The sequence below is a fragment of the Saccostrea echinata genome, unplaced genomic scaffold, assembly GCF_033153115.1.
Source record: "Saccostrea echinata isolate AGI-Se365-2 ecotype Australia unplaced genomic scaffold, CSIRO_AGI_Sech_v1 ptg000054l, whole genome shotgun sequence".
NCBI classification, from domain to species: domain Eukaryota; kingdom Metazoa; phylum Mollusca; class Bivalvia; order Ostreida; family Ostreidae; genus Saccostrea; species Saccostrea echinata.
The window spans coordinates 31,531,364-31,603,452 of record NW_026889803.1 but is presented as its reverse complement, the minus strand read 5'-3'; the positions used below and the strand labels follow the sequence as shown (position 1 = coordinate 31,603,452).

General features: G+C 32.7%; 1 protein-coding gene across 1 annotated transcript; it reads right to left on the bottom strand.

Moving 5' to 3' along the window:
- Positions 1-17,687: 17,687 nt before the first annotated feature.
- On the bottom strand, positions 17,688-45,092 carry LOC133204790 (uncharacterized; the record flags this gene model as incomplete). Its single annotated transcript, XM_061340539.1, has 10 exons — positions 17,688-17,995; positions 18,201-18,377; positions 19,620-19,835; positions 20,068-20,241; positions 33,927-34,188; positions 34,559-34,791; positions 34,893-34,985; positions 35,127-35,243; positions 37,243-37,401; positions 44,768-45,092. Coding segments are annotated over 10 exons (2,064 nt in total), but the record flags the coding sequence as incomplete, so codon positions are not given.
- Between the last annotated feature and the right edge of the window lie 26,997 nt (positions 45,093-72,089).

Below are 72,089 nucleotides of genomic sequence, written 5' to 3'. Positions count from 1 at the left end.
ACATAAAGACCATTTACATCGATCTATAAATGCAAGGAACCTAAGAAAATGCAAAAATGAATCACCCGTAAAGCAGAGACATAAATAACAGAGATTCGTAAGTTTTAAAATCTTTTGCATTTCCTCGTACTCTATTGTTTACTTTTTCAAATCTCGCACCACTTCAAAAAAACAAAACAAAAAAAAAAACAAAAAAAAAAAAAAACGACTTTTCAAATTATCAGTGATGACGTAGAACCTTTTTATTCATATCAACAAACTTTTCAGACGGTTATATTTTCGTTTCTTTATTTTATAAAAGGAGAAATCAGAAAAACCAACAGGTAACTCCGAGATCTCGCCACTTCTGATCACTGGCCGTTTTTATTTGCCTCGTTTGCTTTTTTTTTTAAAGAATCAATGTATAATTTTAAAAATTCATAAATCATACACTCATATAATGTAAAAATAGAATTAATACTACTTTAACTTTAGATCGAGATACACAACCAACAAAGTAATCTGAGGGACCATCACATATTTTAGTACAAGAAAATGGCGGACTTGCAAATCTCTATTATTTATGTTTCTGTTAAAACGTCTCTTTATTTTTGTATGGAGAATTCATTACCTAAACATACTGTGGGTTTCCCACTCCAGGTTCCGTTTTTCAAACAGGTTCGAGTAAGACTACCCTCAGATACAAAGCCCGGGTTACAGTTGTAAACGGCAACATCATTGACGAGTCTACCGGAAGTTAACACGACTATGCCATCTGCTGGATTCTTAGGTTGGGGACAGTGAATATCTGATAAAAGATGTAAAGATTTAAATTGCTATATACTTCTTCTAAAATGCTACTACTTCTTTATTATATATACTAATACTATAATTAAATACTGATACTTATTTGTCTGTATGTTGATACTTTGACATATGTTGCTCCTTCTTAATTAATGATTCTCTAAAATCGGATCATTCTTTGTCATTTTCTTATAAAATCTGTAATATTTTGATGAAATGTTTACGCAGACTCCAGGAGAGCAACACATCGGCTAATTTCAACATAAATGGAAAACATTGTTGCATGTATTGGAGAAATGAGGACGGTAACATGCTTAAATGAACACTTGAAAAGGAGAAAACACCCGCTGTGAGCCCTATGTATTGATCAAGGAAACGGAACATACCGTAGTTAAATTTAGTGCAAAAACAAAGGACTCACAATTGGTATGAAACAACTCAGCCAAAATACGACCTCGGGATAGGTTATATTTGCTCATAGGGTCATTATAATGACCATTAAATGAACGAAATACTGACTTTAAACGAAGTTGTTAAATTCTCTGCAACATCAACTTATGTGTGAGTAGCCTGCCGTGGTTTAAAAATTGATCGTATCCAGAGCATGATCTTGAGTAGCTGATAAGCTCGGAGATTTTAAAACACCATAGGTGCAGGTGATAGCTGAATATTACTATATAAATAAGGAAAGTTGACGATGCAAAAGCTGAAGTCATTTCGCTTGTCATACAGTTTTGTTGTTACATGTAGTTGGCCTTTGTCGTCTATAGTCAGGAAAACAAAACCAAATATGAAACAGGTGTGACAGACTCTGTCTTTTACTTCAAGTTTACTGGGATATATCTAGTCGACATATAATTGGAAATAACTATTATTAATTGATAAAACGTCGTCGAAATATCTGAATGTCGAGTTGAAGGCTATGGCAAGTGTTTTCTTCTTCTCATATAGAATATAGAAGTTTTTGAATAAATTCTGCTTCATAGGAATATAAATATATGTCGGCTAATAAAGGAGCTCAATTAGTGCCCATCAAATTTCCAACAGTTAGTTAGAAGACTTGGTCTCCGAAAATTACATTAATATTGTCAATGTTGAACTCCAGCAATCATTTAATAACTTCAGAGTACTTGTGTGTAGAATTGTGTAGACGTAATTTTGGTCATGACCAATCACTTTCATATTGCTTACATGTGCACCGCTGCATTTCTTAACTCTGACGGGTTTAACAGTAAAATATCCATCCCAGAATGACTCTCATTAAATTGAGCAAGTTTGAGTTTTTGAGAAATATCTGAATGTCTTTCTATGCTGTTACATGTTCATTACGTGCAGATTCTTCGTCTAATACAAAAAAAAAATGTCTTTATATGCGGATACTTTTAATGCAAGCTTTTTCTTCTAGAATTATAGGCTGGTGGTATTTTAAATATAGATGAACCTTGGAATCGAATATGTTAAGTAAGGTGGATCTCAACCAACCGATTGCAGGGTAATGTATAACCGCCTTAATTTGACAATCCAAAACCGACATAGAAAATTTGATTGAAAACGACTTCCAGATCGCTGACATTGCTTAGCTCTTACAGTTGTCAAAGAGAATGGATCATGGAAGTGTGAGGCCCTTTTGAATTCAGTAAAAGTGAAATGAATGCAGACGATCCTGTAGTCCGAAATATCTGACGTTTTCTAGGTGTTTTCACGATTTTGATATTTTACGTGCCACGTTTGATGTTTTTTCCTGGCATATAAAACATCAAAATCGTGAAAAACGCATGCAAATCGTAAGATATTTCGGACTAACGATCTTGAGAAAAGTGATGGGGATTTATGGACAGATGATGCAAACAATCTCTTGTCAAATATCACGAAAAAAAAACAATTAAATCTATGTTGATATTGGTAAAATGAATAATTTTAGCAGCATAGAATTTCATTTTTCATCCAGATTCTCAATCATGTCCTATAAGTGATTAAAAAAATTGTATAGATTTACAAGGATGACAGAAAGAAAGAAATCTGAATATCAAAGAAAGTTTACATTTTTAAAGTGTATTTGACATATGCATCATTTACCATCAAAATAAGTCAAAAATAAATACCAATCTATGCATTCAAATTTTTGCTTGCATCATTTGTCCTGAATCATCTGTCCTTAATATTAAATCTGTGTGATAAAAATGTTTGGAGAAACACTCGATTATAAAATTTATCATCTCAGTTCTATTTCAAATAAAAAAGGATTCCCAAACAAACCATGGTGAATGTTTTCCCCAAATACAGGCATTTTTCCTGGAAGTTTCGTTTTCATACATTTCACCAAATATCAGAATTTCTCCAAAAAATGACAACATTTTCATAATAATCACATAGAACATCATAGTAGAAATTGAAAAAGCAAAAGCAATAAGTGTCAAAGTTTTAGAATATGTTAAAGTACCATCATTCAATCACCAAAAAGAATCAGCATAAAAATGTTATTTCAAGTATCAGCATAAAATAAAGAGACTTCAGCAGATAAGGATCAGCATGCACTGAAAATGTATAAGCATATAAAGTATTACTATATAACGAAAAGTATAATTACAAACCGAATGTCATCCACATCTTAGACAATTGAGGCGTTGCATACGATTATGCGCCACATTAATATAATTAGTTGTGTACACAACTATAACTTGAATTAGATTTTGTTACAAATATGTATATTACACTTAATCTGCAAACCTCAAAATATCAATCCAATTACATGAATGTCAATTTCCACGTCATTTGTTTGTTGTCTTTGGAATCCTTTTCCCCATGGATAATCAACATCAAATACAAATAACATATTGCTAGGTTTCACTCTCTAGACGTAAACATCAAAGTTGTTGTAGCTGTACACGAGTCCAGAATATCTGTGAAAAGTATCATATTCACCGGAAGTCACCACTGAACCAGCTTCATAAAATGAGAAGCCACCATTTGGACCTTTCAAAGGACGAATCTGAAAGAGAGAACTGTACTGGTTTGAACTTAATATGGGACATGTAGGTCGTTTATCTTAAGCTTTTTTTTATTTTCATTTTTCTTTGAAAAGAATTTTTCAGTGATATGACAATTTTTACATATTTCTATTTAAATGTCACCGTATTGTTTCTCAAAATAAAAAAAATCCTTATGTATTTGTAAGTAACCTGAAGTTTTTATCTATGCCTGAATCCAAATCAAATCAAAACAATTGAAGGTGATGCATATTTAAAAAAGAATAACACATATACATTCTGCTTTTAGTATGCATGTAGCTGTAGTACGAAGAAAATATGTCATAACGATGTCTACATTTACCCCACACTTTCATTAAAAAAGAAAAAAAATATATTGATGAGGTGTAAAATTATAAAAATTTGGAGTTGATAAAGGACTGGGTAGCTGCAGAACTATAGCAATATGTTTTATATTTAAGTCTTTGACAATAGACCAAAATATAAAACCATAACGTTACATTTCTACAGCTAAGGACTGATATGTCAGTATTTAAGCTCTTCTACCTGTACAACCGGAGAAAACTTTCTCAGCAAAACTCTTATTCTGTCTTTGCTGATCCAACAAATGCACTGAGATATGAAAAATCTACAAATAAAACATACCAAGACCAACACAAGAAAATCTTCCGTTGTAACTTCAAGTGGGAAGACCAGCTTTGGAGTTGTTGTTGTGTAGAAGTCAATCCTTGTCATTTTTTCAATCCATGTACTCGAGTTCATTGCATTGTCAAATGTCCAGGCAAGAATCCTGACTCTAGCCTCGTATGCTATAATACGATTATCGTTCTTTCCTCCCCATCCATCTACTGCGCTTATTGTTGGATCTAAATATTGCAAGTATTAGATTTTTGTTATGTTGATATACCTATTGAAATTTCCGGAAAAAGAAGGCAATATACTAATTCTTACATATGGACTTAACCCACAGCCGAACATGAGAAGCGTTGTAGGCAAACGTCAGACTACCAGTATCTAAACCACACCTAAGGCATGCAGGCATTCCTAGGAATAGACAGGTGGACATCGAATAAAAAAATGGACATTCAAATTTTAAAAAAAAATCTTTGTACTGTATGACATTTTGAAATAATTATTGATAAATATCCACTTTAGCTTAATGTAAAAATAATTTGTCATCGCCATAAATAGTACCGTTTCCTTCTGAAATCAACCCAGGCATCTGAGAAAAATGAAAAATCGGTTCAGCTTGTACCACTACCATATCCGGGTGTGATTTAATATTGACTGGCACTTCTAAGTACGCCATTACTATAAATGAAATATGGAGATAACGACCAGTATTCAAACTCAAAGTACATTAAAACCATACAAATTGGGAGCAGAGCAAACACAGACCTCCGAAAGTAAAGGTGGGATCAGGTGCCATGGAGGAGTGAGCATCCCCTACCGACCGGTCACACCCACAGTGTGCTCCTTGTCATGATCGGTAAATAACGGAATGATCCGTAGACAATTAAGTGTTTAAATAATGGCCTGATAATTAGTATGAAAAACGTCAGTCAGCATATGACTTAATGAAAGATTGTATTTGCTGACATTGTATCGACAATAGAACTTACGAAATGATGACTTTAAACGAGACCGTTGATATTCCTGTTTCATCAACTTGTTTGTCAATAAATTACCTCGTTTTAGAAATTGTTCATACGTAGAGCATGCTCTTGCGTATCGAATCAACTGAGAGATATTCACCTCATATGCAGGTGATAAGGGTATATTGCTGCATTATTGTATACAGAGTTGAAAAGTCGTAAGTTTTTATGTTATTGATTTAAGTAAAATTTTGTGATTTCAAATTTTCCAGAAGTTCCCTGGAATTTTTAAGTATCCACATCTGATTTACACCACTTCTCGAATATACTGTTGTACAGTACTACTGAAGTTTCCGCAGGTAGGTTAAGGCTTCCCGTAGAATATGACAGTGCACTCTGTGCCTTCATATCTCTGAACTACCAAAATATGACGTCATAATGGAAAATGACGTCAAGTCACTGCAAACTTGAGGTGTTATGACGGGGAGAGTGTCATAAACTTTACACTTTATTTCAAACTGCATGTAAAATGCTAGATAGCTATTGCAAAATTCACGGGTCGTTAAAGGTTTTTTAAGTCTTATATGTCCAAATATTTTAAAAATACACCGCTTACCTACCATTGATTGAAATTCATCATGTTCAAAATGCTTATGAAAAATATACTTTTGAAATGTACTCTGTTTTATACCCGTGGTTGGAGGTAGAATTTATTTTGTGTGTATAAAAGAGTCTGGCGCAGGTGATTAATGAGGATTATCTGAGAATTTTTGTGGAAATCTGTAAGAAGAGGTTGTTCTCTAACTGAATCTTGCTTGGGAAAAATGTGTGTTGGCTTTGTTTTAATACAGATATTGTGTGGAAAATACCCTCAAATTTGTAAGTAAGTTGAATTTCTCAGGAAATATTTTGTACCCAAGTAATACTATGACTTTTCCCAAGCACATTTCGGATACACAAGGATACGGTGAGTTTATTTATATAACAAAATGTTAATAATTATTGTGTTAATCAGCTGCGCCGAAGCGATTTATATGAAACACTTCAAAAAATTGTAAATGACCGTCACGTGATCAACAAAGTCATGTGATATCATAACAAATATGTTAATATATAGCAGAGGGAACCGTTTATATAAATTGGAAGTACTAAAGTTCAATACTTATAAATTAAAACCAAAACCGACCTCGCAATGACATATTATGTTTTGGGCGCATTTTAAAGCTTAGGGAAGCCTTAACATAGCTGCGTCTCCGTCACTGCTGTTAATATTTTAGTGAGGAGTGAAGAAAGAGGCTTGGTAGAACATTTATTGGAACCCGCTATGTATTTTTGTTTGTAAGGATTTTTAGGAAGTTTCGAAATCCAATTTATTATGGTAATTTAAATTTATTTTGGTTGTTGGGAATATTTAAATATTCAAAACTGGCATATGATTTTGCAGAATTTCCTCCTTAGAAAAGGAGCTATGGATGTAAGTCGGATTGCCACTTGTAGAATTAAATCCCAGTTCTTCTAAAATACAACTAAAATAATGAGCCTTACAAACAAAGACAATGTTGTTACCTGCTTTGTCAGCTGGCACCAGTACATATGATTGTGTAGTCGATCTAATTCTCTTTTCACTTCTGAATTGTTGAACACAGAAGGGTAGATGGTTTTCATATTGCCCCTCAATCGCTTAATGCGAGATTTTAACATACATTTGATACATTTAATCCATTCTGACAAAGTGTCAAGGTCTCTTTTTCATGTCTGGCCCATCGCATGGTGTAATCTTCCAAGAATTCATAATATTTATGAAATTATAAATCCAGTTGAAAGATCGGGGTTCCCTATATATTTTGGCCCTTTTAAAATAAGTCATTTAAGGTCCTCATTATTAACTATATTTACGTCACCAGTAATAAGGTGTCCAGCAGGTCTATAGTTGTAGGGTGAGAAAGAACATTAACACGATGTAGGATTATGTATCAGATGCTCAATATCCAGGTTTGGTAAAGTTTTCTTGTAATTAAAAAGTTTGGAAGTATATGTCAATTCATATTTTAGGAAATACAGGGTCTAGTCTTCAATTGGAAATATTGTTGAATACAAGACTGGGCCCTTCTGTGATGAAGAATATTACTTATATGAAGTTTAAGGAAAAAACGGATAGATTTAGCTGTATTTTCTTCCGTAAGACGTGGCGGTTTAAAAAGCCTATGATTTGCAATACCCATAACCATAGATCCGAGTCTGTATTCTGGTATCGAAGAATCCAAATATGGACTTTCCTTGTCTTTGACAAATAGATTATTCAAAACTTTCAAAGGGACAGAGTACAGTTTTTGTGCGAATGTGATGAATGCCTAATTGTTTATTTACATATTGAGGTAGTAGTGAATCAAAGGAGACATCGTGTGTAATAGGTTTATTGTAAGACCGATGTCCATGACAACGCTTACGTTTCTTTGTACTGTTAAAAAGTCCCATCACATTCACATTGCTACACTGTGGACTTGAAAGATTCCCAACACTATCGACATTATCATTGCTACCATATGGGAAGGCCATACCCAGTTTTCTAATCCAGCATTCTTCTCGTTGTCCACGGAAAGCTGTACTCAGTGATGGATTATTAGTATGATGATAAATCTTTTGTAGAATTCTAACTTGCATAACAAAATAGAATGATTAGGTAAATTAAAATGCTTGTAAAGAAGATGCTGGTCTCCGTTATTACAATTTATTGACGTTAATGTAGTTATAACGGATAAAGATTTTTTAAAAGTGTTTGAAATATAATAAATCCTTTATTATTTTCAAACTAATCTTTAAACGGATATACAATGTGCTTTTCTGTTTGTTTTTGTTTTTTGTTTGCGTTTGTGATTTTTCTTTAATTTTGAATGTAAACATCAGATTGAAGACGTACAATCTCAGAAAATTACAAATATCAAAGAATGCAGAACGGGCAATTTAGTATTGACTTTTTTTAGTTTCTAGCCTGCTGCAACAAAACTCAAGAAAACAAGAATCAAAGGTATGAAAAGCATATACAAAAAACAATTTGAATCCCGAATATTTTCTGATACTATTTTGAGTCATGCGTAGTAATTACATCCAAATAAGAAGAAGGGTGAAGATAACGAACAGTGATCGATTTTATTAAAAAAAACTGCAAACAATGCAAATATGAGAACATGTAATAAACACGAACTCGGAAATTCCAGAAGAGGGTTCAGGTGCCTAGGATGAGTAAGCATTCCCTGTTGACCGGTCTCACCCGCCGTGAGCACTATATCTTGATCAAGTAGACAGAACATTCCGCAGTCAAATTGATAACAAAACAAAGGCCTAACAATTGGTTTGAAACAAGTCAGCCAAAATACGACCCAGTGATGAAAGAAGAAAACACTTGCTGTGACCTTCAACTCGACATTTAGATATATCGACGACGTATTGTCAATTAACAATGGCTATTTCCATTCTTATGTCGATACGATATATCCTTGTGAACTTGAGATAAAAGATACCACAGAGTCTGACACATCTGTTTCATATTTGGATATTTTACTTGAAAAAGACGTTAATGGTAATCTAACAACCAAGCTTTATGATAAACGTGATGACTTTAACTTTTCAATCGTCAACTTCCCTTACTTATGCAGCAATATACCTTCATCACCTGCATACGGGGTATATATCTCTCAGTTGATTCGATACGCAAGAGCATGCTCTACGTATGTACAACTTCTAAAACGAGGTAAATTATTGACAAATAAGTTGATGAAACGAGAATATCAGCTGTCTCGTTTAAAGTCATCATTTCGTAAGTTCTATGGTCGATACAATGACCTTGTCAGCGAATACAATTTATCATTGAGTCAAATGCTGACTGACGTTTTTCACACTAATTGTTAGGCCATTATTTACACACTGAATTGTCGACGGATTTTTCCGTTATTTCCCGATCATGACAAGGAGCACACGGCGGGTGTGACCAGTCGGCAGGGGATGCTCACTCCTCTATGGCACCTGATCCCACCTCTGATGTTTGGAGGTCCGTGTTTGCTCTGCTCCTATTTTGTATTGATTAATGCACTTTTGAGCTTGAATACTGTTCGTTATCTCCATATATTTCATTGTTGTTTAACGTCCCTCTCGAGAATTTTTTTACTCATATGGAGATGCCACCACTTACCGGTGGTGGGCTACAAATTCTGACCTATACTCACCACTTACGGCCATTGAGCAGTGAGGGATCTTTTTCGTGCCAGCACCTACTGCGACACGGGATCTCGGTTTATACGGTCTCATTATTATTCTAAGAACTAAGCACGCTAACTCGATTCCTGCCTACATTTTATATTCACTTAAATCAATATGTAGGGTAATCTGGCCATTTAAATGCGAAGAAAGTTCATTAGTTATAAATTATTAATCTTAAAAACCATGGTCAAAAAGGTAATTACTCCTATTTATATAGCTCCTTTCTTAAGGAGGTAAATTTTATTATTTGAAATCAGGCTTTATAAAACATCACCAGATTTTCAAACACTCATGAAAATGGATAACACACTCTGAAATCTCTCCGTATTCAACTTATGTAAAATTCAACATATCAGACTGATAAAGTCCTTTTTCATTTGTTATCTCATTTGATTTTGGTGAAAAATAACTATTTTCCTGTTTTTAGCCTGTAATCATACCCCCCACCCCCACCCCCACCCCCGTGAAACAAAAAAACATTTCTTATAAATTGGTGAAATTCTTATTCCTGAGGGGGCATGTTTGAAAAATAAATTTTCGTTTTCCGTTGATTTCCATGGTGAAAAGTTTTACCAAATTAAAGACTTATCTCTCTTTGTTTTCCAAATAAGTTATGTTTTATAAAAATTCACATACATATGTAAATATCTATTTAAATATGAAAAATGATTCAAATATGTTAACTTTTAAAAGTTGACTTGGAGGAAGTTGGCAGTACAATACTATCGTTCTCTTGCTATCATAGAAATTATAGGATGTATTCAAGCATAAAGATATTAAAATAACGAAAAATAGGCAATATCATCTATAAGAAGAGGCAGTAAGTAATAAGCAGTGAGCAGTTGGTAATAAACAGTTGGCTGTCGTATATGGAATTCCATAATATATGAATGAATAAAAAGAAAAACAACCATTCTTATAGGTATTAAACATACCCTGACTTACGATTGTTGAAATAATGTATTACTATCGATCTCATTCTAGGAACATTTTGTATTCTGGTGCTATTCAATTCCAATGAAAGGTAGACCAGTAACTGATCGTATTGTATGTTAAAATCCCATTCGAAAATTGTTCCCTCATATTGGTGAAGTGCTACAAATTTTGATCTATGCATGGTGCTTATTGTACGATTAGCAGTGAGGGATCTTGTGATCGTGATCCGCGACTTTCACTACTTGTGCCGAGTGCTTGGCTAAGGAATAGTCACTACCTATGGTATTTACATCTTAGGATTGACGCGGCACCGGGAACGCGAATCGAACCGACACTTGATCAAATAGCCAGAACCCTACCACTAAGTTTTCGCAGCAGGTAGATTTAAGTCTTCATCCAGCGAAGGTAATACATGTACACCTACCTCATCATCTTAAGATAATTATATTTAGGGGTAAAGTATTCGAAAGTCAAAACACATGGTCTCATTGACTAAGCATGGAAATTCGAATCTTTGACAATTCTTAGCCTGAAATTAAATTTTTTTTTTTAAAATAAAAACTAATGAATTAAAGACACAGAAGAAAATTCTTATATGCCCTTTCCTTCCGTTATACCAGAGAGATTTAAAAAAAAAAAGATTTACTAGTATTTATTTCATTTGAATCATCTATCATCCGTTTGTTGTTCGATTAAACAATTTTTAATCCATAGTTGTAATGCAAATTTATCTCTATACTGATATCATTTGCTTCATGGACCTCGTTGGGAAAAGAATAGGCATCGGCCGATGTAGCAAAAATGAAGATTCGGGGGGAATAAACATCGATTAGAGAGTGCATCTAGAAATTTATCTTTTTTATTTAAAGTATTAAAGATTAATTTCAATTTGCGTGTATGTGTGTTTATTCCAGATGTTTTGATAGGATAAAAGATACCACAGAGTCTGACTAATCGATCTGTTTCATATTTGGATATTTTACTTGAAAAAGACGTTAATGGTAATCTAACAACCAAGCTTTATGATAAACGTGATGACTTTAACTTTTCAATCGTCAACTTCCCTTATTTATGCAGCAATATACCTTCATCACCTGCATACGGGATTTATATCTCTCAGTTGATTCGATACGCAAGAGCATGCTCTACGTATGTACAATTTCTAAAACGAGGTAAATTATTGACAAATAAGTTGATGAAACAAGAATATTCTCGTTTAAAGTCATAATTTCGTAAGTTCTATGGTCGATACAATGACCTTGTCAGCGAATACAATTTATCATTGAGTCAAATGCTGACTTTCTTTTTCATACTAATTGTTAGGCCATTATTTACACACTGAATTGTCGACGGATTTTTCCGTTATTTCCCGATCATGACAAGGAGCACACGGCGGGTGTGACCAGTCGGCAGGGGATGCTCACTCCTCTATGGCACCTCTGATGTTTTGGAGGTCCGTGTTTGCTCTGCTCCTATTTTGTATTGTTTAATGCACTTTTGAGCTTGAATACTGTTCGTTATCTCCATATATTTCATGAATAAATAAAATGATTTTTGAAGTAGTATATTTTATGTCAAAGATTTTATTATTGAAATTAATATGAATCCTTCTTTGACCTTTCCCTTTTAATCGATTGAAATATTTGTATAATCTCTCCTTTCCCTACTTACCTAAATAAAAAACTATTCCAAACAGCAATAAAGCTAGCAAAAGAAAACCATTAGTCCTTTGCATCTTACAATCCCTATTTCATCAAAGTACGTTTACCTTAGTGGACTGCACATACAGTTTGATTGCCTCCAGTCAGCTAATTGTGATGTAAAAAAAAAAAAATAATAAAGATTTAATTTTTTCAAATTAATTGTCTGTTCTTTTACAATAATCAATAAGATTAGAAGTAGCGCTAAGTTGATATATTTTACGTGGTATTTGAAAGTTTTTTCAAAGTTTTACTTTATTTATTTTTTTTTTATAATAACAATATAGAATTCAATGAGTATCATGTATTTATCTATTAGCAACAATAATAATTGAGCAACATCTCATCATCTAATTCGGGTACATTTAGTAATTTCTGTTGCAAAATGCTACATTGTAATGAATGTTCAAAGATTATTTTACGTTTCTTCTAAAAAAAAAAGTGCGAACGATCACAGCTAACGAAATTATTCCTCTGTGAAAAATGCCATGCTTGTAAAGTATTTGTTTAAACAAAATATTCTGTATTTTACTGTTAATTTGAATATTAAGATATTTTTAATGATAAATTATAGGTTCATAAAGAGGGGGAACTGGCATTAAAAAGTTAAATTCATCACGTTTATCATAAAGTTTAGTTGGTAGTGTGCCGTCGATGTCTTTCTCTGGTAAAATATCCATAGTTGAAGCAGTCATGTCAAGGTTTTATATTTCGATTTCTGTGGGTTGTATCGGATTATATCGAATCAACGTATTAATGAATAATTGGAACCTTCAACATCTTCATGAACATATCAATTCGCCTGATCACTGTATTCTTTCAATGAGGGTTAGAATTTTGGAAAAGGTATATTATCCGACCAATAGTCCTACTTTGGATACTCCAGTCCGTAGACATCGAGAAGAATACTGGATCAGGAAGCTAGGCAAGGCTTATGGTTGAAACGACTAATTAAATTATGTATGAAATATCTCACGCCCACAGTCTGCGAATGTGAATGTGATGGGACTTTTTACAATACACCTAGGCTTAGGCTTGTACATCGATCATACAATAAACCAAATATACATGATTCTTTTGATTCACTTTTGCCTTACGCCAATAAACAATTAGGCCTTCATCACATTCGCACTAAACTCTGCTTGGTTCGCTTGAAATTTTTGAATGGACTATTTAAAGAAGATAAAGCAAGTCCATAGTTTGAGTCTTCAACTGCAGAATACAAGCTCGTGTTTGTGATTATAAATGTTGGCCAGTAGGCGTGTCGGAATATAATTCCGACTCAACCTGTCGGCTCCTTAAACTTAATTTTTCTAACTTTATGAACATTACTAGTATTTTTATTCATAAAGTCCAGTCTTGCATTCCATCGTATTTCAAGTTGAAGTCTACACCCTGTATTAATTTTCTACAAAATGCTTTTAAACTTTTCAATTATAAACACACCTTCCAGTGCCTAGACATTGAACAATTAAACAAAATCCTCTTAAGTGTTCTTGCTCTTCCTCTTCTTTCAACTATAGTTCCACTGGACATGTCATTACTGGTAATGTTAATATAGTTGAAATTGACGACCTAAAAGCAATCATTTTAAAAGGTCCTAAAACAGGGAGAAGATTATGCTAGACGTTGGGCTAATTATAAAGGGAAGACCTGACCACGTTGTCAGAATGAATTAATTGTTTTAAAAATATATTAAAGAATCATGTAGAAAGTTAAAAGGCAACATGCGAACCATTTTTCCTTCTGTTTTTCGTAAATCGGAGGTGATAAAAGAATCAGAAAGACTAGATGAACAATACATGTTAGTTATGGTTCCAGCAGACAAGGCTTGTAACAATATCGTCTTTGTTTGTAAGGCTCATTATATTATAACTGTATTTTAGGGGAAAAAAATTAATTCTACATTTGGAACTCCTACTTACACTCACCAACTGTAGGCCTTTGTTTTAATACTAAATTTGACTACAGAATATTCCTTGTACCTTGATCAATACATAGGTGTGACCGGTCAACATGGGATGTTTACTTCTCATAGGCACCTGATCCCATCTCTGGAATTTCCAGGAGTACGTGTTATATGCCCTGTTCACAGATTTGTATTGTTTGTAGGTTTTCTTGGATCAATCACTGTTCGTTTTCTGTGATATTGATCTTATTAAAGAAATTGTTAACCCATGTTAATATAATATTACAAAACGCTTATGTAACTGTTTAGATATATATATAAAAAATGGACTTTGAAGGATCGAGTGACTTTGTCTTGAGTGTTTGGCCAATATGATATTATTTAGTCATCTGTTGGTTGTCATTTGACTTGGTATCTTGATTGTGTACCAACTTGGTGATATCCATAAATTGAATTGATAGTAAAATTCTCTCTCTCTCTCTCTCTCTCTCTCTCTCTCTAGATTTTAAACTGTCTTATGTTGTGAGTTTCTGACGATTCTTCCCAAAGCCTAAGAAAAATATTGTTATTTGGTAGTTTATTTTTTTCGTATTATAGGTAATGATAAATGCATTTCTTTTCATAATGCAGAGTCTTTGATCGGACTAAAGGTATATATTAATATTCAAATCTTTGTGTTTCTGTAAGTAAACCGTACCCTATCTAAACTGTGAAAAAAAACCCATTAAACTTCTATACTTTAAACATTATACAGGTATTAAGGCTTGCACTGAACTATTCTCTAGGTTAGATTTCTGTCAGGGGTAGCTGGTCATTAACATTACCGAATATAAGTACTTCAGTAAAGTGAAAAATGTGAAAATAACGATCTATAAACAATAAAAATCTGTGAACAGGACATAAAACATGGACCCCTGTAAATTCCAGACGTTGATCAGGTGCCCATGAGGAGTAAGCATCCCCTATAGTCAATTTCCCCCCAAACATTAGATACTCAAATTTATTTCTGTAAGAAGCAACCACATTATTGTAAATTCTGTCATTTCGTTGCAAACATTGTCCCCTCTTCTATTAAATTCATATCAAACCAATTAATGCTTTGTATATTTTATAATCTCTGATAAAGCTAGAACGTGCACAGATATAATAATATTTCGTGTAGAGCCAGCACATATCACATGTATGGTAGCTGTTCCCTTCCCCTCTAATTATTGCGTCCAAGTTGGAATTATATTTCCTTCGTGTAAAATGTACCCCCTTGCTTCATCATGAATTATCTAATTATAACATGACATGATTTAATTATGCTGTAACTTTTTTTTAGCGGTAATAATATTTAAGCGTTTTTGCGATGCTTCTAAGTACATGATAATATAGATTTAATCAAATACTTTTAAAAGTTAAGTTCAAAATGCGCTACTTTATCAATACGCTAACCAGTTGATGAGGAAGATAGCGCTTAATTTTGAGTGCACTAACTTACGTTCATATTCAGTATATGCTTCAGGCCAAGGAAACAGAGTTTGCATTTAGAAATAGAGAACAAGGAGAATTTGCAGGGTGCTTTAATATTGCAGACAGTACTTTGATCGGATAAAATGCTAAGAAAGCAAGCATGTGTAAGCATGACCATTTCTCCATTTTTTAATATCAAATTAATCAATTGGATTTCTAAATCGATATTCCATTTTCCAAAATGTACACACGTTTTTGTTCACTAGTCAAAACAGTTAGTAACCTCAAAGACTGAGATAGGATTTTCATTGTTGCGGATCTTGTAAAAACTAAATGTTTTGTAGTACAGAAATTCTAATGAGAGGATATGGCGCCAGACCGAGTATGAAATGTATCGGGAGAGTATTTTTGAGACACTTATCCCGTTATGATTTTGATGTTACAATATTGTCAAGAGTGCTCCGTGGAGACAAAACATTGAGATTTTAGAATTATAGGAAACATGATTTCCATTGATTCACAAGAAATGAAACTCCAAACATTAAGGTTTTGCCAAAGGTCAAGATGTCCAAAAATTTATTTTTACAATAGCTCCAAAACTACGTGAGGTATAAAGTTAAAACTTTTACAGTTTATAAATATATCATTGATTAACAGATAGAAAGTATCACTTGAAAACAAATATTTAAAAAAATATATTTTTTAAGAAAAAAAATTTCAAAAAAATTTGCATATTTTTAACAAAAATGCACCTTCTTAATTCTGTACTTTTAATAAAAACCATCATTGCAGAAATAATGTACATGTATGTTTATCAATGAAGGGCAAGTTGGACGTGAATGGTCTCTGAAAGGCTGTTATTGAAAGCATGACATGTATAAAGAAAAGACTCCTATACAATCCGCCATTTGCAATGTACTTTCGGTTTCAAATCTTAACATTTGGACAAAATAAACAGGGAAAACAACTTTCCAGAGGCTATCGAAGTCCAACTTGCCCTTCATTGATAAACATATATTGTTTCTGCAATGATGGCTTTCACTAAAAGTACGGAATTAATTAGGTGTATTTTTTAAAAGTATATGCATTTTTTAAAAAGACTTTTTCTCGATAAATATTTTTTTTATTAAGTATTTGTTATCAAGTGATACTTTCTATCTGTTAATCAATGATATATTTATAAACTGTAAAAAGTTTTAACTTTATAAACCACAAAGTTTTGGAGCTATTGTAAAAATAAATTCTCGGACATGTTGACCTTTGGCAAAACCTTTAAAAAATATTTACATATGATAATGTGCTGAATTCTTAAAAAAAAAATAATATAACAAAACTGACACTGTCTGCGAACAGTCATCGTATATTTATGAAATAACAGGACATCATGGCCTAAGAAAAAAAACTTTAATTACAAGACAGTCTATTGACAAATAAGTTAATGATTCAAAGATACATGTTTCAACAATGACGTTCAAAGTTTACATGGTCGATACATTGAATTTTTTTTTTTGCAAATACAATCTGTCGTTGTGTCGAATATTGACTGATTATTAGACCATTATTTTCACACTGAATTTACTACGAATTTTTCCGCTTACCCGATTCACATTATGGCACGCAGCGTGTGTGATTGGCAGGGGATGCTTACTCCTCCATGGCATCTGATCCCATTTCTGTTTGCAGAGGTCCATGTTGGCTCTGCTCTTTGTATTGTTTAAATACTACTTTTGAGAATTATCACTGTTCAACTTCACATTTCATTTTCAATATTCTTTCAACCACTAATTTTCATTTTCAATATTCTTTCAACCACTAATATTTCATTATACATTACACTGCGTCTATGTTTCTTAAAGAATACATTAGATATATAAATCAATGGGGTTTGATTGTCAGAAAAAAGAAATAAAGGAATAACTTTAGAATATTTGAAATAAATAAAAGACTCATTTTAATCTCCTCATTTAACAAGCAAGCAAAATACTGAGTAGATGGTTTGTTTATAAAGGAAGTAAAAAGGTACATGTAACTGTTAGCACCCGCCGATAATTTAAAAACAAAGTAATTGTTATTTTATTTCTCTAGAAATAAGACGTCTTGTATACACAATTTTTACATATCTAAGAGCTGATAATACATCAGGAACAATTATTAAAGCAGCCATAATTAACAGAAGTGTCACCCAAACACTCCCAGAAGCATTGGTAGAAGGACGAAAATCTTTCACAGATATCTTTTTTCTCAGAGCAGCCGAAGTTTCTAGAACAAGAAGTTCTTCTCGCATCTTCTCGATCTCTCTGATCAGTGCTTCATCACTAGTGTTTGTATACTTTGGCTCATGCACCATATTACAGGGACACATGCACTGTCCTAAAGCTGTCACAAAAGAAGCAATTATGAGAGATCTATATTTTTAACGATATTTTAGGTGGACGTAACTAAACATACTGGTGACTTTTGAATTCCCATGCCATAAATTGACATATCTTACACATGTATTATAAAATTAATGACGCTTGTGAGTAAAATTCATTTACTTTGGTGCGATTTTTCTTTTTTTTTCTAGAAAACTTCTAAATACCTGTGCAATTTGGAGGTCTTCCATCCCATTCTCCATAAGAAGTACATTTTCGCTGAAGACTGCCGTTTGCTAGAATATACCCTTTGTTGCATTTATAACGCACTGTTCCATTTATAGATCGGTTTATGTGTGTAATTGTGCTATTTGGTGCCTCATCAAGCTCTGGACACAGGATTTCTTTGGTAGAAAATACAATTGTTTTAAAATCCCAGCTTTTCATAGATATATATATAAGAAAAAAGAAAGAAACGCACAAATAATCGGAAGCTCTCAAATTGATTTTACGGTTATTCATAACTGAATAATAGTAGAGAATCTGTGAAAGTAGATGCATACATGTACTTATACTTATTGCCTTGATTTCCAAAAAAAAAAATCTTTCTACGAGAAAAATAGAATTATGAAATTTAATCGATTTTGATGATAATGAAGTTTGTGTTTTATTTTTCGGCTTGTGTCTGTTTATGTCAGAGAGTGAGTGTGTGTGTTTCTGTGTGTGTAGGTTTTTGAATTATAGGTGGACATTAAACTGTGAAAAAAACTTGGAATGGCATTATTTTATCTTTACATTTACCCAAGCACAAATTATCCTTTTATTCCTGTCTACCAGGATTCCGAATTAATCAATAATGAAATACAGGATTGGGGTCAATTACTTTGAGATGTAATTAAATATGTACTTTAAAATACTTTGATAATTTTGTGAATTACTTGCAATTACAATTACATTGATTTTAACAAACGTAATCAAATGCATATCAATTACTTTAGTTTTATTTCCAAAAATTTGAAGAACATATACATGAATATTTTGAAGCTGCAATTTTATTAAATTTGACCTTTCTTATTGCCCTGGGCAGTGCTTTTATGTTGTACAAACATTATAAGGCATTTAGTTATTGAATAAACGCAAACCCATGACAACAAGTACTGGTGTGCATCATGATAAAACAACTTTTTTAAATATGTACTTGAAAAATAAAGTATTTGAACTGTAATTGAAATGTAATTACATAAATACAAAATACGTGACTTTTTTGGAATGTATTTAAATACATTCAATTACTTATAATTGAAAACAAACTCAATTACAAATACTCTCAATTACTTTGAAAAAATGTATTTAAATACAGTAAATTACAATTACTTATTTCTATAACCCCAACCCTGGTGAGATACATTCAATATTTCTAGACACTCATTGTCTATTACCAGACATGGGCTAAACGATCAAAGTTTTAAAAAAATCTTAGCTTGGTTATTTTCATAAACTTTTTTTAATCTGACATTTTTGAAATGGAGTTCAATTTTAGCTTCAAAATCAGTGAAACAATAACATTTCTTAGTAATGATTCTTGTTATTTTTCCTTCGATAACAAAAAGCTTTTGTTTCTCGTAAATACAGTTGTACATGCTCACCTGAGCAGCTGAATGGTGCCCCATCCCAACTTCCATTTACGAGACAGGTGCGTTTGAAGATAGATACAGACGCCGCTATATAGTACCCGGGGTTACAGGAGAATGTAGCGATAGTGTTAAAGGGAACACCAGACATCCCAATATTCGTCATGGAGTTGTTGTTCGACAATGTAACGATGCCATTTTCTGGATTTTCTATTACTGGACATAATATTTCTGTAAACACGAGTAAAGTTTAGGTAATAAGACCAAGGTAATTAAAATATGTGCATATAATTTATCAATTAAAAAAAGGAAATTCTTTTTAAATAGCTCATGAATATTCATTGTAAAAGCCCGCTCTTTCTTTGGCTCGATCTATCTCTCTATAGACATTGGAATAGATGGAAAGAAAAAATATTTTAGAAAGAAAAAATATTTTGTTTACATTTAGAATGAAAGTATTTACCAGAACAAATTACAGGATCTCCAACCCAAGTTCCATTGTCCAGACATGTGAGATTTGAATCTCCACCAGATAACTGAAACCCGGGATTGCAGTAGAAGTAAGCTGTTCCACCTACAGAGGTGTTCTGTATGAGACCTCCATGTTGAGGAGGAATCAGTGATGGACAGTAAATTTCTGTAGGAAAACAAGTCTTAATTTGATGCCGCAACTAGCACTACTATGCAAGTTTAGTGACAGTTAGCACTTTTGTAATCTGATACTATTACTATTAGTATCAATACTATTGGTACTAATACTTAATAGGTTTGTTACTGACTGTCAACAGAAAGTTTTGTCTCGTACTAGAATTTTGCTCTGTCATTGGATAAAGGACGTCATGTGCCTGCAGTTAATATTTCTTTGGACGACGAGTAGCAAAGTTTGGATGGCAACATAGCAGGTTGTTCAAGTCCATAGGCGCCGCAAGCCCTATGCATTGGTAGACGGAATATTCCTAAGTCAAATTTAGTATAAAGACAAGGGCCTAACAATCGATATGAATACTACCCAATGAGAGGTTTTATTTGCTGACAAGATCATTATAACAACAATTTATAAAATGTTGACCTAAGACGAGGTTGTTGAAATTCCTGTAACATCAACTTATCTCTCAGTAGCCTGTCCCAGTTTCAAAAATTGATTGTATTCAGAGCATGCTCTTGAGTATCAAGTTTGGAGACATAAACACCAAATGATAGCGGAAAATTACTACATGAATAAGGAAAGTTGACGATAGAAAAGCTGAAGTGATCTCGTTTGTCATACAGTTTATTATTTGTTAGTTTGCCATTATCGTCAAGTTTTTTCCTATGATTGGGTTGTGTTAAAGGAATGCTGTACGCGCGCTTAATTGATCTTTACCAAAGCCCTTGCTAATATACCAAACTACTAAAAATCAACAGATGGTTATTTATAGAGTTAATACATGTATTATCAACACAAATTTATTGTATCTATTTCAGTTCCATTGTAGTACCTGAACATACTGGGGGATCCCCGCTCCAAACACCATCCAACATGCAAGTTCTGCTCAAGTTTCCCGCGGAATTATGGAAGCCAGATAAACAGCTGTATTGTATGGTTCCATTTACTCCATTGTTTACTTCCACCACAATAGCATTTAAAGGAGTAAATGTATCTGGACACAGTATTTCTGTGGAATGAACATGTTGAGATGCACACAATATAAGGTGGAATTAGCTAATTAGCTAAATTAATCATGTTAATTTTACATATGTAAGGAATTCTAAATTTTCTCTTTTTTTTAAACCTTTGGTAGCCTTTGCATTAAGTTCTCTCAGTTTATGATTTTCAAATTTATTTGAAATACCAAAACAAGGTCGAATAAGACGTCGATGAATTTATTAACCTTTGTCACAAGACTCAACCTTTCTCAGAAAAAAAAATATGCAGATAAATCAAATTATTATGCCTAGTTTTCAGCAAATTTTAGTCATAATATATTGGGACTTGAAGTCAAGATACAAACTATAGCCCCTTTGTTTTTGCAGAGGTTTAAAAACTGAACTTTTACTGTGACTCCATGATTTGGGACGACGATTTGTTCTCTAACTCGATTAAATGCATGTATTCCAATGGAAAACTTTGATCCTAAAACCATGAAGAGATCTACATCTATAATTACGAGTTGATGTTTATTTAATAATAAGCTGATCAAAGTAATTTTGTTTTTGAGAATTTAAAAATAAACCTATATAATCCGATAAAAAAAACTTCTGATCCTTAAGAGACTCCACTCAAACCTCGATGGGCTATAATTGAACCGACTGGAATCTATATATTAATATGACTGAGTGTTTCCTTTCATTTTGGAAAAAGATATGTTCATAGACTTTTTTGTACATTAAAATATAAAACTTTGTTAACCTAGTGTGGACCAAATTGCTCCAGGAGCAATGATTTGAACAAAGTTTGAACTTGAATTAGGAGATTTCCATACTTATACGGGTATGACTAAGGGTTGCTCTTCTGTTTTCGACAAAATATTTGATTTTTTTCTATGTATTCAATGTTGAACCCAATTGCAACCCCTACCTGGCCCCAGGGGCGGTATTTAATAAACATGAATTTTGGAAAGTTATTTGGGATGTTTGTATGTTAAAATAACTTGGTGGAGTCCCTGTGGTCATGGGATTTGTTTGTTTTTTTATTTTAGAGATTTTTCACAAAATTCTTTATCATTTCCCCTTGAAAGGCATGCGGTCTTTAATCTTTTTAACTTGAGTCCATTACACCCATTCTTTGTGCAAATTTGGTTGAAATTGGTCCAATGGCTCTTTAGGAGAAGTCAAAAGATATTCATAAAAAAAAACAAACAACAGACAGACGACGGATGAACTTTGACCGTAAAGGCTCACATAAACATTCAGCTCAAACAAGTAAAAACTAGACAATACCAAACATATTACGCAAGGGAACAGGTAGGAGGAGCTCCATTCCAACTTCCGGTGATAAGACACGTGAGTATCGCAACATCAGATAAGTTGAATCCTGGTGCGCAGGAAAAGGCGGCTGATGCATTTACGGGCAAATGCGGCATCACAGCGACTTGTGTGAGGTGAGGATGCGTTATAGTTACAGTGCCATTTTTTGGATTATCAAGAATAGGACAATATACCTCTGAAAAGTGAAAAAAAAATGGACCTTAAACTACCGAAGAAAATTCAAAGTTAAAAAATGATTAAAATTTCTTAAAACAAGGTTAGCATAGTTATATTTTGCTTTTAGAATGCATCACCTGAGCATGCTGCAGCACTACCGCTCCAATTTCCAATGTCTAAACAGGTTCGAGTGAGATTACCCCCCGTTATTACAAAGCCTGGATTACAACTGTAAACAGCCTCGTCATTGACAGATCTACCGGAACTTAAAACAACAGTGCCATCTGTCGGATCCGTTAACGCAGGACATAGAATCTCTGTGACACAAATGATACAGTTAGGTACATTCTCCATTTGATCTCTGGGCAATTCTTTACAAATATTCCAGTGCGTATATATTCATAAGCATACCATCTATGATGGTGTAGAATCTTTATCATAATTATTGCCCTTGATATTTCATTTACATGTAATCCAGATAAACTTAATCTCAGGACGAAGACATCTTTAATTGAAAAGCATTCGACCAGGCAAATCTTCTGCCTCAATTTGACTTTCAACTACTACAAAGTTGACTGAATAAAAAACGAAGATAGTCTTTTTACTTTTTCGAGAAGATGTAGATGTAATTAAAAAGGCTTAAATGTAATGCATGAAAATTGTTTCATAAAATTTTTTACATTACACTTCCAAGTAGCTACTGATGTAATTGTTTACGATCACCTGAACATACGGGTGGATCCCCACTCCATGTGCCGTTTGGTAAACAAAATCTGCTTAGATAAAATCCAGTGTCACAAGAATATACCAATTCTCCATCCACCGTCCTGTTTACAGATACAACTGTGCTATTTTCAGGAGCATCAACATCTGGGCAAAACGTTTCTGTATAAATGAAAACAATGGTGCCTAACTGTAACTTCATTTGTTTTAGTGAAAAAACTTCCAAATAAGTAATTGCAACGATTTTGAAATTGGTTTATTGGCTCATAAAACTTTTTTTAAAATGGAAAATAATGACTTATCCTTGAGCTCAGAAAATGTGAAAATAAAATGATGTGAACTTTTGTTTAAGGACAGATGATACAAACAATAAATGAATGCCTGGATGGGTATATTTTTTTGTTGTCAATAGTGCAAATATTAAATTTCTAAGAAATGAAGAAATTGTAAACTTTCTACATGTAGGATGTCTTTCTGCAACCATCCTTATTAATCTATGCACCCTTTTTGTCTCTTTTGAAAAAAAATCTATGCGATTAAACTTATTCATTTTACTTAAATAAATATGACTTAAGCTTTTGTTTTCATGGTTTTTGATAAAAGTTTGTATCATCTGTCTTTTAGGGGGTTTTCTAGTGAGTTTTCCTATAGTATTATGCGAATTTACAACTGCAAGATTACATGTGCTTTATGATGATTGGATGAAAAATTTTATACTTTTTTACGGAACAACTGGTCCAATTTCAAGCAAACTTTTAATAATGTTTATATATTAGAAAGCTTGAGGTACAGCTGTATAGGGATCTCAAGGAATTCAATTTATACGGATGAGAGAAGAATATAATTTCTTTTTCAAAAATGTTTTTAAAAAAGAGGTTATAGGAAGGATCCATTTGGTATAGGTTATAGGAAGGATCCATTTGGTATCCAACACATGACCAATGGGCTAGTTTAGGGCTCAACTGGGGGTCAATGTTTAAAAAGAAATACATAAGGAAGTATTGACTGATTGATTGTATGTTGTTTTACCTCCCGTTCTGGAATTTTTCACTCATATAGAGGCGTCACCATATACCGATGGAGAGCTTCAATTTAGACCTTTACTCGGCACTCAGGGCCATTAAGCAGTCTTTTTCGTGCCAACGCCTACCGTGAGAACAGGCCTCGGGTTTTAAGGTCTCATCCGAAGGGCCCGCAACTTTCACTTCAAAGTGCCGAGTGATTGGTAGAGGAACAGTCGCTACCTATTTTTTTTTTTTATCGACTTAGGTCAGTCACGACCGAGCGACCGAGAAAGTATTGAAAAATTTCCTCTCGAGAAGGCACGATGAGTTAAATTAACATGCAAGCAACCCCAAAAGGAAAGAGTCAACTATGTTCAATTTATGGTTCAAAGGCAAGGGATAGTAGAAATTTTAAATAGAAAATTATACAGAGATACATAGGAAATCTTCCAAAGAACAAAAGGGAAACAATTTTTCAAATCAATTTCAAAGCATTTTCATTTTCAATTTTGTGTAGCTTCAATTTCTTCAAGTCATCATCAAATGTCTTTTCTAAAAGCAGGACCATATTTTGTGAAATATATTTTGTCAAAAATATAATTGCAAGCATTTCTTTACGGGGGCGTTGAAGAGATCCAATATTTTAAGAAAAATTCTCAAGAACAGCAGGGTAATATTATAGGTCAAATAAATATACAAGTGTAATGAATAAGAATTAGCATTGTGGATTGAAATAGATCTTGAATCATCCAGCCGAATCATGTATATGAAGCTAATCAGCATTGACATCTCAGCCAACCAAAAGTTTAGAATTATTAACCAATCCGTATTAATGGAGCATATGCATAATAGTATAAAAACAGGGGTCCATTTAGGTTTCGTTTACTTTTGGTGTAATTAGGTGTCTTGTGCTTGGTGTTTTGACTGTGTCGGGAAACAACAGAATTGTTTGTTAGACCACTCAGCTCAGGGACCTAGTTCCCTAGTGTCTTTGTGCTATAGTGTCTCGGTGACTTTATCTTGTGTCTGTATCCAAAAGTAATACAGTGTCTTGATGACTAGCTATAGTGTCTTAAAGATAAAACCATGACGCTACAGTTCTGCAGCTATTGCAGGCTATGTCAGGAAACAACAGAATTCTTTGTTAAACCACTCATGCAGTCTGCAGCATCAGAGATAAGTTAATTTATAGAGTTAGGTTGGAATGATTGATTTAATTGTGGTTGATTCTTTGTCATTGCTTTGTTTGACAATCATTATCCAGATGGGACCTAAGATAAAGTTTATATTACAGATTTCAGTCGGTTTTCTGCAAGTGCCATTTTGTAATTAATCAAAATTATTTTGATTTAATATAAGTGTGATTCTTAGGAAGGAAACATTAGCGGAGGACTCAATAAAAAAACATTTGTATTGGTAAAAAGTACACAAGCATCCTTATTGAGAACTTAAATTGTTTAAATCATGTCAATGGGGCTAGGGTGAGGTTAAAATAGGGGCATAGATACATTTTCATAGACTTCATTAAAAAAAGCATTATACATGTAATTTATAAATTTGACACCAATCCTCATCAATATGAGGATATATATATATATATATATATATATATATATATATATATATATATATATATATATATATATATATATATATATATATATATATATATATATATATGAGGGACGTCAAATCGGTCAATTTTTGATAATCGGTTACTCGGACGTTTTTCCGATCGTACTCGGTAAAAATGTAAATTTATACAAGTTATTTAAATTTTAATTGTTAATTTATAAATACCCAAAGCTGTTTAAATCACGTTTTATGAATGTATATAAACATGGAGTCCAACGGAAATTTATTTATTAAATATACACAAATGACGCAATTAATACATCAAAAATTACAAATGGTTTACGGTTTTTGTTTAGGATCTATTTCATCAATGCAAAAGGAGGAGAATCTGTTACGCAGGTTTGTGATGATTAGATTGGAACGGAAGTTGTTTGGATCGCTAGTCTTCACTGTGGAAACTTTTTGAATCTACTTATTTTGAAGTGGGTAGCGGTATTTTCTATGCATGTCGTATATTAACTAAATAATGTAAAATTATTTGAAGATAAAAGACCATATAAAACGATGTTCACTGAAAAACAATCATTGAAGCCATCAAAAAAATTAAGGACCACAATAGGTGAGGACGGCTGTGTACCAGGTGATTGGTCACTAATTACTGTATATACACAGCCATAGGCGATAACGGGTGTTTACATGTGTAGATAACGACAGGCTAATTACCTTTATGCATATTTAAGTTATTTTTTGATAAGATTTTGATAAAAATATGTACTTTGAAATAAGAAAAATATACACATCCGAGTAACCGAGTGCCATTTTTAGTATTCGATACTCGTATGATCGAGTACCCGATTAACCGGGTACTCGTTGACATCCCTAATATATATATATATATATATATATATATATATATATATATATATATATATATATATATATATATATATATATATATATATATATATTCCCTCAATACACATGTGAGTCATAATTCAAGAAATATTGAGAGCATCTTACCAATACATTCTGGTGCACTTTTCTTCCAAATTGCGTTTAGTTGACAATGTACCGTCTGGAAACTGCTATTAACAAAATGGTACCCATAATCACATGTCACTTTCTCCTCCGTACACGGCCGTACTATGTTTCTTTTGATTGTAGCTTTCGCTAATGTTAAATCTGTTTTGTTGCATATACCTAAAATATGCGCTTAAAGATGTGACACTTGCGAATTCTTTTTTTATATATATACAGTACAGCTCACGAGTTTCTTCCACCCCACCGTGGAAAACACACGGTGGAAAATACCCCGTGTTACACCGTGTACACGGAGTTCCACCGTGTGCGTATATTGCGATTACACCAAAAACGCACCGTGTTACACCGTGGACATTACCATTTCATCGGGTGACCCTCCGTGTTCCACCGTGCAAGAAAATTACGGAAGAAAATGGTTTGTTTATAAAAATAAATTTTAGAATTGAAATCATAGGTATGTTGGTTTAATTGCTAGAAAGAAATAGTAAATGAAAAATTATTTAATTCAAACATCTCACTATCATACATGTAAGGTCGTAACATAACAGCGGCGTTCACTGTAGACTTTGGTTCACCGTTGACGGTATACATGTATATATCAATTAAATAAATATATTTTGATTTCTGTTATATTTCATATTCATTTGAAAAAAAAAAACAACTACATGTCGATTGTGCAAATTAATACATTTCTGACGTATGCTATAAATGAGCAGGTACAAATCCAAGTACATTGTCTTTGAACTTAATAATTATTCAATGCCAAACATAGATACGGATCGATAATTTTAGTTGTTATTTTCTCTGTGAAATAATATGGTATTAAAGGTATTGACAGTAAAGGCATTTACAAATAATACCTATGATATCAGATAACTAATTTAGCATCATCTGATCACTACATCTTAAATAATAATAGTGAAAAAAAAATGTCGAGTCAGTATATTATGATATTCATATGGTATATGAATTAAGTCTTATTTTGCAGAAATAAAATTTAAAAAAGTAGACCACTTATCAATGAAGATACTAAGTTGCTACATGTGAGGAAGAAAAAGTATATGTACATGCAAAAAAAAAAAAAAAGCAAAACACGTAGCATTCACTACAAAATCTTATACGCAGTTTGGTAGTCGTACAATCGACAAATTCACATGAAAATCAAGCAGTTGTATGCATCCATTGATTAAACTTGACATTAAGAGACATAAATGTAAAAAAAATTCAATGTTTGAACGTTTATTTCTGTCGAATATGTAAAGTGTCAGTATTTCTATCTGGATATTCTTTTTTATTACGTACTTAATCTTCTACGATCAGTACGAAAAGTAAAAAAAAAAATCGCTTGAACTGCCAATGCAACATTCTAAAAATTCTTTTACAAATTATATACTATTCACTTTTTTCATAATAATTAAAAATTATTTTGAATTCCATATTTTATAATGTTAAGATACGAGAGAGAGAGAGAGATATTTTACTTTCAGGTTCATCCTTCTTTTTTTTTTCTCTCATATACATCTAATGTATCTCTCTTATTTTTTTTTTTTTAAGAAATCATAGTTCACCTCCAGTTTTTATTAATCGAAACGAAATAGAATCGGTGCAATTTAGGTACAAGTTCAACGCATCACACACGGAATCCACGTGCTCCACCTGTCAATCAAATACCGGATATCGATGAAATGCAGAAACTTCTCGTGTATGTATGGAGTCGCCCTTGGCTAATATATTTCACACCTGTTCAGAAGAAAAATATATTGGGACATTCAGTTGCTGTGGCCCTTGGGACATTATTAACTCTAGGCGAGTGTATACTATACACCTCAGCTGGCTTCGAAACTTACACGTGTCGGGAAGTTAATTGGAACTTGAAAAATAAACAACTATTTATTTAATTGTTTAGAGAATTTTTAGTACAGCAACTTATTTAAAAAAAAAAAAAACAAGTTTCAGTTACAAACGAATATTATTCGAATATTAATCAACTGGTTTTATATAAAGTCGTTATGTACTGTAACATAACTTACTGGTGAAATGAAGAAAAAAAAAATCATAACTCTCCATGTCGTAAAATTGTCTCTCTTTCGTTGATTTTATTTATCATTAAAATGTTATTTTTGAAAAGGATTAGAATAAATCCTTAAAAAGGACAGGTAATACAATAAATAGACATATGTAAATATTGTTCTTTTTTTAACATGTCCGTGTAGAAATTACCCATAAAACTCATTATGGAAAGGGGGGCTGTTATTACATGTAGGGAGAGCACATATACAGTATGCTTGCTTTTATTTAATGGTTTGAAAAATCTCCGCTACGTACTAGTAAAATATAAAATTTTCAATCTAGTTTTTCAGATCTCCTATGCATATGCTTAGTTAGGCAGTGAACCTATTAACAATTAAAGCAGACTTTTTTTTCCATACACGTTACGGAAGAAAACTGTTTGGCTTTTTAGTTTTTACATCATTGTTTAACATAGAACATATTGCAGAAATATCATTTTCATTGAATAGTATCATTAGAAATTTTTTCCATTATCGACGTCATTGACAATTGTTGAGCATAATTATTAATAACGTTTTACATCTTATTGTTTACATATTGTGATTATTCTTGGCGACAAGTTTTGTGGAAATGTTGTGCCCATAATGCTTCGATCTGTACACAAAATGCAAGTTAAATATTAAGGTTTATATTTTACACATAATTCTGAACAATTACAGACACAGATGAAAAAGTGGGGCATCTTCAATACCTGAATATCAACATTTCATATTTTCTGATGGGCTGGACAGAGATTTACTCATTACACAGAGACTACATCGGGTCTCATCTCAATATGGGTTCCATTACGGGACGGAAATTTAAGTCAATCTTTTCATAACTATTTTTTTTTTCATCCGATTCAAATTAAATTAAACAATATTTTTTCTGTGTCGTAATTTGATGTAGTAATTATTTACATATACACCAGTTTCTACAGTAATTTATAATTTTAAAAAAAGTACGTCGGATAAGATAATCAATTGACAATTCCACATGGATTTCCTGAGCACAGTACAAATGCAGAATATTCCTTTCTTATTTTTTTTTTTTAATTTAGAATTTAGCTTTTGTTTTACAAACAAAATAATTTTTAAGAAGATATCTTCCAAATAACACAAGATTGCTGACTGGATTGTAAAATTCCGTCTTTGTTAAATTCATTGACACGTCAGTACAATATCGAAAGTAGGAAAATGCACGCTGCGGATGATATGCATTTCAATGCTTTTTATTCTAAAATCTTCAATGAATTATATTAAAGTCATTTCATACCACTTAACGTTGATTAACCAGCACGGAGTTCCACGGAGCAAACGCACCGTGTCCCACCGTGTACACACCGTGTCGCACCGTGTGCCAGCTTAGCGCTTAAAACGAAACATCAAAGACACCGACATTTTTCAAAGTCCACGCAAAAGCGTGGACCAAGGGTCCACCGTGGCCGGTGTTTTCCGGAAGATACTCGTGAGCTGTACTGTAGCATCATTCAATATACCGGCACGTCTCTCTTACATTTATACGGAAGTCCGTTGAGGCCAGTTCAGGGAAAGAAACATTTTTATTGCGTTTAAAAGCAATAATTATTGCATTTAAATGCAAAATATTGCGTTTAATTGCAATAAACATTGCGTTTAAACACAACAGATTGCGTAAACGCAATAATTTTTGCGATTAAACGCAATAGTTTTTGCTTTTAAACGCAATAATATTTTTGCGTATAAATGCAATAATTTTTGCGTTTAAACGCAATTATTATTTTGCTATTAAACACAATACATTTTCGATTAAACGCAATAAATCTTTGAGTTTAAACGCAATAATCTTTGCGTTTACACGCTATAATCCTTCCTTTAAAGGGTTTGTTTTGCCTTAAACACAATAATACTGTTGTTTCATAATCAAACATTAATTAGCTAAAGCTTACAATTACTAGGATCCGACACTTCAAAGAGAACTATTTGATTCTGTGACTTTTTGCAAAATTTTCCAGTTTTTAAAAATTGTAGTAAAACAATGGCATCTTAACAACCAGAGTGTCTTAAACGTATTATAACCCAGCATTCTTGATGAAGCCTTTGATCAATTGCTTACGTATAACAACTAATTAAGAACGTTTCAGTGGTATTAATAGCCCCTGTCAATTTGGTAGTACATATCGATCAATCTGTTTTTATTTGATTTTAATCTCATATGATTTCATCGCCTATGTTCTCGTGTTTACTGTATGCAACCATAGGAAAGGTTGTAAATATACATTTAAGTTTAAATATTTCATTTAATTAAGTCTAAACACTTCTGTTGTACTCAATTCCAACATTTCATCCGTCGTTTCTTTAACCTCTTTATACATGCAGGGATTAAACGTGGGGGATATTTTTTGAACCATTTTTTCTTAATTCTTTAGACTTCTATTAAGAAGATCCATTCTAATTGTTTACAGAAATTGTTAAAAAGTAGACAAATAACAAAATAGAAAATGTGATTTGTGATTGTAAGCAATTGACCAAATCTTCATTAAAAATATAGATATCTAATAAGTTAAAGACATTTCTTGTTCTACGTATGCCTTTCTTTTTATAACCCGACATTTCTCTTCTATAAATTCATATCAGCAATTTATCCTTTCAGAGAGCGTTTGCTCGAAGCAATCTGATTCTATAAAGCTAGACAAAGCACAATTTCTTATAAGTGAAAAAGAGAAAGAAATAAAAGATAGTATTGTTGGGTCCATTGTTTGATACAAATGATTGCCTTTAAACACAAAGATTATTGCGTTTAAACGCAAAATTATTGATTTAAACGCAAAATTATTGCGTTTAATCGCAAAAAGTATTGCGTTCAATCGCAAAAGTATTCCGTTTAATCGCAAAATTATTGCCTGACGCTACGTGCGTCAGGTAGTATAAGGATTATTTTTTTCAAGATCCGAAACTAAGCGATCATTCTTATGAACTAGATTTTCTGGAAGCTGATTTACACTGGAATTTGTTACCTGCATTTAAACAAATACAGTTTGCAGAAGAAATAATCGTATTACTGATGCAAAATAATGATGTGTTTAATTCCTTCAGTTTTTTGGCATGCACATATTTATTCTTTGCGATTCTTTGTAAGGGCATGTCCGTGTAACATTTTTTCTGCGTTTCTAAACTACTGGATCAGTCCATTTGTCTTCTACGAAAGGGGTGACAATCATTTCGCGCCAAAGGTCACATGTAATTACCTTCGCGCCTTTTTCTTGGATTGTTCTATTGAATGGGTGTGATAACTTCTATGGAAATAAATAACGTTTATTCTTTTATCCTGATTCTTAAGCTTCAGATTTTTTATTAACAGTAAATTTTATCTCATTTTTAAAAGAACACATTGTATATGGGCAGGTAACACTAAAGCAATGGATTTGCTGATTATTCTTACTATTTATCCCATAAGTGAACTAGTCCAATCATAAACAACTCACTCGACCTAATAATGGGACATCCCTTCTTGATTCAGTCTGTTTCTCACCTTTTCTTTCAATATTACATTTATTAATAATGTACGTTACAAGGTTAGGTTTTTAGAAAAAGCTTAGAAATAGTAGGTCAGTACCCATAGGGGAATGGACTTAACTCCCGTAAGGTTCTAAGCAAAGAATCGGCAAAATGAAGAAGACTGATCTGTACTAGTTTTCATTTCATATAAAAGCACGTTATTATAATTATGAGAAAAGTCCTGAAATCGATTGAAAAGAAAAACTTAACAATTTTAAAACTGCACATAAAGATGTATTTTTAAACTCATTTATAATACATGTACATGTATATGGTAAGACCATCAGCGCGTGAGTTTCGTCCGGGGTTGTGTGTTATTAGTATCTTGTTTTGCTCCAGCTATAAAGTGTGCAGTCCATTTACTTTGAGTTCTAGAGCTGCATTTTTATCTCAAACACTTCAAGAAAAGGCAGTTAAAACTGTTCATAATTTACTTCAACGTCGAGAACGACGGAAAACAGACCAGTCTATAAAAAGAGGCCGTCTCATCAATCTATCACTGACCAGAGAAGCGCACCCTCTAGTAAGAGAGTACATGTAATATGAATTTCTTTAGAATCATCTAATTATTTTCCCCAAAATTATATCTACGCTATCGCACTTAGAGTTTCATCCCAACGTAACTTGTCAGTCCGTGGGCTAACTAATAAATGATTGAATAGTGGCATGTCTTAGATATTCGTTAATCTGCAGTATTTGGTTATGAGATTTGAGAAATTCAATTGTACATCTTGTGTAATGAAGTATCGCAACTATGTCGCTCCTTGATGACGGAAACGTTTAGCACCTCTCTTGCTTACATGTATACGTTCCATAGATATTGCTTGATTAGTCAGGCAAGCTTTTTGAAAAGCTATTAATCGTTCCGTTTAAACACAAGAGATTGCGTTTAATCGCACTCTTTTGCAATTAAACGCAATGTGTTTTGCGCAATGATTATTGCGATTAAACGCAATAATTTTGCGTTTAAACACAATAATTTTTTTTTCTATAAACTGGCCTCAACGGGCTTCCGTACATTTAGAGTGATTGTGAGTTTAAAATGCTGTTTCTTTATATATTACTGAAATTTAAAATAGTACTTAACAATTTTAAGTTTCGTACTTATCTTACATAAAACTTAAATATATGTTAAGAATATTTACTTATGAAAATAGCAGTTGAAAATCTAAGATGTATAAGGAAATTTCAGCGTACTAACCAAAAAAAAAAAAAAAAAAAAAAGGCCTATTTCCGAAAATATATCGCGTCACGTGATTTAAGAACTTAACCTCTTGACATCTTTCCAAGAACGATAATGTCAATCTCCACGTCATTAGTTTGTTGGCTATATTTTCCGCCTCCCCACGGACTACTGATATCAAAAACAAAAGATCTTGAGGTAGGCTTGACCCTCCAGACGTACACCCCAAAATTGTTGTAGCCAAACACCAGACCCGTGTATCTTTTACTTGCGTCATAGCTCCCGGATGTCACTACTGAACCAGCGCCATAAAATGAGAAACCTACGTTTGGACCATCCACGGGTCGAATCTGTAAACAAATTATCGTTACATGTACATGTACATAGGCTTCAGAGATATGTACGAACTATTAATTTTTGGAAATTTGTCAAGTTCTATCTCAGTGTTTTGTTCTGTCAACAAGAATGCACATAAAATATATAATACGCAGTGAAATAAAGCGAAGTGAAAATAAAGCGAATTATTCGAATTAAATTGCGTTCACACGGCAGTAAACGAATGCCCTGTTCACACGGAGAGTTTAATTCGCAGTAAATTAATGCGCAGTAAACTATTTCGAATTAAACTAATTCGCATTAAATTTTTGAACTCGGATCAAATTTAATTCGCAGTAACTTACGTTTAATTCGAATTAACAGGGCACTAAATGAATGACGTACCTTCACCATCACAAGAGAAGCTTCGGTTACCACTTCACGCGTGAATATCATCTTCGGAGTTGTTTGTACAGATTCTGCAATGTCTGTTGTCAATGTTTCTTTCCATTGACATGTGTTCACTGCATTGTCAAAAGTCCAGGCAAGAATCCTGACTTTCACTTCCGAGGACATTAAACGGTATTCAGTTGGATAGTCTTCGTCTCCCCATCCGTCTGCTGCACTAGTTATCGGATCTAGCAATTGTTGGAATATTTCCTTAGATTTGTTTGATATATGTTATTATCATTTTGATATACATATAATCGAAAGCTAGAAAAAAATAATGTTTTCTTACAGTTCAATTTAACCCATAGCCGAACATGAGAAGCGTTGTATGCAAATGACAGTCCACCAGCTTGTTCACCACAACCAAGACATCCCGGAACGCCTATGTCAGATTAATTAATAAAAATAGAGATTTATAAAAACGAAATAGTGACTACTTTCTTCAATTCTTGCTTGCAGAAAATAATTCAATTTTATTAAAGTTTTGTTTGAAAATTAAAGTGAACAATTGCTACAAAACTACCGCCTCCTTCCGCAATTAGTCCCGGCATTTCGTCCAGAATTGTTATTGGTTCAGCTTGGACTACAATCATATCTGGATTTGAAGTCAAATTGATGGGCACCTCTAAGTGAGTTTTATCTACAAAAGAATGGCATGTCAAACGTTGCAATATTCGATATTTTCCATCTGTATTGTATAATTTTTATATGTATTCAATAATTTTTCATTTGTATTGTAAAATTTTTATTTGTATTCTATAATTTGCCATTTGTATTCTGTAATTTTCTATTTGAAATTCTACAATTTTTTATTTGTATTCTATATTTTCTATTTGTATTGCAAAAAAAAAACCCATTCGAATTGAATAATTTTTTATTTGCATTATATACTCGATGCCAAACAAAAGATAAATTTTATATTCTTTTTGTTTGCTAAAAAAAAAAGCTGAGAAGTAAATATATTCGTTTTGTTTTTATTCAACTTTAGATCCATTTAAATTTTTATTTGATTTGCAACAGGGACTTGAATAAATTGTTTAAAAGGTTCTTCCTAGTGGTGTTAAGTTTGCCGATAATTCATATTTGAACATTCAGTGAGCATGTTAATATATTAGAATAATCGAGAAAATAAATAAAATCTGATTTATCTTCGTAAGAATCATCCTACCCTCATGATACAGTAGGATTTTTTTACGTTGGTATTAGGAAATAGAATTGGGTGTAGACTTTTGTTTTTTGTTTGTATGTTGTTTAACGTCCCTCTCGAGAATTTTTCACTCATGTGGAGACGCCACCACTTGCCGGTGGAGAGCTGCAAATTTTGTCCTATACTCGGCACTTACGGCCAATGAGCAGTGAGGGATCTTTTTCGTGCCAGCACCTACTGCGACACGGGACCTCTGTTTATACGGTCTCATCCGAAGGACCGGTCTCCACGTCCCACAGTGGGATTCGAACCCGCGACGTAAGGATCAACTCCTTACTCCGAGACTCTAGAGCAGACGCTCTAACCACTGCGCCACGCGGGCGACTGTAGACTTTTGTAGGCATACTGTAAGGAAGTCTACATGTCTGTCAATGTTTGAAATAATACTGAAACCTAAACATAAATCTGAAAAATGAAATTTTGAAGCTCCAAATGATGAAACCAATCGTCTTAAAAAAAGACATGATTGTTACTGTTTGGGCTAAAATATTTAATAATTGTCGACCTAATTAGAAAAAATAATAATCTTTGATGTATGTTTTGAAAATATAAACAAACATATCCAAACTTGCGACAATTTTTCTTAATCAATCTCCCGAAAATGCTTTTTAATTTTGGAACACGTAGGACCCCAAGATATACAAGTTATTCAAGGATTAATTGGGAACATAAGTCCAGTACAACAATACAGACTGATGAAACATGTAATTAAATGAGTACTATGAAAATAAAAGCGAGTAAAAGACACTGATGTTTCTCGCGAAATTACGCGATAATTAATTCCTCGCGTAAAAGGAATGTACAGTATCACAGGGATAATTCCCACTCTCCGGAACAAGAGAAAGTATATACTACATGGTTATTTTTTTTTTTTAGAAATAAAAATTTCGTTTAATTAACTGAATTCATTAATATGACGACTGTAAATCATTTTTTTTATTCCCGAGAACTTTATTCACTCTAGATCGCGTACTTGCGAAAATTTTACTCTTGCATATACTTATACCACTAAAGTTTATTTACAGCAATAAGCAACATTCGTGAAAATTAATTATGTTTCGCTATAATAATACCAAATGTCTGTTTTACGAAAATAAGTGTCACAAAAATTTTGTGATCTACATTATATCCCTTTTAAGGACCCTCTATACACCACGAAAACTGTTTTTTGGACTCTAAGAAAATTATAACATATAAAATTTTATCTATTTAATTTTTAGTATAGAGTGCCTGTCATTGACCCCCCCCCCCCCAAATAAAACTAATTGAATTGCTTGAATTGATTACAAATTGACTTTAGATGTCAATTTATTTCATTTTAGATATAAGAGCAGATCACTCTAACTGCAGAAAAATACATGTACCATGGAATTAGACCTCTTTAGTGTGCAATGTATAGAGGGTTCCTAAACAGTTCACATTCCTATTTTACCTTGATGTCCTGATTCTATTGTGTATATGAAACCAGAATCGTACTGTGGGGGCAAATCGTCATATCGCCACATCTTTACTCGAACTTCCGCATCAACAAATTCATTTTTAACTTCCTCGTTTGAATGAGAGGTTGGTTGGTACCAAACGTCCTTTATTCCTTTTAAAATAAATTTTAACATTACGAACCATTTTCCAGATTGCAACATAGAAATAGTGTTAACAAATGTACAAGTCCCGTAACAAATATTTTTCTTCATAAAAGTCAAATACTAAATCTAAATATATTAGAAGTTGTTATTAAAATATATCTATTGTTAATGCATTATATATGAAAAGTAAAAAAAAAAATTAAGTTTGTTTTATTTTTATGTACATCAATACATAGTAGTGTTGTAGTAATGTACAAATAGTAAACATAATCACAAAAAATACATGATTTATTTAATATTTAAAAACAGCTCATATTATCTCGAGAAAGTTCTATCATTAGTTGGGCCTTTCTCCAACTTGACGGTACATTTTTAAAATGCTGGAATTTACCACTATTCGGCCGTAAAGCAACAACAAGGTTAAGGCGGGCAGCTTCCAAATGAAAATTTACATATTTACATATTAAAACTACATCAAAAAATTTCTCAGAATAAAGAATAAGTGGAGGGCGCCTCCTCTGTCCCCCACCCTGCGTACTACGGGCCTGCTCTAAAAAATTATGCCTGATACTAGTATGTCAGAACATTTCAATCATACAATATATATATATATATATATATATATATATATATATATATATATATATATATATATATATATATATATATGTCTTCATAAATCAAATCATCAAGCAGTGAAAACACTACCAAATCTACCAAAGATTCGTCCTAAAGATATGAATAATGAATTTCAATAAGAGACTAAACTGAGATATAACCATTGCTTATCGATATGTGAAATCTGGAGATCAATACATTTTATATGAAACTAATTATATATACAAAGGACGTTTCAAATAGAAGATAAAATCATTGTGAAATATTAAATTAGGGTACGGTAATTTTGTTTTCCTACTGAAAAGGAATATTCTAGTTACGAGCAAGAGGCCTTTAAGGTCACCTGAGTCATCTATTGTTACATGTATCTGTGTTCGTCCGTCGTGGTGAGTTATTCGTCTGTTGTAAACTTTTGTGCATGTTTCAGCTTTTTCTCTGGGATGGCTGAAACAATTCTAACCAGGTCTGGTACATGTATGAAGAAATTTGTGAATTTAATGGTCTCTTCCTCCCTTGGGGACTGAGGGATGTGGTAAAAACTATAAAATTTATGCGATCTTCAAAAATCTTCTTTTTACTCCTGTTGATAGCAGTCTAAAAATGTGTGCTTCACTCATGGACAATGAGAAGGAAAAAACTGCATTATTATATTGTGTATTTAACTCTACCAAAGTTGTATTATTCATGGCTTTTTGTTCCTGCATTCAGGCCCCAGGATGGGGCTAAATCGGACATGCTAGTAATTTACAAATACATTACGTTTTTGAAAATTGTCTTCTTTTAAAAAGACATCTAGTTGGAAAACTACGGAACCCCAATAGTGCAAACCAAAAAAATAAGAAACAGAAAAACGAAATTATTATATAGAGAAAACGAAATTATTAAATAAAAAAATGAATTATTAAATAAAAAACGAAATTATTAAATAAAGAAAACGAAATTACTAAATAAAAAACAAACGGAATTATTAAATAAAGAAAACAAAATTATTAAATAAAGAAAACGAAATTATTAAATAAAAGACAAACGAAATCATTAAATAAAGAAAACGAAATTATTAAATAAAAGACAAACGAAATTATTAAATAAAAGACAAACGAAATTATTAAATAAAGAAAACGAAATTATTAAATAAAGAAAACGAAATTATTAGATAAAGAAAACGAAATTATTAAATAAAAAAACGAAATTACTAAATAAAAAACTGAAACTGAAATACGGAATTTTATAGATGTGCATGGTAAGGGCCTGAACCAATGAATCATTCCATAAAGCGCACGTGTTATAAAGCATCACTTAGTAATTCTATAGACCTGATTTTGTTTCGACATTAAAACAAGTGTGGGGGAAATGAAAAATAAAAAAAAAAACAAACTTAGATAAATGTCAAATTGACAAACGTAGAAAAACATTATGTGCCCACAGCCTATAATTCGCATTGTAAAGTAAATGATTCATAACTGTTCAATTTTATTTACGGGAATTTGATGCTGTGATGCATTCCCACAACGTCAAAGTTTGAGCCTGTAAGCCTGGACGTAGCGAGGATGGCTGTTTCTGCTTACATAAAATTAATGACATTCCAAAAGAGCTCATGAATCGCTGAAAGGTCAAGACCTTGCGTATCGTATTGATGCATTTCAAAATAAACAACCAAAACAATATTGGAAATTAATTAATGACCTAAAAGATGATAATAAAGACAATTCTGCCGCAAATATAGATTCTGAAACGTGGGTAAATCATTTTTGTAACCTTCATTCTGTTTGTGATAACTCTTTTAAATCAAGGATACAAGAGCTAGGTTTAATTTTGGCTGACATGGAGAAAAATCCATCCTTTAATGAACTGGATTTCAAGATTTCACATAAGGAAATTGTAGATGCGATAGCAAATTTAAAATATGGAAAAGCCAAGGGGCTTGATTTGATTTCTAATGAAATGTTAAAACATAGTCAGTCCTATTTACTCTCCTGTATACATGAGCTCTTTAATAGTTGTTTCACATACGGTATTTATCCTCAAACTTGGAGTAACGGGTACATAAGTCCAATTTTTAAGTCTGAGGATCCAAACAACCCTGCAAAGGACAAGATAGGCTAAGACCCCTTTTTGGCCCCTGGTTTGGGGTGTTATTTAGAATGATGCAACAGTTTATTAATAAAAACCTTTTGTCACCCCTGCCACAAAATGAGTATTGGTTCTAAGTTATGGGATACACGGAGGTCACAGGAAGGTCAGAAAATGTATCAATTTCCGAATTTTCTCATTTTTATGCATATTTTCGTCAATTTTACAGCACATTTTGTTTCAGAAAACATAGAGCACAAGCTTGCCTATCTACCAAATTTATATATATTTCATACACTAGTATCATATGCATCTTATGTATAAAAATCTCAGATAGGCAAGCTTGTGCTCTATGTTTCCCGAAGCAAAACGTATCTCAAATTTGACGAAATTCCACCAGAATTGTGGAAATTCGGGAAAATGTCCTACTTCTGCACCCTCTTGTGGCCTCTGTGTAAGCTTTGAATCAGAATTAGTGCTGGTTTTAACACAAGCATCATTTTAAGTTCTTAACTACAAACTAGACACAATTTTAACTGTGTTCTGATTTTTACATCAAATAAGGGGCTATATTCGGCCATTACCATACCTTGTCCTTATAGGGGTATTACAATTACCAGCACACTTGGCAAATTATTCAACAGCATTCTGAACTCTAGATTAGATAAATTTCTTAAAGAACATAATCTAATTCACCAATCTCAAATGGGTTTTACCAAAGATGCAAGAACATCTGATCATCTATTTGTGCTAAGGTGTTTAATTGATAAATACTGTAGCTTAAAAGAAGGAAGACTATTTGCTTGTTTTATTGACTTTCATAAAGCTTTTGACAGCGTTATCCACACAGGATTGAAGCTCAAATTACTTCACATGAATGTTGGATCTAAATTTTCTAATATTATAAGTAATATATATAAGAATAATCAGGCATGTGTGAAAATTGGAAGGTTCTTCTCGGATCCATTTCCAATAGCTATAGGTGTCCGTCAAGGGGATAACTTGAGCCCTTCTTTATTTAAAATATTTATAAATGATTTTCCATCATATTTAGATTCATGTATTGATGACGTATCACTTCAGACAAAAACTGTTAACTGTTTAATGTATGCAGATGACATTGTTATTTTATCATCATCAGCTAAAGGTATACAAGCAAGACTTTCTAAACTTGAAAAGTATTGCTCTGATTGGTGTTTAAAGGTAAACATTCAAAAAACTAAAGTCGTGATCTTTAATAAAGCTGGTCGTAATTTCACGCAAAAATTAATGTTTCAAAATAATAGGATAGACTGTGTATCTAGGTACAAATATCTTGGAGTTCACTTAACTGCATCTGGAAGTTTTCATGTAGCAAGATCAGAGCTTTATAAAAAGGCGTTAAAAGCATATTATAAATTGAGAAATGATTTTATTAATTTGAATCCTGGGATTAAAACGAGTATACATGTATTTGACTCTACTATTAAACCAATTCTTTTGTATAATGCAGAGGTGTGGGGTGCAAGTAATCTCAATACTAAATGATTCCTAAAATGCCAAAAGTTAGAAGTTGAAGACTGTTTCAGAAATCTACTTTGTGAAAGAATACACCTTAAATTCTGTAAATATATTCTTGGTGTTCATAAGAAAAGTACAAATTTTGCAGTATTGTCTGAATTGGGAAGGTTCCCCCTGCATTATGACATTGTCAAATTGTTAATCAAAAGTTGGTATAGATTTGAAAATTTGTCCACAGAATATTTCCTTTACTTAAAGATGCATATAAATGTAGTAAAAATCTTTTTGTACATGGAAAGAACCCATGGTTCGCATTTGTACAGAAATTAAGAAATATACTGAATATCAAAGATGAAGTAATTTGTTATGGGAAGCATAAATTTAAGTCACTCTGTCATAAAACCATATTAGATTATTATGTAAAAAATTGGTATACAAGTCAACAAAGTTATACTGATGGTAAATTAAGCACATATGTAAAACTCAAACAAAATTGGGGTTGTGAGAATTATTTATCAGTAGTTAAAAATTTTCATCACAGAAAATCTCTATGTAAGTTAAGAATTTCTTGTCACAGATTGCAAATTGAAGTGGGAAGATTTACCAACATCCCTCGAGAAGATCGATTATGCAATAGATGTAACTCTAACAGTGTAGATGATGAAACTCATTTTCTCATAACATGTAAAAAATATGATCATCAAAGAAAAGAAATTTTTCAATCAATTAAAAGTAAATTTCCAAATTTCTCGGCATTAGATGATGAACAAAAACTTTTTTGGTTACTCAGTACTGAAGACAAAGAAACTCTTAATTCTGTGGGCAAATTCATAAATGATAACATGTTGTAGTAGCCATACAGTTTTATATATAGTATTCCCTTTAACTGAAATAATACAATATCATTGTTGAAATGAGCAGTGTCATTTACAAATTGTTGTACTATCCATTGGCATATCTTTTCTTTATTATTGTAATAATTTCATACTTGTCTGTTATGGGCTCTAAATTAGAAAATAAATGTTCTGTTCTGTTCTGTATTGCTGAATTCCCCCCGAACTAAATCTAGCGCCCTCTCTGTGTACCCCCATAAATCTTATGTTGTTGAAAAAATAAAGAGAATGATTTGAATACTTTGTTGGATTTGTTATGCAAGTGTGTGCATTGTTTGTTCACAACTATCACTGACTTATAAATGCAGATTGAGAATCTGTCATTTAGAATATGTGAGAACAAATAGTTAGTGCATCACTTCTAATTATGCTTTGATAAAATGACCAAGAAATTAGAAGTGTTTTGCTTAATTTTTAATAAAATAAGCAGTCATTAAAATCTACTCATTGTAACAACTTTGTCTTGTTTAATTTTTGCACTTGCTCTCATTAAACATTTTTTTACAATGGGTTCCGATCGGTAACGTATCATTTTACAGCATTTTTTTGTACTGTGCTATAATTGAAAAATGATGTATAGCCATGGGAATTTCTTAAATGTTATAAGATTCAGCAGTTGTAAACAACGGAATCTTAAGGGACATGTATATCTTAATATTTGTGCAATTTATTAGCATGATCTCTTTGATGTTTCATGTCCAAACTCATTGTTTGCTAATAATTAGACCTTCTGAGTTGAGGGTTTAAGAAAGCTAATGTTAACGTAAACTTCTCATCACTGGCCAATTCATCAAACTGGTCAAAGTTCACATTAATCATGTTAATGTAAGATAAAAACATAGATCTAAGCATATTGGATAACCAAAGGTAAAATTCTCCCCTATTCATCTATTATGATTGTCTACTCCAACTGGTTATGTTATCGATACGGGAATAGCTGAGTGTAAATGCAAATATCACACTTGTTTTAATGTCGAAACAAAATCAGGTCATAGAAGACGTGTGCTTTATGGAATGATTCATGGGTTCAGGCCCTTACCATCCACATCTATAAATTCCGTATTTTAGTTTCAGTTTTTTATTTAATAATTTCGTTTTCTTTATTTAATAATTTCGTTTTCTTTATTTAAAAATTTCGTTTTCTTTATTTAATAATTTCGTTTTTGTTTATTTATTTTTGGTTTGCACTATTGGGCTTCCGTAGAAAACTAATTATATAATTTAAGGAGTACTTAACCCTATTTCTAAATTATAAAGTTGTTGTCCCTTTCATATAGCTTAAGACCGCACGGTGTGTCTAAGTTGATCAGACACTGAAAATACACTATACGGGTGACAGAGAAACGGCTGTTTACATGATTATAATTAACACTCACCCTCTACCAAAATTGTAAAATTCATGGCCCCCTGATCAATGGTTCAGACCCTAGGGTTGGGCTAGGTTGGTCATTTATTGCATTGCATTACATCATTGAATATCTTTTTAAATATCATAGATATCTAGCAGACAAATTGTTTGCATTGTTATAATTAGCTGTAGGCCTGTAATAAAATTATAAAATAATTTATGTCTCCGATGTCTATGGGTCAGGCTACAGCGTGTGGCTCAGTTGGATGTACCGGTATATGGAAAATTTATTAACTTACCTTCAGAACTTGTATGGGACAAACTGTATGGATATAACAATGATTATACAGTCCTCAGAACAGTAAAAAAAAAAATGTTGTCACATGGGGCCAGAGTTCCATTTCCAGGTTTGGCTAAAGTGGTGAAACCAGAGGTACTCATAATATACTAAGGTTACCATCAAGGCCCATGGGCCTCTTTTTTAAGTCTTATGGTCAGTTACCAACAACAAATTTACTATTTCTAATTTCAAAATAACTAGGAGATACTAAACTTTTTTTCTGTACACCATATATAGCTCTAAAAAAGTTAAGATGCTTAATTGCAGATTTTTACATATTTAAAAACATAAAGGAGTGAAGAGACCAGTCTTTGCATATATTTACATCATGTATTTGCTTTGGATTAGATTGACAACATTTTTTCACTCACTTGTCTTTTTCCTTATCTTATGAAATATTTGCAAAAATTCTGATTCATGACATTTGCGAAAAAATTTTGAATTTATATTGATATTCACTGAAAACTAAACCTTGATTGTTCTGTTATTTTTAATGCACAGGTCTGGAATGGTCTTTATATTACGACCAAATTATATATTATGTTTAATTTCAAAATACAAAGAAACAAAATAAAAGTAAAGAAAAAAAAAACAAGTTTACAAACCTAGATATACAGCTTTCCCATCATCATCTCCACGATACCTGTTTGGCAAGAAAATAAGCACACCACTTGCATTGTAGAAATAAACAACCCCGCCATATTCCTCATTTTTGTCATCATCTCGTGGTGAGGAACCGAAAGCGTTAAAGATGAACGATTCTCCATCATCTTCGACTTTTACTTCAACTATTACTTTGACAGGTCTGGTTGTTGTTTTAAAACCATCCAGAAAAGGGACGTAGAATTCACACTTATTGTCATCTTGAGCTTCTACGGTGATCCAGTCACTGGTAAATGTTGGTTCATAAAGAGTTATTCCTTCTGCAATTTCGATTGATTAACATGAACATTATTTCATTTATAATTCGGTAATCAGAGGCAGATATGTTGGTTCATAAAGAGTTATTCCTTTTGGCAATTTCAATTAATAAAATATAAGCTTGAACATTATTTCATTTATTATTCGGAAATCAGAGATTGTTTTACTAACAACTACCAAGATTCGCCTGTAAGTTTTAAATAAAAATAAAAAAAAGAGAAACTAGGAAAGTATAATTGCTATTCATTTAAGGTTCATCACCCTTCTGCTCACTCATGTTTTTTTTTCCTTACCAATCATGATTTTCCAAAAGAAATATCATTTATAACTAAAATGCACATAATTTCAACAGACCTTGCCGGGCAATTTTTTTAAGAATGGCCTACATGAATTAACTTGACAATTTTATAAAGAAATAATAGTAATTTATCCCAATGAGAGTTATACCTCTTATCAGAGGGTCAATGCATCTTAAATTTTTTTCCTAATTACGGCACCTTTATTATGGCGTACTAGTATCTTTGATGACAACGTATATGATATCGTTGTCAACTTCGTGAATTAAAAAAAGCAAACAAACGATATTTAAAATATATGAAACACTTAATTCTATGAACCTTTTTTTTTTTTCAAATACCTACCACTGTATAACACAAATCCAATATGAAAGAAAGCATGCAAAAATTGTGCATTTGTCATTTTTCTTTATCCGATGTGTGAAAGTGAATTGTCCAATATTTACTGCTCGGTAATTGACTTTGTCAGGTGACTTCTCTTTGAATGATCGATGAGAAGTAAAATTGTAGGATGAAGTCGATGATTCCTTTATGATAAATATTGCTGACACATAATCAATAAAGAGGAAGTGCTCTGAGAAGAACATGATTTTTTTTCTCGAAAAACAATTCGCCAATTTTCTTATATATCTGATGATATCGAAAACAACTAAATATGACAATTCAAATTGAGACGTTCTCCTATGTGTTTATTATAGTTCATATCTTTCATCTACTAGTTTTTAACTTACTACGAGGAATGCTTCCAGATTTTATTTTCTTCATGTTCATAGTTATTGATATAAAAGGATCGACAGCTAAGATTTGAGAATGTCATTAGAGAAGATTAACAGCTTCTAAGAATAACGAATTCGGTTTTGCGTCTGTATATAATATGGATAAGATTTGATATTGTCATTACAGAAGATTAACAGCCTCCAAGAATAACGAACTCGGTTTTGCATTTGTATATGAAATTAAATAAAATATTTAAGGACTCAAAAAGATCACACCGCACCCAAATCAATAAGAACGCGAAAACGGGGTCCAAAATTCTCTGAATTTCCTATTTTTAAAATTTTTTCTCGTGATGAATCTGTTTTTTTTTTTAATTTTGCAGTTTTCAGGATAATTTGAAGCTTTCAATCGGCTAAAAATTCATGTACCTTTCAATCGGCTAAAAATCCATGTAGCTTTCCATCGGCTAAAAATACATGTAGTTTTGTAGTTTGAAAACTGCATCCATATTTAGCCGATTGAAAGCTACATGGATTTTTAGCACATTTACAAAAAAGATCCCTTACTGCTCAATGGCCCCGAGTGCCGAGTATAGGTCAAAATTTGCAGCTCTCCACCTGCAACTCGTGGCTTCTCCATATGAGTGAAAAATTCTCGAGAGGGACGTTAAACAACACACAAACAAACAAACAATCGGCTAAAAATCCATGTACTTTTCAATCGGCTAAAAATCCATGTAGTTTTCAATCGGCTAAAAATCCTTGTAGTTTTCAATCGGCTAAAATGATAAAATTCTAGTCTTCTATGATGGGCAGCCAGGCGGTGGTTCAGTTATATAATATAATATGAATGTCAATTTATCAAGTACATATGTATTTCATGGTACCTCATACGGAAGACGCTTTGTTTTCTGTGAAAGACCTCAATCAGGACAAGAACTGGAATGAATTAAAATGTTCATCCAAATGGAATTTTCTGTTTGGATGACATCATTGAATTTATCTTGAAGAATGGATGCTTTAACTGGAAATTAGAATGGGCATTTTCGTCAAAATACTCCAGTTAAAAGCATAATTAATCAATTCTCTCTTTTTAAAAATAAAATTCATATTATGTTATCATATTATAAATGAATTGTTTGTTTATTTAACGTCCCTTCGAGAATTTTTCACTCTTATTTAGACGCCACCACTTGCCGGTGGAGGGCTGCAAATTTAGACCTGTACTCGGCACTTATCGCCTTTGAGCAGAGAGGGATCTTTTTCGTGCAGCACCAACTTCGACACGGGATCTCGGTTTATACGTACTCTTCCGAAGGACCGTTCTCCACGTCCCGCAGTGGTATTCGAACCCGCGACGCAAGATCAATTCCTTACTCTAGAACAAACGCTCTACCACTGCGTCACTCGGCCGACTATTATAAATAAATGGAAGAATGGAATTTAAGATGTTCTATAAGTTGTACAGGTATTTCTAACTCTGTCCATATAAGCGTAATTTTTTTTATAAATATACATACTTTAAAGCTATTTTGAAATTACTAGGACTGCATCTTTTTACCAATTTGATAAAAATCAGATCCTTTCATCCACTCAGATAGATCGCAACTCAAGAGAAGCGATCTATGCGAGCGGATCAAAGGATCAGATTTTAATTAGATCGTCTTCATCAGAACATGCGCTTTTTTCATATAGGTAAGCACATCGCTACAAAATTCTTACCATGTCGTGACTATTGACTTGTATAAAAAGAAATTATTATAAAATGGTATTTAACTTGACCCAATAAATTTAAATTCAACTATATATCTCTAATCTTTTTATGTTATAAACTATATTAAGTTTATAGTATCAAATCTTTTTTTATTCTAATTAAAAATGCATGTAAACAACATAAAAAACACGTAAACATGTAAAACTGATTCCACTTGGTATAAATCGAATATGTACCTTTTGAAATGGCTTTTAATGGCTTTTCCATCAGTATTTCAGATTTTTTATCACCTCCAATTTAGTGAAAATGGCAGGATGGATGGTTAGCACGTTGTCTTTTAACTTTCTAATAAGGTTCTCTAATATATTTCTAAAACACTTCATCTATTTTGACAAAATGTTCAGCTCCTCCCTTCATATTTAGCCCAATAATCTGGCATAATCTTCGACAGAAATCATAATAGAAATGAAGTTCTGTTGCGAATTGAAAGATCGGATCTCTCTGTATTTTGGACCTTTTAAAGTGATTGCTTTTAAGTCTTCATTTCAACTGTATTAACATCACCGGTGATGACGGGTCCAGAGGGGCTATAGTTGAAAGAAGAAAAAGAGCAAGAACATTTAAAAGGATTTTGTTTTAGCTGTTCATTATCTAGACACTGTAAGATTTGTTTATGAAATGTATGAAGATAGCAAACAGTATTCAAGCTCAGAAGTCCATTAAACAATACAAATTTTGGAGCACAGCAAACTCGATCTCCGAAACATCAGAGGTGGGATCAGGTGCCATGGAGGAGTGAGCATCCCCTGCAGACCGGTCACACCCGCCGTATGCTCCTTGTCATGATCAGGAAATATAACGAAAAAATACGTTATAAATGAAAAACTTAGAAGCAACAATTTGAGAATATCTGCGGGAAGTGCAGGGTGTAGACTTCAACTTGAAAAATAGTGGAATGCAAGACTGAACTTTTTATGATTAAGAATGTTACACAGCATCTATTCCTTTGTTGGCAAATTTAAGTTTAAGGAACCGACGGATTGAGTCTGAATCATCTTCCAACACACGTGATAGATAGATATTGAAAGACATCAGTCATCTTGAAAAGTTGTAAAATGAAACGTAAAGACGATGAAAAGTAATAATGATCAAAAGTCCAATTATTGTTCAGGGATCTCTGAAAATACTAGAGGTTAGATACTGTGCCATGGAGGAGTAAGCATCTCCTGTCAAACCCATCGTGAACCCCTTGTCTTGATCGGGTAGAGAAAATTCATTTTGATAAAAAAAAAAAGGCCTAACAATGCGTATTAAATACATCAGTCAACATTCAATCTAACTACTGAATTTCAAACAAGGCAAACAAGATCATTGTATCGAGCATAGAATTTGCGAAATGTTGACTTTGGACGAAATTATTGATACATTTGTAACCTCAATGTACTTGTAAGTAACCTGCCTCCGTTGAGTATTGTTAATTAACACATTGAATTGCCGACGGATTTTTCCGTTATTTACCGATCATGACAATGAGCACACGGCGACAGAGGATGCTCACTTCTCCATGGCACCTGATCCCACCTCTGATGTTTGGAGGTCCGTGTTTGCTCTGCTCCCGAATTGTTTTAATGGACTTTGAGCTTGAATAATGTTCGTTATCTCCATATTTCATTACTTCTGAATCATTGTAGACTACGGAAGGCCGAAGGATAGATGCTTCGCATTTTGTCGCTCAACCTTTTAATACGAAATTTCACTATCCATCTTACACTTTTTATCCATTTTGAAAAAGTTTCAATGTATCTTCTTCATCTTTGACAGCATTCATAGTATTCATGTAATTTTGTCGCCGGTTGAAAGATCGGGGTTCAATAAATTGTAGATCCCTTGAATGTGTGAGTTTAGGTCTCATCGTGAACTATATTCACATCACCAATAATGCAGTACCCAGCAGAACTAAAGTTGAAAGGAGAAATAGAACATAAAACCTTATTTTTAAACATCATAATACAATTATAACAGATTAGAATTTTTCATATAAGTTTGGATACTTTGAATATTTAAATTTAAAACATTTTTTTCATAACAATGTTCGGCAGTTGCAAGCTTAAATGTGCAAGGTGACTGACTGGTTATTCTTTCTGAGCAACTTTTAGAGAAGAGGTTAGTAAACAAAATGCCGTTGTTAACAGATACAGGTTTTGTAAGATTTCAGTGGCAATTCTAATTAACATTAGTTATTTGATTTTTATCCTAACAATTTTTCTCCATAAATGCATTGAAAGTTATTTTTTGAAAGAAGCGATTGTTCAGTTGCTTACAATCAATAAAATGTAACATCTATATTCAAGTTTCTTTGTTTTGTTTTGGGTGTTTATCATTACTGAATACCAGTGTGTATGAATAATAAATATTGAAATCGGTCGTTTCCTTGATATCCTTGGCAGATAAAATAAAAGTTTCTAAAAATAATAAGAAAGCATTTTCCCGTATCTTTAGATAATTAATGCCACTCCGTCCATTTCAATAAATATTTTGTACATTATATTAGAATACAACTCATAGGATTTTCAATAGATGTCATTCTTGTCTCTGTTAAAGATGCTTTTAGCTAATGTTAAACGTATCAGTCCAAGTCTTTTGAACTGACTTGCAATAAAAACAAATGTTGAATCCATAATGGATGTCTTACTAAGCTATCTCATTGGCTAAATGAGATCTGAGTTAAAGTCAACAACTTCGAATTTTAACTTTAATATCTCTAATATTAATTGAAAAGTCCACAAGCAAAAAGCAACCAATAAGTTTTTAAGTTTAATGCGTTAAGTGTTTATATCCGACTATCAAATAATTAAGGGCAAGTGCGATAATTTTGCTAGTTTGTTAAACTGAAGAAAAGTTTGAAATTATATTTTTAGACAAGACTCATTATGTCTTGAAGCAATACTAGTATATTAAACAAAAAATTGCAATCTTGGTCAAAGCAAATGCAGTATTTTACTTCAACTTTGCACATAGACTAAAATCCAACGTTTAATTCTTCGAAAAAAATCTTTAAACGCAACTTTGTTCGTTGAATTAAAACTGTGTCGGAAATGCATAATTTACTTTAAGCATTATTTCATTTCTCTTTGCCATAAATCACAAAGAAGAGTTATTAAAACTTGCATCTTGCTATTAATAATCATTTTAAAGTGATATGTATAATTTACTTCCAGTTATCATTTCAAAAGATGTTTTTCTGACATGTTTTTCAAAATTTTACTTGTGATCTCGCATTACATCACGATTTGTGTTTTATTGACACATGAAAATATAAGAAAATATAATGAAAATATGAATAATTTATATATCCACCGTACCTGTGATGTTAATCGGTAGTCTGTTCTCCATCATCTCTAAAGAATGGAGAAGTGATCCTTTATCTTTAGCGTTGGGAGTAGAAAGGAATTTAGTCAAAACACAAATCTTCCAAAGCAAATTTAAATGTTTTGTAATTATACTTATTTAAAAAAGAATTTTGTGTAACATGGACTCATTACATAACTCATCACTTATGTTCAAAGTGGTGCATTTGTCAATTTTCTGTCACTTTAATCCCTTTCAAGCATAGAATCTTTTATCTTACAATTATCGTGTACAAGATTCTCAGTATCGTAGTTACTTCCAATAATTATTCGGACTTACAGAACACTTTGGGCTACTCGAATTATGTACTTTGATGTGTTGAAAGAATGAAAGAATAAAATTTTGAAAAACCCCGTTTTACAAGCGTGTCTGTCTGCACTGCCGAACATTCATAACCTTGGGGAGGGGGGGGGCACCAATCTTTTATCTGCAAGGCCTCCTATACTGCTTAATAAAAATAATCAAACTTTCAGAGAATCTTTATTACTGTTCACCTAATTTTGTTTCATTTTTCCGAGTCGCTCGCGTGGTGCAGTGGTTAGAGCGTCTGCTCTACAGTCGCGGAGTAAGGAGTTGATCACACGTCGTGGGTTTGAATCCCACTGCGGGACGTGGGGACCGATAGTGGAGACTAGTACACCACTAGCCCTCCACCGGCAAGTGGTGGCGTCTCCATATGAGTGAAAAATTCTCGGGAGGGACGTTAAACAACAAACAAACAGGCAATCAATCAATCAATCATTTTTCGATCAAGCAGGTATATATAGTTTCCCGTAGCAAAATTTGGACACAGCCATTCTTTCTATAACAATAGAGGTATCCATCTCTCAACCGCGACTCTACCTGTGAAATTTAATAAGACTTTTGCAGAATCTTAATTACCTAGTGCCACTGTCCCTTTTTATTTAATGTTTCGATCGAAGAAATATTTGAGGTTAATTTTCCATAGCAAAGCATGTACATTGCAGTTCTTTCTATAAGACTGGGAATACCCATCTCTTATCCGCACATCTCAAATACCACTGAATAAAATTTAATGAGACTTTCAAAGAACTCTGTCACATAGTGCCATCGTGCATCTTCTATTTTATGTTCTGATCGTATATATATTTGGGGTTTCCCAAAGCAAAAAATGGACTTTGTCATTGTACTCATATTGGAACGGAGGATATCATTTTGCTAGCTAAATGCTCACAGTTAGTACCAGTCTAGTCTGTTTTAGTTTGAAGCAATTATTAACACGGCAGTGAAAGCTCTCACTTTACACCGATGGAAGGCTGCGAATTTAGACATGTACTCACCACTTTTGTCTTTTGAGCAGTCAGTGATAAAACATATGTTACATGAATACAAAATTAGAGAGACTCAACTAAATGTAGCATGATTTTTCATAATTTTCATACAATAATTAAAGAATACTATAGACTTGAGTAATCCTCAACTAAAAATAAAAATACTCATTTCATCCGGCATTAGGCATCAATGAAATATTAATATAGTGAAAATTGCATTAATCAATTCATCTTCATTTATTAGATTATTAGGCATAGTCTGAAAATTAATTTTTAGGCATGCATTTCTTTATTTCCAGAACATAGTTCAAATATATGTCAAGTCATAATGAAACATTCCTCAATGCTTCCCAATCAAGATTTACTGCAGGAGCTTGGGTACAATCTTTACTATGCTGTCAATAACAACATTGTATTTTAATGTTGATAAAGATGGATAATTTGTTAAAACCTACGAGCATGGTACACAAATGTATAGGTATAAATAAAGATATATTTATTCGAAATGGAAACAAGTGATTATTATCAGGGGAATATTCATTTCTTTCAGAACGGTTTAGTACTCTGTTTCCTTTTTAACCTAAAAACTCGATGAAACTGCACTGTTGATATCGTTGGCGTATTGACATATATGGTTATCATTACACTGTAAACACTTGATCTACCCCATTGGAAACTTCAAATGTACCTCGAATAGTAAGATTTATATGTTTTCAAATACAAGAACTACCACCAATACATTAGGAATGAAATGTGAAATAACGAACAATGATCATTCTAAAAAGTCCATTTAAATAACACGAATTATGTGTAAAGCCAACACAGACCTCTGAAAACAGGAGTGGGATCAGGTGCTATGGAGGAATAAACATCCCCTGTCGACCGGTCACACCGCCGTGTGTTCTTTTCACGAATCGGGCAAACGGAGACAATTGAATTTACACACACAACTAACATTATGTATAAGTAATTAGATCCAACAACTGATTCGTTGACAATCAGTTCAGTAGATGAGAAAGACAATTGTGGATCTAGGGGCAATAGATATTCTGGAGTGGTGATGGTATCTGTTTCCTGTATGTATAGATTATCACTGTGTCAGTTAAAAGATTACTATAATAAGAGCTGGGTTTTTTTTGATCTTCATTGACAAGTATGGCTTACCAAATGGTCGTATTGCTGTTCTGTATAAAAAGAAAAAGATAACCAAACTCATGTATTTGGTAATGAGAAGCATCTATTATTTTGCTACTTGGTTATATAAACAGAGTCTACATGAAGTCTTATTCCGACATCGTAAAAAAGAAAATCACTTTTACAAAAGATTTAATATATTTAGAGATTAAATTTGGATTGATTTTCCAATGGATTCGGAAACTTGAAAATAATATATTCCTTTCTTCTCTTTTAATGATTTTCCCCTTTGATATTCAAGATTATGATGTAGATACTTTTTTATGATAATTATCCTTTATATTTTTCTTTGGTTTTCTGTCGGGAAGAGTACGCAAGAGACTTGTAAGCATTCAATCAAAGTTAAAAAGAATCTCATTAATATTTAACACGCTTTATTTATATAACCTAAGTAGTTTCACATAGGATAAAACAATCTACTTTAAAGTGAGATAATTAATATTGATAGGCTTTTGCCAACGTTAATTTAAAAGCAGATAATTGACACTTCTTCAGTTGAACATTTTCATAACTTTTCTTGATTTCATTAGATACGTACATGTAGCAGTGTTTACATCGCCTATTGAAACAACATATGAAGCTTTTATTTTCTATACAAAAATTAGAGATTTTTTTCTGTTTTCTAATTAAAGGTACACGTATCTAGTTTTGATTTTTGAAATTAACAATAAGTTGGAGTAAAAACCTCACAGTTCTCAGTGTGTTCAGTAAATTGTTGATTCATTGAGAATCAACATGCTCAATAAATAAGTTTAAGGTTATGGTGAGTGAAGTTTCTGACACACTGAAAGGTATTGACAAATGACCGATTCTAAAAATATTTGCGTCGTTTCTTAGTTTGATATGAACGACCTCTGGAAAACTCATGAAATTGTAGAGGGCAATCACAATTCATTCCTTAATCAGGTTTAGTACATTAACTCCTATTCTTTTCAACTAAGCCAACAGCAATGGGGAATCCAAAGCGACAATTCCTCCCAGGACTAAGACAATGATAATAACTCCAATATAACCAAAGGTTTTGGCGGATGGTCTTGGACCGTCTGCTGATATTCTCTTCCGGATAGTAGACGACAAGGTGGATTTCTTCACTCTCATCCTATTTTTGATTTCTGCAATTATTGCGTCCAGCTCTTCAGTAGAGTTTATAGTGGATGTATATCTAATGATACAACCATTCGGACACGTACAGTTTTGTGGTGAGTGTGAAGAAGTTGAATGTGTCATAGTGGCAGTTGATAGAGTTGATGTTGATTCTTTTGCTGTTGAGGTTGAAGAAGCTGCCTCTGTAATGGTGGCAGTGGATTGAGTTGAAGTGGACTTCATGGATGTTGAGGTCATTGTAGACGTTGATTGTGATTCCGTAGTGGAAGTTGGGGTGTTGACTTGGAAAAAAAAAACGCAAAGAAAATGTTGACCCTTAAGTTCTTTGTCATAAAAATTCTAAGGTTAATTGCATTAATTTGTTTCCTTCAAACAAAATACATTGCATTGCCGAAGGAGGCAAAAGAACGCTTGTAAATCTATATTAAGAAAAGCTCACTTTACCTGAATAAATAAAATGAAAAGGATTGTACCAAAATAAATGGATACGTTATAATGATACTCATTTTTTTTTCCTTTTGATATTTTTTTTTTACACATTCTAGACTAGATAAACTTAGTTTTTGTAAAATACAGTGCATACAGCTGAAGAAACTTTAAAAAAAAGATTTGATGTACACATCAGTCGCCTACAGCATTTAAACAATTGTGGGATTTTTTAAATCCTTTCAGGAAGTAGAAATAGGGTCATTTAAATCAGACTAGCATTGAAAGCTATATATTGATTTGCTTCTACTTAGAAAAGATTTTATAAATTTATTCATATATGTAGTGCTCGGTTCTGAGGTGTAATCCCTTAATTTTTTTTTTTTTGTTTCCTGCATGAGTGAATTACTTGATACTGAATTGGAAGATAATAAAAACCCTAAATTTATCTTCTCTTGGAAATAAAACAATTTTTTTAACAACAAAATAAAATACTATCCATAGAAAAAAAATGAAATGTCTAATTTTTAGAAGAAGATGGTAACAAAAACGGATTTATGGTTGAAAATTTCAATTGTAATCAAGGGTTAAACAGAGTATTGATGGTAATGATAAGACCAGTAAAACGTGATTAATGTAATATGTGAAAGATCATGTAATAAAATTTTTGTCCATTTATCATTAATTACTGGTACATGTACGTAATGTCACATTATTTTATTCGGAATCTTATTGATTGTCAATTTAAGGGGTATTCGTATTCCTCCGCTTTACATAATTTGTTAACGATAAAAAAAAAACATCATTACTTGATGGTAAGAAACACAGTGAAGTTAAACTCAAATAAAATAATATTCATTTAAATCTATGTCAAAACTTTAAAGAAATCACGTTGAGAATTCGAACACACCTAGATTTGGGATATTGCTGCAAAGATAAAAGTAGTATGAGTCACAGGTCCCTACAAACCAGCTGCTCAAATATTGATAAACACAATGCCAATTTGCATTATTGATATTTTTGGCGTAGAAATTTTCGTATTGTTGAGCCTGTGCAGATAGAGTTGTAAGTTTGTAGGATGACGTCGTATCCACGTCATATCCGATGTATACATATGACGACTGTCGCCTGTTAGACAGATATAATATTTATATTCATATTCAATTAATCATCTTTGAGTACAAGTGTCCATACCTTTATCTAAACTCCCCCTATTTATATAGACTGAGCAAAGAATTTAAGCAGGTATTTCCTCTTTAAAATGAGACATAAGAATGATAAAAATTGCTTGTCCAGAATGAAAGCAAAGGTATAGCCATAGACCTAAAGCAAATTTGCTTTAGGTCTATGGTATAGCTCAAATAATATTGATCTTTTTTACGTTGCAACCAACTAGAAATACAAAAAGCTTCGTGATATTATTTCCTCTTTGGATATTTTTTCTGGCCTAGAAAATTTAATTTATAATCAAAAGAAACTTACATTCATTATAATTGTTAACACAGAGAAAACACGGAGAAAAATGACCCAAAGGCCAAAATTTCTACGAAAACGTGGGTCATTTTTCTACGTAGAATATTGACCGGGGGGGGGGGTCAAATTTCTACATAGAAAAATTATCCCCAGTCAATATTCTACGACGGTCACTTTTCGTCGTTACACCGGCTATGGCGGGCAGTCAACAAGATATGTTACGACAAAATCCGTTGCTTATGGAGCAACAAAATAAAATCATTGAATCTTTTCTCGATAGGAAAAGATCGGCTGGGTCTGAGAACGAAATGTATGTGCCCAAGAAACGTAAAGATGTCTCCCAGATTCCAGTTAATGATTGCACTTTCACAAAACTGACGACAGACAAATCGTTATTGGACTCGCTCATAAAGAAACTATCGCAAGAATATTAAGGAGATAACGATGACAACAGTGATATTGACACTGTTTGAAGGTTGTGAGAAGAGCGGGCCGAAGATAAATGATGATCAAGCGAAACATATGATGGAGAATTTCAATGCACGAGTTAATGACGAAAAAGCAAAAGTGTTAGCAAAAGTCTATGATCGCCTTGCAATTGTGAACATTGCTGTTAAAAAAAAACACACATACAACAAGTGTATGGCATTCCTTGAAAAAAAAGGACGCCAAACTTCAGAGAGTTCAGAATTTTCAACTGAAGGCCATGTTTTCAACTTTACGTCTGTTTGAAAACGTTTCGTTGCATCTACATCTAAAAAAAGGTTTGACACACATATATTTATGTACATGTACTCTGCATTACTTAAAATTAGCAAAAATCACATTTCAATTAATGCAGGTAGCATTCACTGACATTTTCCCATAGAAGAAGATATTTAATCAATCAAGACTTGATGCCTCGCTATAAACAGTTATGTAACGATTCAAATGAAGTTACAAAAAACTTGTTGGGAGACAGTCTGGAGACCAAATTGAAGGAAATGGAGATGTCCACAAAATTGAGCACTTAACTCAAAGACAAACCAAAGACTGTTTCGTCTTATGAACAAAAAAATCACATAGTCATCCCTACTTGAATCATTGATTTTTTTTTTTTTTTTTTTTTTTTGGAGATTCTTATAGAATGGGATCTGTTATCATTTCCGATATTTACCAATGGTGCTTACAAGTTCGCCTAGAGTTTTCACCAAGTTACTAAAGCCAGTTTTCTCCAAATTACATCAATTTGACTTCAATAGAGTCATTTATATAGATGATACATGTTTTCAGGGAGATCACATGCCCACCACACCCTCCCATTGGAAATTTCTTTCTGAGAGAAGTGGAATGATTGTTGGTTTCACCAAGACTGAATCACGTGATTGCCTACGTCACATATCATGTGATTCCTCGGCATTAAGTTGATTTGGTTGAATTACAATCTTAAAAGTAATATTCGTTTATTTATGAATTTTGACATATGTATGTCGCTTAATGGACCGCAGTGAGGAATCTTTATCGTGTCAACGTGATCCGTGACTCACTACTTGTACCGGAGTCGACTGCTTGGCGCAGGGGTTAGAGCGTCTGCTCTACAGTCGCGGAGTAAGGAGCTGATCCTTACGTCACGGGTTCGAATCCACTGCGGGACGTGGATTGGTCAATCGGATGAGATCGTATAAACCAAGGTCCCGTGTCGCAGTAGGTGTTTGCTCGAAAAAGATCCCTCACTGCCCAATGGCCCTGAGTGCCGAGTATAGGTACAAATTTGCAGCCCTCCACCGGCAAGTACGTGGTGGCGTCTCCAAATATAACATTTTTGAAAAGTAGGTTAAACTTCAAGGTCAATGTCACAGAGTCAAAAGTCATGATATATTTAGAAAGGTCTTATCACAGGTAATATATATGTATAATATGAATGCCCTATCTTTTCTCTTTCAAAATGATCAATTTAAAATAATGTTAAATTTTTTTAAAAGTAGGTCAAACTTCAAGGTCAAGGTCATGGGTTCAAAAATCATAGTATGTTTAGAAAGTTCTTGTAGGTAATGTACATGTGAAATATGAAAGCCCTATCTCTTATTATTCAAAAGTTATGACCAAGGTTAAATTTATTGTGACAGACAGACGGACTGACAAACGGACAGACTGACAGACAATTGAGATTTAATGTCCCCTAGGTCCCTTTCGTGAAAATGGATGGCAATAATACCCTTGCTGTTCATGAGAAGAAGATTTATGATGGAAAAAATCCCCTGCATTTTTCTATGTAAATCATTGGATCCCCATATGTGGCCCCAACCTACCCCAGTGGGTCATAATTTGAACAAATTTGAATCTACACTAAGTCTATGTAAAGAAAGTTTCAACTTTTTGGGCCCAGTCAGTGGTTCTTGATAAGACTTTTTTTAAATGATACCACCAAATTTTCACTAATTCTTGATTATCCCCCCTTGAAAGAGGGTGTGATCCTTCACTTGAACAAACTTGAATCCTCTTTACCCGAAGATGCTTTGTGGCAGGGTTGGTTCTAGTGAAGAAGACAAAAATGTGAAAAGTTTACAGGCGGAGAGATGGATGACAAACAAAATGTGATCAGAAAACCAGAAAAACTCAAGTGAGCTAAAAACTTATGATCACAAGTACTTGGAAAGAGTTACAGTATTTGAAAAGCAGGGGTTTTTTTTCATGCATTGTTTTCAGAAGCTGAAAAGGTTTAAACTTGTATCCACGTTGAAAAAACTTCACATTTCAGAAAACAGTATGATTAAAAATAGTTAATCAAGGTGCTTTGAGTAGCAAAATAAGCTAAACTGGTATAGCTCATTCAACCACAGAGCTTAGTCAATTATAAAATGCACAACCTTTTCAACTCTTAATCATTCTTAAAATATTTATATCATCATTTCTGATTCAAGGGAGAACTAGAGATATGATCAGAAGTATATCCGTTGACTAATAAACATGTACATGTATATTGTGTTTTTTAAGTCATTAATGTTTGCTCGTCGTTAAATGTCCCTCTTGGGAATTTTTCACTCATACGGAGACACCACCACTTAAAAATAATGAAGACGTACAAGTCGGATTTGAGGTTAGCATTCATTTTAGGAATTTTCAACAATTAAGACATAAAGAGATAACTCCTTCCCCTTGCCCCTTCCCCTTCCCAGACCCCTGTTTGTTCATGTATGCAAACTAGTCTAATACTTTGGTTTGACATAAAAAAAAAATGTGAATATATACAAATAGTTTAATGGTCCATCTCTTTGAATGATTTTCATTCCTAATTCTAGGAGGGTACATGGGTTGACCCAAATTCGTGAATGAAATGTCAAGTAATCTTATCATTGATGCACTTTTATTTAATTTGATGTAGTCATATTATGAACATTTCCAGTTCATTAAGAGAGTGGGGATGACCTCCAGGGGTTCATAACCTTAAACTATTAGTTGTACATAACATAATAACACAAGAAACAAAATTATATGTATAGTCAAATGGAAAAGTTTTCTACTATTTAGGAGTCACATGATCATTTGTCATTTCAGGGACAGGGAGCGGCTAGGGAGATTGGAACCCCCCCCCCCTGGAATTTGCAGAGTTATTTAAATAGGACTATATACTGATTTACAGAAGCAAATAAAAATGACTTTGGATGCCCTCCCCCTTTAAAAAATATGGACCCAACCATCATTGTTTTTATTTTGTTTGTTTGTTTTTTGCTCCTCAGGAAATTCTGGGCTGGACTTTTTTTGACTGAGGTGTGGAACCCCCCCCCCTCCCCCGAACAAAATTCCTGAATCTGTTCCTGTAACTGAATGTTATGTCGACAACAGGAGTTAACTCTTCAGAATGTGAAATTCGTCTATTGTGGCATCCGATGATCCACTCTCTACCATCGGCTCATACATTCAGTGTCTGAGAGAGAAACGAGCGACAACTCTGCATAGGAGATTGCCGATAATCTTTGATCCTTTTTAAACTTTAACCTAACCATTTGCATTTCGGTTTATTTTACCCCGATCTATACTTAAACTTGTACTTACCGACTGTCATAGGTCCTGTCAACTTCATGAAATATAATCCAATTAAAACACAAAATGAATTAACTTCCACTGATACATGTATATGCATGTAACACTGCACCATGTGCAATCTAAAAATGATAATGGTAAAACTAGTACTAGTACTGGTAGGGTGACGCAAGCCCAGTGTAATGTAGAAATTTTCAAAAAGGTGTTCACATACATGTACAGTACAAGAACAAATTTTAAATCATCAGAACAAACGATGTTTTAACATAACTTTGCCATCTAGGCCTATTTCCAAAAACAGGCAAATTGTGTGTGTGTGTTGGGGGTGGGGTGACAAAATTGATTGGGTATGGCTTTTCAAGGAGGTTTTTGCCTAATCAAATACTAAAAAAAGTTTGCACATTTTGATGAATTCATTAAAAACGCAATGTACTAAAATAATATTATTTGTTGTTGAGGAAATAAATTTAAAAAGTTCTAATTATGGGCCAAAAATTTATATCCCCCCTTTTATCAAAACCTAATTTACATCATTAATTAAATTCTGTTTTTCAGACTGGTAATGAATTAAGTATATGAAATGCGTATATAAGATGTTCATGGGTCACATGGTCACCTGAGCATTTTATGCTCGATTTGACGAATACATGTACTGTGTAAATTATAGAATTATTTGGACTTTTTCCTTGGTAAGCCCAATATGAAGGAGTGTGCATTTAGAGGCAAACACCTTAGTGCGGGTATTACTGTCTCATGACAGCATCTAGTTGAAAACTGATTTTCAATGGAGATATATCTATAAAAAATTTCTTTGTCTACTTACCTAAATATGAAACTATTCCAACGAACAATATAGCTGGCATAAGAAAATCATTAGTCCTTTCCACCTTACAATCTCTATTTCATCAAAGCGGGCTTGCCTTAGTGGACTGCACATAAAGTCTTATCGTCTCTAGTCTGTTAATTGTGTTGTAAATAAATAATGAAGATTAAGGATTTTGAAAATGCTTTGTCGGTTCTTTTACGATAAACAATAAGATTAATAGTGCTTAAGTGATATATCTTAAGTAGAATTTGAATTCTATTAAATTGCCAATTTTATTTTATATAAATTTTAAATACAGCGAGATCCGATCTTTCAATTGGTGACAGAACTTCATTTCTATATTGAATTTCCCCAGATGTTGGACGATCTATGAAGTCAGTGAAGTGATATGAAGTGAACTACAAACTATTTTTCAGAATGAATTAAAAAAGTGTGCGATTCAATTTTTAGATTTATTTCTCTATGAACAAAATAATTTATACATTCAGTGATTATAATTTAATTTTAGTGACAAACATGCTACTTTTCATGTACACACTCATAATTTACTAAGATTTTAATTACGTAAATTATAACACAAATCCTGGACACAATCATTGATCATCACCTTACCAAAGAAAGGAAACCTACAGTTATGTAATAACTATCGTACCATCAGTTTAATAAGCCACCCACGTAAGGTGATGCTGAGGATCCTATTAAATAGACTGAAACCTGTAGTAGAAACAACCATCATTGCTGAAGAACAGGCAGGCTTTAGAACAGGAAGAAGTACCATCGAACAGATTTTTAATCTACGAATAATCCGCGGGAAATACTTGCAATACCAGCAAGACCTTTATCATTGATTTCAAGAAAGCCTTCAACAGAGTGTGGCATGCTGCCTTATAGACCACCATGAGGAAATACAACATCAATGACAACCTGGTCAGCGTGTTCGAATAACTATACAACAAGGCCACAAGTGCAGTTCTTTTGAATAACAGCATTGACATATCTTTTATGATTTTGGATAAAAATTATAAGATGATATAGAATCTGTTGTTGTTTTAAATTCTTTAATGTCTTTTTATTCAGTAGATATAGGCCTAATGCTATACTGTTTTTAAACCTATATTTAAAGACGTACAACACACTGGGGGAGATAATTCTTGCGATTCAATAAAACGTTTAACATAACGTTAAATTTGACGTTAATTACGAAGCGTCAATATGACGAGCGATACGATTCCGATGTAATTAATGTAAAAAAAAAAAATAGAATAGAGGTTTTTATTGTGGTTTCTTTAGGAATACCAAATCCTATCCTTGATCATTTGTGCAATTGCAATACCCCCCCCCCCTCCATAAAAAAGACAGCTAGGTTCCTCAAACTTCTTTAATTTAATTAATTAATTCTTTAATATTGTATTTATGATATACACAAATGCATTTCTTTATTCTAAAAGTGTTAATGCTACCATACATTGCTTTTTCTCGTTACAATCGACCGCATAACATTGAGAATAAATATTACCAGTATGTCTAAATATTATTATATTACGAACATAAACATTTTCTTGCTTTTCTTTGAAAAAAAAAATTAATAAAAGTAACCGTTTTCAGAAGGTCACGATCAAAGAGAAACAACTCTAAAAATGTAGAAGGTGTTTGTCTTTCCTCCCCTTAGTTGAGTTATTCCTCCTGTTTTCCGAAGAATTATGGGGGGTTTTCCTCACATTTACAGCGTGTTCCAAGGAACACAAGAACTGATAGCCAAAGTTTATACAAATTAAAGTAAGTATCAATAGTGAAAAATTATTTACTGAAATTAATACCACGGTTGCATCCCATTGAGAAAATCTTTTACTGTAAACAGTTTCAGTTCGCATTTCCTCGAATAAAAACAAAACGATTTATACCAATGTAGATTATACCATTGTAGATGATTCAGGCACGTGAATAATTTTAATATTGGTAAATAATTTACAATTTGGTACAATTGAAGTTAATATGGACGACTACATCATTTCCATTTTATTTATTGAAACAACAGAAGGATACAATATCCCGGGGTGGGTGGGGGGAGGGGCACCCCTCTCGTTTGAAATCAGAAATAATATAAAACCTATATGTACATATATTCTATTTTCATCACAAGAGAGTTGTACATACACCACTCTTGGTTAAAAATAATATTCATTTAAAGGTTTGAAACTGCACCTGTGTGCATGAACTCCAAACCTGACATGGGTCATAAAATCCTTAGAAAAATATTTTCAAAATATAAATATAAAAAAAATAACATTTAGAATAACAAAAAAATATTAGTAGTCAATATTTAATCTGTATACACGAATGAAGGATATTACTTTAAGAGTTCAATATGCCAATTATATAAATTATACAGATGTAACCAATGTTTTTTTTTCAAGCTCAAATGTCCTGCATTGCAGATAAGAATGGAGGGGGGGGGGGCTTAAAATTTCAGAAATTGCTTGAATTCATCTTCATTTAAATGCAGATGTAAAGTTTTATATTTGTGATAAATATAATGTACATTACATTTTTTAAGTAAAAGATATTTTCCAGCTAGGAATTTTTATTTGTATTTGTAGAATCATAGCATTGCTTTCGTCCTAAGTCTGAAAGACGCTGTGAGAAACGTAACTTACGGAAAGAGGGGGAGGGGAGATTTTCCGCTATAAATTCATAACGCGTTTAAAAAATTTTCAAAAAATTATCAAGAACATTTTGATCACCAGTAACAAGAAGTAATTATTTTTTTTCAAAATTAAACGACAGATTTTTTCATTAAAAAATATTTCATTTGAAAATCACGCATTTTTCAATGCAAAAATGAACCATAGTTTTTCAGTTTAAATTCTTCAAAATCCTTTTTCTTGAAGTGTACCTCTACAAAATCACTTTGTTTGTGTGTTTAATAGTTAAACGAACGATTCAGCAAATTTTGACAGCTAGGCTAACATTAAATATTTTAAAATAAGGCATTTTATAGTTACTTGTTTGAATTTTTTTTGTACTCGTGATCAGCCAAAGGAGGTTAACTTTAGGAACTTGCTGTCCAAATTCGGCTCGAACGATTTTGACCAAAATGTACATACACATAGTAGATATTGTCATGTATAAGATATACAAAAATAGCGAAAAATAAACGACAGGAAATTTTTGGGGTAGGTGTGTTGTACATCCTTAAGGTAATTTTAACTAGTGTGGACATTTATGAATGTAGAAAAATGACTAATTCGTGTGATTTTCAGTTAATCCAAATGAATTGTTGAATTCTAATTTGATTAAGTGTTTTGTTTAATCAGGTATACACAAAATGTCGAACAGAAAGCGCCCAAGTTCTGCAGTTCTGCTGAAAACAACAGAATACAAAGTTCCGCTTGTGTTGTCCTACAGTGATATCATCCAAGTTTCTAGGGTGAAATTCAAACATCTCTATCGATCTGCTACATTAATGACTTTATATAATCGTATTGTGTTATATTGATAAAGTATTGTTTGCCTAAAATTATTGTATTAAGAATATCTGTGATAGAAAGGTAATGCCACTTTTTTTTTTAAACTAAGAAAAGGCCCTGTGCAATGTTATTTATTACAATCCCTCTTACTGCTTTCGTTACCAAATCAATATATGATCATATTCTTACGTATAAAAAACTTCAGATATTTTATCAATAATTTGATATCATATAATGCTCGTTCAGAAAAGTGCAAATTAATTCGGTTTCTCTTTTACACACAACAAGTAATCATGGGTATAAATTAGAATTATAAGCTTAAATATCTTTGTTTTTGTTTTTGTTTTGTTTGTTTTTGTTTTTGTTTTTGTTTTTTTTTTGTTTGTTTGTTTTTTTTTTTTTTTTTTTTTTTTTTTTTTGGTTGTTTTTTTTATTTTGCTTGTTTGTTTGTTTGTTTTTTGTTTGTTTTTCTTTTTCTTTTTTTTTTTTTTTTTTTTTTTTACATTTTTAATATATAATTTTCATCTCTTTCAAAACTTATAAATACTGTATATACTATTTTGAATTTTTTAGTAGGATCAAACATTGTATAAAAGGATGAAGAATATCAAGATACTTAAACTTTTGAAGAAACTAAAAGTCAAATTGCTGATATGTAATGAAGTGAATGGAAATGGCCGATGGCATTTCGATGAACAGCTCGACTGCGCTTATTCTTAATAGTAAAATTGGCAATGGTATTGTAATATGAACAATTTGACTACGTATATTCTGCAAAGCCCTATTGCCGGTAGCATTGTAATTGCAGTGAATAATTTGACAGAACTTTTTCTGCAAGGCCAAATTGCCGATAGCATTGCAACGAACAATTTGACTGAACTTGTTCTGCAAATCCAAATTCAAGTAGCATTATAATTAAAAATTTGACTGAAGCCAAATTGTCGATAGTATTGCAATGAACAATTTGAATGAACTTATTCTTCAAAGCCGAATTGCCGATGACATTGCAGTTTACAATTTTACTGCATTTATGCTGCAAAGTCAACCGATGGCATTGCAATGAACAGTTTGACTGCGTATATTCTGCAACGTTAAATTGGTAATAACATTGCAATGAGCCTTTTTACTGCTCTTCTGCACAGTGAAACTGCTTTTTACACCGCAATGCATACTTTGTCTGTGCTTATTCTGCAAGACGTACTTAATAGGTAAAATTTTACATGTATGTAAGAAAGCGAAGAACATAAGTTCCAACAACTAAAGTGCATGATGAGGAAAACATTACATAATTTCCAAACCAAATGCCATTATAGTCCTCAGATATGAAAAAAGAACATTTTTTGGAGGGCTGTGTTTTGTTTTTTTTTTGTTTGTTTGTTTGTTTTGTTTTGTTTTGTTTATTTTTTTTTGTTTATTTTTTTTTTCATTTTATTGTCGACGTTCACAATTTTAATTCGTTTAGATTAGCTTTAATTAAGTATACATTTTAACTGTTAATTGTCTATAATAAAATTCTGCAAAGTTAAATTGGCAATGATATTGCAATGAACAATTTGACCACTCATTCTGCAAAGTAAAATGACCAATGACAGGGCAGTGAGTAATTTGACTGCACTTATTCTGAAAAGCCAAATTGCCAATGTCATTGCAATGAACAGTTTTACCTCAGTGATATAAATATAAGTCTGCAAAGTTATATTGGCAATGGCACCGCAAAGTACAGTTTGACTGCGCCACTTCTGTAAGGAGATATTGCCGATGACATTGCAATGGACAATTTGTGCTTAATCTGCATAGCCAAATTGCTGATGCATTGCAATAAACAATTTGTCTGTGCTTACTAGTATTCTGCAAAAGAAAAAAAATTGCCGATGGCATTTCAATGACATATCAGACTGCACTTATTTCTCAGAGCTATTTCTGATGAACAATTTGACTGCGCTTCTTCTGCAAAGCGAAATTCCTGATGACACTGCAATGGACAGTTTGAATGCACTTTTTTGCAAAACAAACAACCTTGGTCAAATTTTCTTTACAAAAGTGCAGAACTCAAATTTCAACAATGAAAGCAAAATAACAAAGTTGACTTTGTTCAAATCTTTTTTTTTTTTTTTTTTTTTTTTTTTTTTTTGCAACTCCCTATTGCATGAAGAAAAAATAAATACAAAAATTACAAACTCCTAGTAAATGTCTTTATTTTCTTCAGATTAGAAAATCAATGCAAGAAGATTTTTCGAGGGATTTTTTTTAAAGTTTTATTTTCAAGTTTATAATTTTGATGCGTTTGGATAAACATTTAAATTACTATTAGTATCATGACTTTTAATTGTTTATCAAAAACAAGCATTCTGAGAGTATTGCATTAGCAATACTAGTCCCCTACCGGCAAGTGTAATCTGGTTCCCGTTAAAAATTGAAAATGTCATAATTCTGTCAAAAATCAATGAAGCGGAACGAAATGCAAACTTATTCTATAACTCATCAAGGTAAAGTCACATATCAAAAAATCAGCTCAATATCTGCTAGCGTTCAGAAGAAAATTGCGGAAAACCCTAAAAAATTGAAAAGGTAATAATTCCGTCAAAAATCATTGAAGCGGAACGAAATGCAAACTTGATCTGTAACTCATCAAGATACACTCATATACTAAAAATCAGCTCAATATCTGCAAGCGTTTAGAAAAAAAGTGCGCAAGTGGGACAGACTGACAGAGGGACAGAAAGACATACAGACAGACGGACAGACTCAGAGGAAACCTTTAGTCCCCTCCGGTTTCACCGGTAGGGGACTAATAACATTGACTAACGTCAACTGCAAAAAAATCATTTTGAACATTTACAGCACCATTTTCGCATAATGCATAAAGCACCAAAAAAATTTAATCTAAATAGGACCTAGCTTGATTATAAAAAATCTTTATCTAGATTCTTTATATACACTGTTTCATTTTATGTTTATTTAAAAACTATATGTAAATAGAGATTCTTAAAAATCGCTTATCCATTTTCGGATGTGATTTCACTTGGACTAACCACAGGAGAAACATTTTTTTTTCAGAACAAGCGTTTTGAAGACACGATTTCCTGTATCTTTTCACGGGAAACGGAATGATAATTGATTCTGTTTTTATTTGCATGTGTCGTGTTCTAATTTGTTTTTCATGTGTTTTCATGAAGTATCAATGCAAATATGCAAATCTGGATTTTACAATCTGTTTGTGGTACGATCTGCTAAGCAGGGCCCCGCTCTGCATATGCCCAAAAGTGATCATTCTACCCGTCCGCTTGTCCAATATAGTTTCTATCCTCTCCTCTTGGCACAACCTGGCTCAGACTTCATCCATAGATATTGAAGAGTGCTCGTGGGTAAAGGAAATGCAATAATCTCGACCAATTTGTAGAGTTTCTTTTAAAAACAGCCAAATGTGTTTTTTCCTAATGAAGAGTCACCCCTTGTTAGTCCCCTACCGGTGAAACCGGAGGGGACTATAGGTTTCCTCTGAGTCTGTCCGTCCGTCCGTCTGTCCGTCTGTCTGTCTGTCTGTTCCTCTGTCTGTCTGTGTCTGTCCCACTTAGTTTTCCGCACTTTTTTTCTAAACGCTTGCAGATATTGAGCTGATTTTTGATATGTAAGTGTATCTTGATGAGTTACAGATTAAGTTTCATTTCGTTCCAGTTCAATGATTTCTCACGGAATTACGACATTTTCAATTTTTCAGGGTTTTCCGCAATTTTTTCCTAAACGCTAGCAGATATTGAGCTGATTTTTGGTATGTGACTTTACCTTGATGAGTTATAGATCAAGTTTGAATTTCGTTCCGCTTCATTGAATTTTGACGGAATTATGGCATTTTCAATTGTTAACAGGAACCAGATTACACTTGCCGGTAGGGGACTAGTATTGCTAATGCAATACTCTCAGAATGCTTGTTTCAAGATAGTACGATGAATAAGAAGCCTATGGACCACAGCGCTGATCAGCCAAGGTGAGTTTTTCTAACGGAAGAGTGCTCGATCCTCTACCACGGGGCTAAACCAAATATTCTTGCCAAAAAGCATCTGAAAGGAAAATCTTTTTTTTTAATGAAAAGTCAATCCTTTTTGCAGATAGTGCAATGAATAAGAAGCCCACGGGCCACAACGCTCACTTGCGCAAAGTTGTCCCTGCTGTTCCTCATAAATTTTTCTTCATTCACATGAAAAACCTTCACTGCATATGTAATAAAATAGTGATTTGTTCTTAGATCAAACTTAGCCCTAGTGTCAATAATTAATGGAAACTTGAATCCACACAATTTTGGAATTTTTGCATATACAAAATATGATTTAGCGAGTTCCTGCTACTTTAGAAAGTTTTTTTTAATTGTTTGATAGATTCCTATGTTAAAGGGACCTGGACACATATTAGAAATTTTAAAATATTTCTTAAACGCAGTTAAATTTCACTGCATAATATCATGACTTATATGCTGCTACATCATTTTACACGGAAATATAATGAAAGCTTGTCCAGAAACTTCTTTTATCTGGAAATTAATGAAGCTATGAATTTCGTGACGCGTTTGATTGACACATCCTTGCACTTTCACAAAGTAAACTTTATCCTTAATACTAAAGAAGAGTAGAAATTTGTTGTATATTAGTAACAAATATTAAAACTATATCCCAGAAAATTCAGAGCAGAAATGTGAGAAAACAAAACCAACTCACCAGTATTGTTAGTCCGTGGCCAGTGATATGGGCAGAGTTTAACAAATTGAATACACCCTGTGAAACGTAAACATTTACAAAAACAGAGCTCGTGCCCTGTTTACAAAAACAGATGTTTGACGTGATGAAAAGAATGTCATTGTCATTGAATTCCAAGAATATTCATGTAAGTTCAATTCATTTAACTGATTTTATTTTTTGAATAAGCATAGAAATTTAAAATGTAAACAATGTAACTGTGTCCAGGCCCCTTTAAACTTAAGCCTTCTTTTGGCCACATCCTATCCACAGTGCCCATGTCTGAACAAACTGCACTACCTGAGGATGACTGCATAGTAGTATGACTAATGGCGCTTCCAAACTTTGAAAAAAAATCCTTATATATTTCTATGTAAAACTTTGATCCCCTGTTGCGGTCTTACCCTATCCAGGGGACCATGATTTGAACAAAATTAAAACTGCCCAACCTGATCATTCCTGCATAATAATATGAATAAACATGGCCCTGTTGTTCTTGAGAAGAATTTAAAGGCATTTTCCAATGTATCCTTTTGAAATTCTTTGATCCTTATTGTAACCCCCCTACCCCCCGGGGACCATAATTTTAACAAAATTGAATCATTTTGAAGTTCCTGAGGATGCTAGCTATTAATAGCGATTCTCTGTAACCACTTAAACTTCTTTGCCACGCATGGTCACCGATTTTGATGAAACTTTGGCCATTATTACAACTTAACACCAGAAACATATATCAAATAAAATTTTGTTGCTATGTGTCTTGGTTGCCATGGTAACAGCCAGAAAAGTTGAAAAAATTGAGATTTTCAGCTACTTTGAATCTTTATTAAGCCTTAATAAAGACTAAGAAAAACAAACGAACTATTCTCACAAAAACATGACACCTTGTTGCCACTTATGCTATAAAGAAACTATTAAGAATTTATCTCTAAGTAAGTGGTAACCATGGGTACATTTGGAATACATTTTAGATGCTGAAAAACGCTCAATATTCACTAATGATAGATGTTACATGATCAAACTCAATCAACAACCAAAGAAAAACAATAAAAATATTTTACCTTAAGTAATTAGGTATTGGCAGTATTATTCTAGAAATAACTTTTATGGTTGCCATGGTAACACAGTGTAACCATGCAAAATATGTTGCTAAGATTGGGTTAATGCTACTATCTTGAGGAAAAACAATAAAATTCATGACTGGAACATATACATCTTTAGGACCTTGCAACACTGACAACATAAGAAAAATTGGGATTAATTGTTACTTTGCAGTGTAACCATGGAAACAACGTACCAGTTGTTGAAAGTGATATTTTTTGCTGCTTTAGGAATTTACTTATCTTTTAATCAAGAAACATGTTATTTGACTCACCTTGAATAGTATTTATCTGGTAGAACTAAAGTTGAATATATATTGATAAAGTTTGTTGAAAAATACAACACTGTTGCTATGATTACCAAGAAGGGAAAATGCTCGATTTTGTTTAGTTTATATCAATATTAAATCCTATGTGCCAGCTTTTTGCATCCAGTTAGATTTGGGTGGTAGTCAAAATTGAAAGTCAGGTTTGTTGTTCATTTATATCAATCATAAAAGTTTTGGGAATCTACATACAAGGGTACGTATCCAAGGAAACAGAATATTTTTCAGATTTTTATGCATATTTTTTCGGCGAATTTCCATAGCAACGCTCTATTTAAAGAATTGAATTTGAATTTTTTGAAATGTGAAAATTAGGATCACACCAACGCCTTTAAAAATTGATCATCAGTTATATTGAAATATGCTTTTTAAAAAGATAGGATAAGATTAAAACACTAAGAGAGTAAATTTAAAATCCCATTGTGGTATTAAAACCATGGCAACCATTGCCAACCTTTAAGAAATATCATATTTCGTCCTTGGTATATGTTACAAGGATCTCTTGTCTATTATATGCTTGCATTTCAACCTATAATTGTTTTTATTCTTAAGTGTATGACTTTATAAAATTAAATGAACAAAATTATTACTTTTGAATACTTTGTTTCCATAGTAACGTATGTAATAGTTGATTTACCAAACATGTTTATCATGCATTTAAGACATCAGGCCTTCAACTTTCAGAAACAGTCATTGGCACTTATTTGCTTTGCTGCAAATGTTAACTGTGGGACTCTGAACATGTTGAAAAATACCATTTTTCAAACTTTATGACATGTTGCTATGGTAACCATGACACGTAGCAACCAATTTTTGTCTGATATGAGTTTACGTTATCAATGACTTTTATCATAGAGATTTTGGACAAATTCTAAGACTATGCGTGCCACAGCTCCTATATAAAAGTTAAAGTCACT